Source organism: Trichomycterus rosablanca, chromosome 2 (assembly GCF_030014385.1).
Source record: "Trichomycterus rosablanca isolate fTriRos1 chromosome 2, fTriRos1.hap1, whole genome shotgun sequence".
NCBI classification, from domain to species: Eukaryota; Metazoa; Chordata; class Actinopteri; order Siluriformes; family Trichomycteridae; genus Trichomycterus; species Trichomycterus rosablanca.
In genome coordinates, this window is record NC_085989.1 from 54,762,164 (window position 1) to 54,831,864 (window position 69,701).

At 38.1% G+C, this 69,701-nt stretch overlaps 1 protein-coding gene and 1 long non-coding RNA gene across 2 annotated transcripts; both read right to left on the reverse strand.

The window, feature by feature from the left end:
* Positions 1–31,478: 31,478 nt before the first annotated feature.
* On the reverse strand, positions 31,479–53,966 carry LOC134302317 (interferon-induced very large GTPase 1-like). The gene is made up of 10 exons (XM_062987382.1): positions 53,963–53,966; positions 53,191–53,871; positions 45,584–45,621; positions 43,963–44,459; positions 43,356–43,525; positions 43,122–43,244; positions 42,839–43,034; positions 41,180–42,751; positions 39,248–39,302; positions 31,479–37,097 (listed from the first exon to the last, which is right to left on the reverse strand). The coding sequence occupies exons 1-10, from the start codon at positions 53,964–53,966 to the stop codon at positions 32,343–32,345; spliced, it is 8,091 nt and encodes a 2,696-aa protein (XP_062843452.1). The 3' UTR covers positions 31,479–32,342.
* A 305-nt stretch (positions 53,967–54,271) lies between these two features.
* Positions 54,272–60,703, reverse strand: LOC134335569 (uncharacterized). The gene is made up of 3 exons (XR_010015615.1): positions 60,627–60,703; positions 58,060–58,107; positions 54,272–54,474 (listed from the first exon to the last, which is right to left on the reverse strand). It is a non-coding gene; the product is annotated as an uncharacterized LOC134335569 (long non-coding RNA).
* Between the last annotated feature and the right edge of the window lie 8,998 nt (positions 60,704–69,701).

Consider the following 69,701-nt stretch of genomic DNA (forward strand, 5'->3'; position numbering starts at 1 on the left):
AGTCATTTATCTATTCTAACCTAACAGTACATTAAGTCATTCATCTATTCTAACCTAACAGTGTATTAAGTCATTCATCTATTCTAACCTAACAGTGCATTAAGTCATTTATCTATTCTAACCTAAGTGTATTAAGTCATTTATCTATTCTAACCTAACAGTGCATTAAGTCATTTATCTATTCTAACCTAACAGTGTATTAAGTCATTTATCTATTCTAACCTAACAGTGCATTAAGTCATTTATCTATTCTAACCTAACAGTGTATTAAGTCATTTATCTATTCTAACCTAACAGTACATTAAGTCATTTATCTATTCTAACCTAACAGTGTATTAAGTCATTTATCTATTCTAACCTAACAGTGTATTAAGTCATTTATCTATTCTAACCTAACAGTGCATTAAATCATTTATCTAATCTAACCTAACAGTGCATTAAGTCATTCATCTATTCTAACCTAACAGTGCATTAAATCATTTATCTATTCTAACCTAACAGTGCATTAAATCATTTATCTATTCTAACCTAACAGTGCATTAAATCATTTATCTATTCTAACCTAACAGTGCATTGTCATTTATCTATTCTAACCTAACAGTACATTAAGTCATTTATCTATTCTAACCTAACAGTGCATTAAATCATTTATCTATTCTAACCTAACAGTGTATTAAGTCATTTATCTATTCTAACCTAACAGTGTATTAAGTTATTTATCTATTCTAACCTAACAGTATTGTCATTTATCTATTCTAACCTAACAGTGCATTAAGTCATTTATCTATTCTGACCTAACAGTACATTAAATCATTTATCTATTCTAACCTAACAGTGCATTAAGTCATTTATCTATTCTAACCTAACAGTGTATTGTTATTTATCTATTCTAACCTAACAGTACATTGTCATTTATCTATTCTAACCTAACAGTGCATTAATTTATTTATCTATTCTAACCTAACAGTGCATTAAATCATTTATCTATTCTAACCTAACAGTGCATTAAATCATTTATCTATTCTAACCTAACAGTGCATTAAGTCATTTATCTATTCTGACCTAACAGTACATTAAATCATTTATCTATTCTAACCTGACAGTGTATTACGTCATTTATCTATTCTAACCTAACAGTACATTAAGTCATTTATTTATTCTAACCTAACAGTGCATTAAGTCTTTTATCTATTCTAACCTAACAGTGCATTAAGTCATTCATCTATTCTAACCTAACAGTGCATTAAGTCATTTATCTATTCTAACCTAACAGTACATTAAGTCATTTATTTATTCTAACCTAACAGTGCATTAAGTCTTTTATCTATTCTAACCTAACAGTGCATTAAGTCATTCATCTATTCTAACCTAACAGTGCATTAAGTCATTTATCTATTCTAACCTAACAGTGCATTAAATCATTTATCTATTCTAACCTAACAGTGCATTAAATCATTTATCTATTCTAACCTAACAGTGCATTAAATCATTTATCTATTCTAACCTAACAGTGTATTAAGTCATTTATCTATTCTAACCTAACAGTGTATTAAGTTATTTATCTATTCTAACCTAACAGTACATTGTCATTTATCTATTCTAACCTAACAGTGCATTAAGTCATTTATCTATTCTGACCTAACAGTACATTAAATCATTTATCTATTCTAACCTAACAGTGCATTAAGTCATTTATCTATTCTAACCTAACAGTGCATTAAATCATTTATCTATTCTAACCTAACAGTGCATTGTCATTTATCTATTCTAACCTAACAGTACATTAAGTCATTTATCTATTCTAACCTAACAGTGCATTAAATCATTTATCTATTCTAACCTAACAGTGTATTAAGTCATTTATCTATTCTAACCTAACAGTGTATTAAGTTATTTATCTATTCTAACCTAACAGTGCATTAAGTCATTTATCTATTCTAACCTAACAGTATTGTCATTTATCTATTCTAACCTAACAGTGTATTAAGTCATTTATCTATTCTAACCTAACAGTGCATTAAGTCATTTATCTATTCTAACCTAACAGTACATTAAGTCATTTATCTATTCTAACCTAACAGTGCATTAAATCATTTATCTATTCTAACCTAACAGTGTATTAAGTCATTTATCTATTCTAACCTAACAGTGTATTAAGTTATTTATCTATTCTAACCTAACAGTACATTGTCATTTATCTATTCTAACCTAACAGTGCATTAAATCATTTATCTATTCTAACCTAACAGTACATTGTCATTTATCTATTCTAACCTAACAGTGCATTAAATCATTTATCTATTCTAACCTAACAGTGTATTAAGTCATTTATCTATTCTAACCTAACAGTGTATTAAGTCATTTATCTATTCTAACCTAACAGTGCATTGTCATTTATCTATTCTAACCTAACAGTGCATTAAGTCATTTATCTATTCCGATCTAACAGTACATTAAATCATTTATCTATTCTAACCTGACAGTGCATTAAGTCATTTATCTATTCTAACCTAACAGTGCATTAAGTCATTTATCTATTCTAACCTAACAGTGCATTAAGTCATTTATCTATTCTAACCTAACAGTACATTAAGTCATTCATCTATTCTAACCTAACAGTGTATTAAGTCATTTATCTATTCTAACCTAACAGTACATTAAGTCATTCATCTATTCTAACCTAACAGTGTATTAAGTCATTTATCTATTCTAACCTAACAGTGCATTAAGTCATTTATCTATTCTAACCTAACAGTACATTAAGTCATTCATCTATTCTAACCTAACTGTGTATTAAGTCATTTATCTATTCTAACCTAACAGTGCATTAAGTCATTTATCTATTCTAACCTAACAGTGTATTAAGTCATTTATCTATTCTAACCTAACAGTGTATTAAGTCATTTATCTATTCTAACCTAAAAGTACCTTAAGTCATTTATCTATTCTAACCTAACAGTGTATTAAGTCATTTATCTATTCTAACCTAACAGTGCATTAAGTCATTTATTTATTCTAACCTAACAGTGCATTAAGTCTTTTATCTATTCTAACCTAACAGTGCATTAAGTCATTTATCTATTCTAACCTAACAGTACATTAAGTCATTCATCTATTCTAACCTAACAGTGTATTAAGTCATTCATCTATTCTAACCTAACAGTGCATTAAGTCATTTATCTATTCTAACCTAAGTGTATTAAGTCATTTATCTATTCTAACCTAACAGTGCATTAAGTCATTTATCTATTCTAACCTAACAGTGTATTAAGTCATTTATCTATTCTAACCTAACAGTGCATTAAGTCATTTATCTATTCTAACCTAACAGTGTATTAAGTCATTTATCTATTCTAACCTAACAGTACATTAAGTCATTTATCTATTCTAACCTAACAGTGTATTAAGTCATTTATCTATTCTAACCTAACAGTGTATTAAGTCATTTATCTATTCTAACCTAACAGTGCATTAAATCATTTATCTAATCTAACCTAACAGTGCATTAAGTCATTCATCTATTCTAACCTAACAGTGCATTAAATCATTTATCTATTCTAACCTAACAGTGCATTAAATCATTTATCTATTCTAACCTAACAGTGCATTAAATCATTTATCTATTCTAACCTAACAGTGCATTGTCATTTATCTATTCTAACCTAACAGTACATTAAGTCATTTATCTATTCTAACCTAACAGTGCATTAAATCATTTATCTATTCTAACCTAACAGTGTATTAAGTCATTTATCTATTCTAACCTAACAGTGTATTAAGTTATTTATCTATTCTAACCTAACAGTATTGTCATTTATCTATTCTAACCTAACAGTGCATTAAGTCATTTATCTATTCTGACCTAACAGTACATTAAATCATTTATCTATTCTAACCTAACAGTGCATTAAGTCATTTATCTATTCTAACCTAACAGTGTATTGTTATTTATCTATTCTAACCTAACAGTACATTGTCATTTATCTATTCTAACCTAACAGTGCATTAATTTATTTATCTATTCTAACCTAACAGTGCATTAAATCATTTATCTATTCTAACCTAACAGTGCATTAAATCATTTATCTATTCTAACCTAACAGTGCATTAAGTCATTTATCTATTCTGACCTAACAGTACATTAAATCATTTATCTATTCTAACCTGACAGTGTATTACGTCATTTATCTATTCTAACCTAACAGTGCATTAAGTTATTTATCTATTCTAACCTAACAGTACATTAAGTCATTCATCTATTCTAACCTAACAGTGTATTAAGTCATTTATCTATTCTAACCTAACAGTGTATTAAGTCATTTATCTATTCTAACCTAACAGTACATTAAGTCATTCATCTATTCTAACCTAACAGTGTATTAAGTCATTCATCTATTCTAACCTAACAGTGTATTACGTCATTTATCTATTCTAACCTAACAGTGCATTAAGTCATTTATCTATTCTAACCTAACAGTACATTAAGTCATTCATCTATTCTAACCTAACAGTGTATTAAGTCATTTATCTATTCTAACCTAACAGTGCATTAAGTCATTTATCTATTCTAACCTAACAGTACATTAAGTCATTCATCTATTCTAACCTAACAGTGTATTAAGTCATTTATCTATTCTAACCTAACAGTGTATTAAGTCATTTATCTATTCTAACCTAACAGTGTATTAAGTCATTTATCTATTCTAACCTAACAGTACATTAAGTCATTCATCTATTCTAACCTAACAGTGTATTAAGTCATTTATCTATTCTAACCTAACAGTGCATTAAGTCATTCATCTATTCTAACCTAACAGTGCATTAAGTCATTCATCTATTCTAACCTAACAGTGCATTAAGTCATTTATCTATTCTAACCTAACAGTACATTAAGTCATTCATCTATTCTAACCTAACAGTGTATTAAGTCATTTATCTATTCTAACCTAACAGTGCATTAAGTCATTTATCTATTCTAACCTAACAGTACATTAAGTCATTTATCTATTCTAATCTAACAGTGCATTAAGTCATTTATCTATTCTAACCTAACAGTACATTAAGTCATTCATCTATTCTAACCTAACAGTGCATTAAGTCATTTATCTATTCTAACCTCACAGTGCATTAAGTCATTTATCTATTCTAACCTAACAGTGTATTAAGTCATTTATCTATTCTAACCTAACAGTGTATTAAGTCATTTATCTATTCTAACCTAACAGTACATTAAGTCATTCATCTATTCTAACCTAACAGTGCATTAAGTCATTTATCTATTCTAACCTAACAGTGCATTAAGTAATTTATCTATTCTAACCTAACAGTACATTAAGTCATTCATCTATTCTAACCTAACAGTGCATTAAGTCATTTATCTATTCTAACCTAACAGTGCATTAAGTCATTTATCTATTCTAACCTAACAGTACATTAAGTCATTCATCTATTCTAACCTAACAGTGCATTAAGTCATTTATCTATTCTAACCTAACAGTGCATTAAGTCATTTATCTATTCTAACCTAACAGTACATTAAGTCATTCATCTATTCTAACCTAACAGTGCATTAAGTCATTTATCTATTCTAACCTAACAGTACATTAAGTCATTCATCTATTCTAACCTAACAGTGTATTAAGTCATTTATCTATTCTAACCTAACAGTGTATTAAGTCATTTATCTATTCTAACCTAACAGTGTATTAAGTCATTTATCTATTCTAACCTAACAGTGTATTAAGTCATTTATCTATTCTAACCTAACAGTACATTAAGTCATTCATCTATTCTAACCTAACAGTGCAATAAATCATTTATCTATTCTAACCTAACAGTGTATTAAGTCATTTATCTATTCTAACCTAACAGTGCATTAAGTCATTTATCTATTCTAACCTAACAGTACATTAAGTCATTCATCTATTCTAACCTAACAGTGTATTAAGTCATTTATCTATTCTAACCTAACAGTGTATTAAGTCATTTATCTATTCTAACCTAACAGTGTATTAAGTCATTTATCTATTCTAACCTAACAGTGCATTAAGTCATTTATCTATTCTAACCTAACAGTGCATTAAATCATTTATCTATTCTAACCTAACAGTACATTAAGTCATTCATCTATTCTAACCTAACAGTGTATTAAGTCATTTATCTATTCTAACCTAACAGTGTATTAAGTCATTTATCTATTCTAACCTAACAGTGTATTAAGTCATTTATCTATTCTAACCTAACAGTGCATTAAGTCATTTATCTATTCTAACCTAACAGTGTATTAAGTCATTTATCTATTCTAACCTAACAGTACATTAAGTCATTCATCTATTCTAACCTAACAGTGTATTAAGTCATTTATCTATTCTAACCTAACAGTGTATTAAGTCATTTATCTATTCTAACCTAACAGTGTATTAAGTCATTTATCTATTCTAACCTAACAGTGCATTAAGTCATTTATCTATTCTAACCTAACAGTGTATTAAGTCATTTATCTATTCTAACCTAACAGTACATTAAGTCATTCATCTATTCTAACCTAACAGTGTATTAAGTCATTTATCTATTCTAACCTAACAGTACATTAAGTCATTTATCTATTCTAACCTAACAGTGTATTAAGTCATTTATCTATTCTAACCTAACAGTGCATTAAGTCATTCATCTATTCTAACCTAACAGTGTATTAAGTCATTCATCTATTCTAACCTAACAGTGCATTAAGTCATTCATCTATTCTAACCTAACAGTGTATTAAGTCATTCATCTATTCTAACCTAACAGTGTATTAAGTCATTTATCTATTCTAACCTAACAGTGTATTAAGTCATTCATCTATTCTAACCTAACAGTGCATTAAGTCATTTATCTATTCTAACCTAACAGTACATTAAGTCATTTATCTATTCTAACCTAACAGTGCATTAAGTCATTTATCTAATCTAACCTAACAGTGTATTAAGTCATTCATCTATTCTAACCTAACAGTGCATTAAGTCATTTATCTAATCTAACCTAACAGTGCATTAAGTCATTTATCTATTCTAACCTAACAGTGTATTAAGTCATTTATCTATTCTAACCTAACAGTGTATTAAGTCATTTATCTATTCTAACCTAACAGTGCATTAAGTCATTCATCTATTCTAACCTAACAGTGTATTAAGTCATTTATCTATTCTAACCTAACAGTGCATTAAGTCATTCATCTATTCTAACCTAACAGTGCATTAAGTCATTTATCTATTCTAACCTAACAGTGTATTAAGTCATTTATCTATTCTAACCTAACAGTGTATTAAGTCATTTATCTATTCTAACCTAACAGTGCATTAAGTCATTCATCTATTCTAACCTAACAGTGTATTAAGTCATTCATCTATTCTAACCTAACAGTGCATTAAGTCATTCATCTATTCTAACCTAACAGTGTATTAAGTCATTTATCTATTCTAACCTAACAGTGCATTAAGTCATTCATCTATTCTAACCTAACAGTGCATTAAGTCATTCATCTATTCTAACCTAACAGTGCATTAAGTCATTCATCTATTCTAACCTAACAGTGTATTAAGTCATTCATCTATTCTAACCTAACAGTGCATTAAGTCATTCATCTATTCTAACCTAACAGTGCATTAAGTCATTCATCTATTCTAACCTAACAGTGTATTAAGTCATTTATCTATTCTAACCTAACAGTGTATTAAGTCATTCATCTATTCTAACCTAACAGTGCATTAAGTCATTCATCTATTCTAACCTAACAGTACATTGTCATTTATCTATTCTAACCTAACAGTGCATTAAGTCATTCATCTATTCTAACCTAACAGTACATTGTCATTTATCTATTCTAACCTAACAGTACATTGTCATTCATCTATTCTAACCTAACAGTGCATTAAGTCATTCATCTATTCTAACCTAACAGTGTATTAAGTCATTTATCTATTCTAACCTAACAGTACATTAAGTCATTCATCTATTCTAACCTAACAGTGCATTAAGTCATTTATCTATTCTAACCTAACAGTGTATTAAGTCATTTATCTATTCTAACCTAACAGTGTATTAAGTCATTCATCTATTCTAACCTAACAGTGTATTAAGTCATTTATCTATTCTAACCTAACAGTGTATTAAGTCATTCATCTATTCTAACCTAACAGTACATTAAGTCATTTATCTATTCTAACCTAACAGTGTATTAAGTCATTTATCTATTCTAACCTAACAGTACATTAAGTCATTTATCTATTCTAACCTAACAGTACATTAAGTCATTTATCTATTCTAACCTAACAGTGCATTAAGTCATTTATCTATTCTAACCTAACAGTGTATTAAGTCATTTATCTATTCTAACCTAACAGTGTATTAAGTCATTTATCTATTCTAACCTAACAGTGTATTAAGTCATTTATTGTCACACTTGGAGCCTTTGTGTGCTCCAGTGTGCCTAGTTGCCACACCCCTCTCTCACCGTGAGCACACTGTCTCCTGCCACACCCTCTCTTACGATTGGTTCCCAAGGACTAATGAGCTCCAGCTGCCCTCTATTTAAGAGGTGCGCTGGAGCACAGACGTTGGGAACTATTGAACTTGGTTTATGGTGGAACTCTGGACTCTGGACTCTGGACTCTGGACTCTGGACTCTGGTCTCTGGTCTCTGGTCTCTGGTCTCTGGTCTCTTGACTCTGGTCTCTGGTCTCTGGTCTCTGGTCTCTTGACTCTGGTCTCTTGACTCTTGACTCTTGACTCTTGACTCTGGACTCTGGACTCTTGACTCTGTTTTGGACTCTGTTTGAAGGTTTGTTTCTAGCTTGTGTTACTAGCCATGTGCTTAGCTTGTGTTACTAGCCATGTGCTTAGCCTGTGTTACTAGCCATGTTCCTAGCTTGTGTTACTAGTCATGTGCTTAGCTTGTGTTACTAGCCATGTGCTTAGCTTGTGTTACTAGCCATGTTCCTAGCTTGTGTTACTAGCCATGTTCCTAGCTTGTGTTACTAGTCATGTTCCTAGCTTGTGTTACTAGCCATGTTCCTAGCTTGTGTTACTAGTCATGTTCCTAGCCTGTGTTACTAGCCATGTGCTTAGCCTGTGTTACTAGCCATGTGCTTAGCTTGTGTTACTAGCCATGTGCTTAGCTTGTGTTACTAGCCATGTGCTTAGCTTGTGTTACTAGCCATGTGCTTAGCTTGTGTTACTAGCCATGTGCTTAGCTTGTGTTACTAGCCATGTGCTTAGCTTGTGTTACTAGCCATGTGCTTAGCTTGTGTTACTAGCCATGTGCTTAGCCTGTGTTACTAGCCATGTGCTTAGCCTGTGTTACTAGCCATGTGCTTAGCCTGTGTTACTAGCCATGTGCTTAGCCTGTGTTACTAGCCATGTTCCTAGCCTGGGTTACTAGTCATGTGCTTAGCTTGGGTTACTAGCCATGTGCTTAGCTTGGGTTACTAGTCATGTGCTTAGCCTGTGTTACTAGTCATGTGCTTAGCTTGTGTTACTAGCCATGTGCTTAGCTTGTGTTACTAGCCATGTGCTTAGCTTGTGTTACTAGCCATGTGCTTAGCTTGTGTTACTATCCATGTTCCTAGCTTGTGTTACTAGTCATGTGCTTAGCTTGTGTTACTAGCCATGTGCTTAGCTTGTGTTACTAGCCATGTGCTTAGCTTGTGTTACTAGTCATGTGCTTAGCTTGTGTTACTAGTCATGTGCTTAGCTTGTGTTACTAGTCATGTGCTTAGCTTGTGTTACTAGCCATGTGCTTAGCTTGTGTTACTAGCCATGTTCCTAGCTTGTGTTACTAGCCATGTTCCTAGCTTGTGTTACTAGCCATGTTCCTAGCTTGTGTTACTAGCCATGTTCCTAGCTTGTGTTACTAGCCATGTGCTTAGCTTGTGTTACTAGCCATGTGCTTAGCTTGTGTTACTAGCCATGCGCTTAGCTTGTTACTATGTAAATAGCACTTGTCTTCATTAAATATATCCTTGCTTTAGTTCACATCTCTGCGTGTGTCCGCCCTTGTCTCGCCGTAGCCAGCCCCCTTGTGACCTTTATCTATTCTAACCTAAGTGTATTAAATCATTTATCTACTCTAACCTAACAGTTTCAATTAAACAGTATTAAATCATTAAACAGTTAAGTAATTTATTTATTCTAACCTCAGTGTATTAAGTCATTTACCTAACAGTGCATTCTGGATTCAGTACAAAGTAATTCACAACTAATCCAATAGATGGAGCTCATGTAACATAAATGAAAATAGTGACGTCACTACAATTTAAGATTCACCTGAATCTGACAGATCTCCAAATATTGCATTTAAACCCCAATTACAATCATTTGAAACATGAACATACCTGAGGGAAGTAGCTTACACAGACAATAGAGCAGGTTTTAATCAAACTGTGATGATTGAATGTGAATAAAAATATGATGATGTTTAGCTCAGTTAGCTTCAATATGAAGTGAGTGAGATTGAGAGAGCTGTACTGTCTATGTGAGCTTAATGTACCTCATGCTACTTCTCTCAGCAATAAACCAGCAGATCTCCGTGTGTGTGTTTGTGCCTCCTGCCAACACCGCTGGCTTCTTATTTCAAGTCTGCTACATACATGTGTATGTTCGTGTGTTTATATGTCTGTTCATAAGTGTGTATGTATGTACAAGGTGAACATATGTTAGGTTGAGTTAGGTTTGTATATGTAAAAAGCACAAGCTCATAGAGTTTCACCAGCTCTCACAGAGGTAACTTGTATAATGTTATATCTCCCATCATAACACAAATACAGGGAATAGAGCAGATTACAGTCCTGGGAAGAAACCGGAACATCCAGAACAAAACCTCACAAGGACAACTGGAGAACATGAAAAATTCCACACAAAGAGGACCTATGCTACTTGGCTGGAGAATCGAACCGAAGCCCTTTTTGCGGTGAGGCGACAGTAATACACACTGCAACACCTAATAATTTTTCAGTAGCGGTTAAATAGAACTGTTAGATGCAGCATGTTGTTGTTAATGTGGTAAGATTTGTAAAACGTAATTCAACATAAAATAAACATCGTTAACAAAACTGTTACAAAAACCTGAACTGAAATCCACAACTGCATTAATGTCAGATATTTTATTTACGTTGGAATCAATACAATACATCTGATTTATTTATAGCAACTAATGCATTTACACACTAACTCATTTCTTTTTCATTTTGATCTACTTATAACTTCATTATTGCTTCATACTAAAACAAGGCTGTTGTATAAACTTGTTTTGTTGTAAATCATGTAGTTGCTGTTGTGCTATTATGAATGTGATTCTGAGGTAATGTAAACGAGACTAACATAATATGCAAAATAAAGTCACATAAAGCACACACCACCACTTAGGCTTTTTTAGTTCTTTAATCTGTTTATTAAAATACTGAATTAAATATCTGTTGTAAACATGCAGGTTCATCTCTTCAGGATACACGTTTCAGTCCCTGTTACAGTAAAATGTACTCAATAAACTCTCTGCTTTTGCAGAATTTACTTTCAACCAAAACACGGCTGCATGTTCACAAACTTTATTCAACATGTACAACACAAAAGTGCAGAAATGTAAAACCACAGTACACAATATCATCAGTGCTTCACATAAACAATAAAAATCTGCGCAATTTATTTACAATACTCAGGTTTTGTTCATTTTACAAAGGAAAATACATATAAAAATAAAAAAACAAAAAATAAAATAAGATATTATTACACTTGTTTGAAATGTAAATGTATATAATATACAATCTATTATTTACTAGTGTATTGCAGTACTGGTTAATATGGTTACAACACATTATTATCTGGTTATATTTTAGAAAAACGAATGATTTAAGCAGAGTGAGATCCAAGTTCAAATCTTAACAGTGCAATCGGCCAGCCAATGATAGATAGGCTGTGTCTGAGGGTGATGGGGACAATTGGATAAAATGGATTGGTGCCCTATTCAGGGTGTATTGCTGCCTTGTGCCTAGTGTTACCCTGACCAGGAGCAAGCAGTGCCTTCATTAACATGTAATAGTAAAAACCTCTTACATACTTGAAATGTGTTCAGAATTCAGCTTAATAAATGCTACATGAGTTATTGAAGTAAATAAATAAATGCTGAAAATAAATGCTGAAAATGTAAATGTAAATAAACAAATAAATAATAAAGTGATCTGAAATCCACAACTGTGTTAAAGTAATATATTTTATTCATGTAAAACAGTGTAAAACATTTTAGTGCATGAATGGTGAATTATGTATTAATACAAATAACAGATTTCTTTATTATTTATTTTATTATTATTTTTAAATAAGACTGTTGAATGCTTATTGTGAACTATGTTAATTATGTAATCAACGTAATTAACTTCTTGTTTCTGTTGGTTTGCCAGAGTAAAATTAAAATGAATGTGTGATTGTGTGGTGAACAACAAAACACAGAATAAAAAACCAAGTAATTCCACACACACACACACACGATACAACATGTGACTTACAACAAGGTTAATTTTAGCTGCATGTGTGTGAGAGAGAGAGAGAGAGAGAGAGAGAGAGAGAGAGAGAGATGTTCCACAGAGAGTGAAGACATGTATAAGATGAGCTCCTGATTTTATTTAGTATTTTTGTTTCTGGAGTGAGATAAATTAGTAAAACAGTTAATATCTACAATAATCTTAAATGTAATATTAAAGATAAGTCTTTTTTTTTTTTTTTTTTTTTTTTTTTTTTTTTTTTTTTTTTTAAATAACTTGATTAGGCAAAACCTGATAAAATAATAACATATCTGGACAGAATCTTACCAAAAACAAGGCAACTTCAAAAGAAAAGAAGAAGAAGGAGAAAAGATAACACAAAGAAGAAGAAAATAAGGTACAGAGGATTTAACATGTATTAGGAAGAGGAGGAAAAAGAAAAGTAGAAACAAAGGCATATAAACAGCATTTCCACAAAACCTGGACAAATCTGCTCTGCTTCTGCACACTGAGGGTAGGAAATCTAAGCACACAGTCCTAAACTGCACACCCACATACCCTCTACAAAAAAGGATTAGAAAATGGAAGATGACAGCTATAATTTATTTTCTAAAGGCTTACTGTGCTAATTGTTTATTAAATTGCTATTGTTTTGCTGAATGTGACAGTTAATGACAGTTAAACTGCCAGTATCATTCAAATATTGATACCTTTTAAAATGGCCAATGAGGAGACAGTAACAGTAGCAACAGTAACAGCAACAGTAACAGCAGTAGCAGTGAAGCCCCGCCTCTTTGAGTTTCCTCAGGAGGGTCAGACAGAGAATAGCAGACAGCAGTACAAGATCAAAACTCAGAAAGAAAACCCAGATACTCTGTTTAAAGACTGTGGTCTAAATAAAGGGAAAAACACCACCAACAACCTACTCTTCTACACAAACCACACCGAAGACTGGCACTCTGCCATCTGTTCTCATTTTAAACATGTCACTAAACGTGGTATCTGTAAGGGACGTCAAATTTATGTATTTGAAGACTGTGATAAAAATGCAGAACACAGATTTTTAACTATAAACCTGTACCAGACAGGTACTATCATGATTCAAGGTAGTGAACATGCACTGGGAAAATTCGCAGATGTTTTTCCATCAATCAGAAGCTTGTGTCTCAGGGACAGTCTGAACCCCTCCTCTGAATTACATACCACTGAGAGAGACACAGAGTCAGGTAAAAAACCCTGCACCATCCCTCCACCGAGCCCACACCTCAGCACCACTGTGACCCAACTCAGAGACAATCTAGCTCTGTTAGAGACCGAGCTGATAGAACTCAAAGAACACTTTTTTAATCACAACATCCCCAACCCAGACACCGAGCTCAGAGACCAGATCAACCAAATTAAAAACCAGCTAAAAGTGACTGTACAGGATCTGAAAGGAGAGATTAAGAACCTACACCAGGACAGGGAAAAACTACAAAATGAGCTGAAGGAATATAAAGAGAAAGCAGAAAAAGAACAAATAAACATTAAAGCAGAGCTGTCCAGAGAGATCTCGAACCTCAGACAGGAGCTGCACAACAGAGACTCCATTAAAAGGACTTCCCCTGGGCCTTTGTCACAATCTATCCTCGGACCCTCATCGCAGTCCGCCCCTGAGCCCTCACCTCAGCCCACTCCTGGGCCCTCAACACTGCCCAATGCCAAGACCTCATCTCAGCCCACCCACTGGCCCTTATCACAGCCCAACCCTGGGCCTTCAACGATGCCCATCGGCAAGCCCTCATCTCAGTCTACCCCTAGGCCCCTAATGCCGTCCACCCAACCCTCATCACAGCCCACCCCCGGGCCCTTATCACAGCCCACCCCTGGGCCCTCAACGCTACCCACCGCCAAGCCCTCATCCGTGCCCACCCCCGGACACTCACAAGAAATGCCCACATCCCCACAACACCAGCAGAATATCCAGCCAGGAACTCACACAAACACAGAAGTCGTCATACTAATTGATTCAAATGGCAAATTCTTACAGGAGAAAAAGCTCTTCCCAGGATACACAACATCAAAAATTTGGTGTCCAAGAATAAAAGATGTACACCAAATCTTCCACAAAAATGCCCTAATTCAGCCCAGTTATATAATCATTCACACAGGCACAAACGATTTAAGAATAGAACAGGAACGTGTTGGAGCCTTGATGTGCAGAGCTGCAGAAAGAGCTGCAGAGACCTTCCCCAACACTAAAATCATCATATCAACCCTCCTACCACGCAAAGACTTCCACCCTGACACCATACAGAAAGTAAATTCCTACATCTCCAGAGGATGTGCTCTCATTCCTAATGTACACCTCGCTCATCACACCAATATTACACCCCATCACCTATACGACCATGTGCACCTGAACAAAAACAGTGTTAAAGAATTCGCCAGAACACTAAAGGATGCAGCACTGGGCAGACACACACCTACTCACACAGCGGACCAACAGAGAGGACAACTCCCAAAGCTACAACGACGAACCTACAGCTACAGCACACCCATCAGACGACCACCAACACAACCGCTTTTTAAAAAAACTCAAATGGGACACAACTTAAAAAAACAAAGCATACCTCAACCTACTCAGCGCTCTCACCTGACCAGACCGGCACCAGGCAAATTACCATCACTTCAGCCTGGACTACTGACAACTCCACCAGCTCACTGGCACCAACCAAAGCATTCAGAACCAGCAACACCACTCCACCTCACCCGGACTGAACAAACACATCTCAGCTATGCTCAAGCACTCATAGGACCACAACACACTGACGAAATGGGTGAGATCAAACAATTACTGCAGTACATTTGCAACAAACTGGTTTAAAAAAAAAACTGCCCTTTATGAATATATGATTGTTTAACTGATTTGTCTCATTCTGAAATGAAATAATTATAAATGACTTCACTCACCATCACCACGTGGAATATCCAGGGGCTAAATTCCTCAGCCTTTGGTATAAAAAGTTTACACCCTGAATTACACAAACAGATAAAACACCTTGACATTATCATTCTACAAGAGACATGGTGTAGGGCTGATACGGTCACTTACTGTCCTCAAAACTACAGGGAAATTCTAATACCCTCCCAAAAACTGAGCACAGTGCACCAGGGCAGAGACTCTGGGGGGCTCATCATCTGGTATAAATCAAACCTACATAATTTCATAGACACAATAAAACAAGCAAAATACCACATCTGGCTTAAATTAAACAAATCTATATTATCATCACAGAGGGACTTATTCCTTTGTGCCATTTACATCCCTCCTTCAGAGTCTCCATACTACTCAAATGATATATTTACAGAACTAGAGAGAGAGACGAGCCATTTCCAGGCCCAGGGAAATGTGCTCATCTGTGGAGACCTGAATGCAAGAACAGGAACACAATCAGACACTTTAAAAACACACGGAGATCACTTTATTAAGAATAATATGTTCCTTAATAATCATTCCTCTTCCATTTACAGGAATAACTATGACATTGGGATAAACAAAAACGGAAAAGACCTCCTGCAGCTCTGTCGAAGTCTGGGTCTGTACATTGTCAATGGTAGGATACGAGGGGACTCTTTAGGAAGATACACGTATTGCTCATCTCTTGGGAACAGTACAGTAGATTATATGGTAACAGATTTAGACCCTTTCTCTCTCAGTGCATTTACTGTCAAACCACTAACCCCTCTGTCTGATCACAGCCAAATTACTGTGTTCATCAAAAAGACAGAAACTAACCCCACCACACACACACGGCCCAGTAAGCTGTACAACATCCCCAGATCCTACAGATGGGCCGAGAACAGCGCAGAAGAGTTCCAGAAAGCAATCATCAGCCACCAAACTCAAACACTCTTAGATAGCTTTCTGGACACTGCATACACTCACAGTAAAGAAGGAGTAAATCAGGCAGTCCAAAAAATTAACCTAATCTTTAGAAGAACAGCAGAGAAGGCAAAACTAAAACTTAGATCTACACTAAAACCCAAATTAACAAAAGATGACAGCTGGTTTGATAAAGACTGTCAACATTTACGAACAGAACTCAGAACATTATCAAATCAAAAACACAGAGACCCAAACAACACTAACATACGACTTCTTTACTGTGAAAAGCTTCGACAATATAAACGTACACTCAGAACCAAAAAAGCACAACACACAAACAAACAACTGACACTAATTGAGGAGTCAATCAACACACATCAATTTTGGGACAACTGGAACAAACTAAATAAAAGAGAATTAGAAGAATTAGCCATTCAGGATGGGGATATATGGACAACCCATTTCCAATCACTATTTAAAAACATAAAATTCAACACAAATTCAGAACAAAATGACATCAATAGAAGACTTATAGAACTTGAATTGGCTATTAAAGATAATCAAAACCCTTTAGACTCCTCCATTACTGAGCAGGAACTCCTTAATAAAATAAATAAATTAAAACCAAAGAAATCATCAGGACCTGATGGAATCCTGAATGAAATGATTAAACACAGCAGTTCCAAATTTCGATTGGCCATTTTAAAACTCTTTAACCTGGTTCTGAGTGTAGGTTCCTTCCCTGAAATCTGGAATCAAGGTCTCATAACACCAATTTACAAAAGTGGAGATAAATTCGACCCTAATAATTACCGGGGCATCTGTGTGAACAGTAATCTGGGGAAGTTATTCTGTAGTATAATTAACTCAAGGTTTTCAAGCTTCCTTATTGAGCACAATGTCCTGAGTAAAAGTCAAATTGGATTTTTACCAAATTACCGCACAACTGATCATATTTACACCCTACACACCCTCATTGAAAAATATGTAGTTCAAAACCATGTAAAAATATTTGCCTGCTTTATTGACTTTAAAAAGGCTTTTGACTCAATTTGGCATCAAGGATTGTTTTACAAACTATTAGAAAGTGGTGTAGGGGGTAAAACATATGATCTTATCAAATCTATGTACACAGAAAACCAGTGCGGAATAAGAATTGGCAATAAACAAACAAATTTTATCTCTCAGGAGCGTGGAGTGAGACAGGGCTGCTGTCTGAGCCCAACTCTATTTAACATCTATATTAATGAATTGGCCTTCACGTTAGAGCACTCAGCCACGCCCGGTCTCACTCTACACGACTCAGAGATTAAACTCCTGCTGTATGCAGATGATCTGGTCCTGCTGTCCCCCAGCGCTCAGGGTCTCCAGCACAAACTGGACCTGCTGCAGCAATACTGTCAGACCTGGGCCCTGACAGTCAACCTCAAAAAGACTAAAATTATGACCTTCCAGAAAAGATCCAGATCTCAGGGAACCAAACACACATTTAAATTAGGACATCATGAAATTGAACACTCTAAAAACTATACCTACCTTGGACTAAACATTAGTTCATTAGGAAACTACAACCTGGCAGTGAATGAACTGAAGGAAAAAGCACGCAGAGCTTTCTATGCCATAAAAAAACAAACTTCTGTAGAAATCCCAATCAAAATTTGGCTCAAAATATTTGGCGCAATAATTGAACCAATTGCCCTGTATGGCAGTGAAGTGTGGGGCCCACTTACACACCAACAATTTAACAAATGGGAACAACATCCAATTGAGACCCTGCACACAGAATTTTGTAAAACAATATTAAAGTTGCACAGACACACCACCAACAATGTGTGCAGGGCAGAATTAGGCCGATACCCACTTATTATTAATATACAAAAAAGGGCAATAAAATTCTGGAATCATCTAAAAGAGAGCGACCCACACTCGTATCATTACAAAGCTCTGCAATACCAAGAGCTGAGCAAAGATACCAGCCCCCTCATCCAACTGGTCCTGAGTCACTGCACCAACACACCATTAACACATATTAACACACCACTAACACAGACTAACACTATTAAGACTCAAGACCAGAACCTAATCAGAACTGATCAAATTACACATGAATTAAAGATAAACTATTTGGCCTATTGGGAAACACAAACTAAACTCCAAAGTAAACTACAATGTTATTTGGCTCTAAATAGACAGTATAGTGTGGCAGATTATCTCAGCACTATAACTGATCCAAAACTCAGAAACACCTTGACAAGGTACAGACTCAGCGAACACAGCCTGGCCATCGAGACGGGACGACACAGACAGTCCTGGATGCCCAGAGAGGAGAGAGTGTGTCAACACTGCTCTTCAAACCAGATAGAGACAGAGCTGCACTTCCTCACTGAATGTACAAAATACACACACATTCGAAAACAATTTTTTACCAAAATCAACAAAATTATCCCCAATTTTAATTCTCTCTCAAACCCTGACAAGCTGCCCTACCTATTGGGGGAGCACAGAGCGAGCTGCACACTCGCAGCTCTCTACCTACACACCTGCCACCAGGTGAGGGACAGTAAGTGACCTTATACTGTATCCCATACACACTCACACATACTCGCACACACACACCATCATACACACACACCATCATACACACACACACAAACACACACACACTTACAAATACTTTTTCCACACATACATATACACACTTTATATACTTGTTGTTCTAATTTGTTTCTGTTATTTTTTAAGGCTAATTACTAATGTTATTGAACATTCTTTAAATTAATATAAATGTTTATGTATGCAATTTATTTTTTTTTTCCATTTATTATCTAGTTTGTAAATGCGCTTTGGCAATACAAATGTGAATATTTGTCATGCTAATAAAGCACTTTTGAATTGAATTGAATTGAGAGAGAGAGAGAGAGAGAGAGAGAGAGAGAGAGAGAGAGAGAGAGAGAGAGAGAGAGTCAAGATGGCTGCCTCCATGTAGCAGCACGCTCACACTAGGAGCCGTCGTAACTGCCGTTGATAAAGTAGAGAAAACGTCTAGCATGAGTTTTTACAGGTTCGTGCTCATTATGTGCCTTATTACATCACTAAAAGTTGCTTTTAAACAAGCTATACAAAGTGGGAAGATTCGTAAACAACAACTACAGCAGCTCACCTATGATCCAGAACTACAACGACTGACTGACTGCTACACTGAACTCAGTGATTTCTCCAAGTACCAAAGACCTCTGCAGGAAAGTGAATGGTGTGATTTTCAGCGGGACTAAAGACTTTTTAGGAAAAGCCTTGACACAAAGCGGCTATACGAGAAACAAACGTTCACACTTACCGGTGGTTCGCAGAAATGGATGCGGCTGGTGGCGATTCTGAACTGAGTTTTCTTTAAGAATGGAATATTTGAGTTTGTCAGAATGGATTGAGAAACAACTGCGGTATGTGCGTGATGTTATTCAGCCAACACTTGTAAGTGGGACACAGCGGCATAAAGCATCTCAGAAGGTAGGACGAAATAAACTCAGCTACCTGTGGCAACATCGCAGAACAAGAGCAATCGAGATTATTTTAAATAACAGCATGTATCCGAGTTCACCATCTAGCACTGGTAATGTGGAACAGGAGTATAATCATTATTTGGAGAAATGTAAGTCTAAAACATCTACCATAACTGAATTGCCACCCTGGAGCGATGAAATAAAAGTAAACCTTTCACTGTGGTACCCATCCATTCATCTACCTTTCTGTCTACTGCATGGCTCCACTCAGCAGCTGGAGTCTGTGGCACACATTCTGAATGGTTGTAGTTCTCTTAAAGGTCTGTACACTGCACGTCATGATAGACAGCTCAGCTCCCATATGTAAAGAACCAATTAATCTTTAAGCACTCTACAATTAGACCTGAGTGGTTTAATGCGACGTCTGGGATCTTTTTAGGAATCGCCAATACACCAGATATCGTTTGTATTTCCCACAGTCAGAAGAGGGTTGTGCTATATGAAATTTCATGTGCATTTGATTTGTATCTGGAGGAGTCTTATACCTCAAAAATGAAGTACCAAACATTAGTTAATATCATCGAAAATTTTGGATTTAGATGCCAACTGATAGTTCTGGTGTTTGGAAGTCTTGGACATGTGCACAGACTTGCAGTGTGTGGTCTTGGTCTTGGGGGATTTAGTAGAGCAAAAGCAAAACAGGTGGTGAAATATTGCTCAGCAGTTATTTGAAGTTTGCATATTTGGAAAAGGCGTTGTTTTCTTTATCCTTAAACTTGAAGAAGTGCTATAACACCTTATTGAGAAATGAACTGTAGCCATGTTGGATGTTTTTTCTATATTTTGTTTCCTGCTGATGTTACATATTGTATATGGAAACAAATAAAGTATATAAATGTGTGTGTGTGTGTGTGAGAGAGAGAGACATGGTCACCCACTGTCCCTAAACTGGTGGCAGGTGTGTGTGTGTGTTTGTGTGTGAGAGAGAGACATGGTCACCCACTGTCCCTAAACTGGTGGCAGGTGTGTGTGTGTGTTTGTGTGTGAGAGAGAGACATGGTCACCCACTGTCCCTAAACTGGTGGCAGGTGTTTGTGTTTGTGTGTGTGTGTGTGTGTGTGAGAGAGAGAGAGAGAGAGAGACATGGTCACCCACTGTCCCTAAACTGGTGGCAGGTGTTTGTGTGTGTGTGTGTGTGTGTGTGTGTGAGAGACATAGTCACCAACTGTCCCCCACCTGGACCACCATGGCCTACAAATTAAGCACAAGTATTGAGAAGACAGTGCAAAAAGTACTAATAATGGTACTAATCGTACGTCACTGTGTAACTATTACAAAATTTAATGCATTTTTCTTCATCATGCACTTTTTTAAACCACCAGTTAAACCACCATGACTTACAAATTAATATCTTAAAATCTTAAACAAATTATTGGTGCTTGCATGCATTATTTATGATAGGACACACAACCCTTTGCAAGTAAATAAAAATAAACGTAACTAAAGCCTATGCCATTGCGGCAACGATGTCTTTTGGACTGGAAAGAATAACCTGTCATTCGGGCGGCACGGTGGCTAGGTGGGTAGCACTGTCGCTCACAGCAAGAAGTTAGTTAGTTAGTTAAGTTAAATTTATTTCTATAGCGCTTTTTACAGTAGACATTGTCTCAAAGTAACTTTACAAAATCCAGGACCAACAGATACTTATTTTCCACCATAATTTACAAATAAATTCTTTAAAAATCCCACAATGTGATTTCCTGGAATTTTTTTTTCTCATTTTGTCTCTCACAGTTAAAGTGTTCCTGTGATGAAAATTAAAGACCTCTCTCATCTTTCTAAGTAGGAGAACTTGCACAATCAGTGGCTGACTAAATACTTTTTGACCCCACTGTAGTTAGTCCGGAAACAGGTGATCGGCGTAAAATGAGAACTTTGCATCGTAACTTGCTGCTGCTAGTTAATGACTTGCCCATTCTCACAACACCAGGCCCTACTAAACCGTTACGCACGGGGCAACTGAGGCAAACATGTAGTAGGTTGGTTGATAAGGACCAAAGTCTAGCTTCTGACACATCTGACTCATATGAAGAATCAGGCTTAGGAGGGTATTGGTTGAGAATACCCATGAGGGAGGAGATAGGAAGGGGAGATCCGTGCCAGGAAATACCTACCGTAGTCCAGGGGAGGCGAGTTCAAAGAAACAAACGGTCCACCTGCGAGGGGAATACAGGAATGGAACACAGGCAGGATGAACTTCAACAAAAGGATGAGAGTTTAGTTCAGCAGATGGAAAATGAGACAGGACCTGATCCAGTTGAACTAGAGAGTGACTGAATGTGGGACAGAACTGGAAAGTGGGGTAGGACCATCCACACCAGTAGCTACTGACACTTACACTTGCACCAAAACAGTTGTTCACCTATGAAACACTAGGCTAACCTTCAATACAGGGTTATCCGAGAGTCAGTGTTATGGGGGTTTACAGTAGGCCATACATACTTTCAGGCTATGTAGGGGATTGTGTTGTACCATAATTTTTTGTTACTACACCCACACTGCATACATATGCACCATGTACGTATGAATCGTATCCTTGTAGTATATCTGTCTACTGATGTACAGGGTCATGGGGTGAAGACTAGGTGGAAAAAGAAAAGTTGTATATACGTGTGTATTGTTCAGTGGGGTCATTCTTTGTGTCCGGGAGGGTGTGACACCCACAAAGTGTGCTCACATTTGTTATATGTGATGTTTGTTGGATTATTTATGTATGGATTATAAACTTCTTTCAAGACAGTTTTGACTGTGGCGACTAAGAATGTCCATTAGGGGGAGCATCATGATTGGCTGATGTTGGTCGCTCTGTCTTTCAGACTTGAGAGGCATTTGTGAAGACAAGACGTGACTCCTCGTGTCTCATTTATTTCACCCTGTTTACAGGTGAGAAATGTAATAAAACTTACATTAACTTAAATGTAAATTGTGAGTGATTATATTTTCAAGGGGATGTATAAATGAATCCGACAGAAGTTTATAATCTTTGCAAATATCGAGAAGTGTGAACAGGCCAACACATGTTGCACGTGCAAATGCATCTGGCCATTAACCAATAATATTGCAATGTACTATGTTTTGCACATTTCAAAATACAAAACTGCTCTTAACACTGCTCGTACTTATTACTTTTCCTCTCGCATTCAAGCCTCTGGTCAAAATCATCGTCAGCTATTCAACACTGTAAACAAGCTCTTGCGTCCCCCCTCTAAACAGACCTCTGACTCTTCTGAACTTCTTTCTCATTCTTCTTCTTCCTCTGTCACACTGCCATTTCCATCCCTGCCTAAAACTCTCCCCACCTGCTGTCAATGCCAAATACATTGCTAAAATTATTTCTGGTCTTTCATCATCTACCTCTTCTCTCGATCCTGCACCTTCTTCCCTCCTTAAGTCATGTGCTCCGGTCCTCTCTCCTGTTATTTGCCATGTTGTTAATAATTCTCTGTCCTCTGGTTATGTACCCCCTGCCCTAAAGCTTGCCTCTGTAATGCCTGTCCTCAAAAACAGGATCTTGATAATACTATTCTTAGTAATTTCCGCCCCATCTCCAATCTGCCATTTCTTTCCAAGATTCTCGAACGTGTCATGGCCTCTCAGCTACTTGGCTATCTTAATTTAAACAAGCTCTTAGAAACTTTCCAATCTGGTTTTCGCTCACAGCATAGCACTGAAACTGCACTTCTCTATGTTCTAAATGATCTTCTCACTGCTTCTGACCAGGGTCTTGCTTCTGCGCTTATTCTTCTTGATCTTTCTTCTGCTTTTGATACTATCAATCACAACGTTTTAATAATGAAATAAGTGTCCCTCAGGGCTCTGTTCTTGCTCCACTCCTCTTTATCCTGTATATCTTACCTCTTGGTTCTATCATACAACACTATGAACTCAGTTTTAATTTTTATGCTGATGACACTCAACTTTACCTAAATTAAAAACCTTTCTCTTCTTTCCCCCCTGCTTCTCTTACTAGCTGTCTTCACCATATCAATTCTTGGCTGCATTCTAACTTTCTAAAGCTAAATCCCCACAAAACTGAATTCCTGTTCCTTGGCACTAAATCTGTGGTTTCCTCTCTTTCTCCCTCCTCTCTTTCTATTGCTGGTGTTTCTATCTCCCCATCCCTCTCTGTGCGTAACCTTGGTGTACTGTTTGATCCTTTATTGTCCTTTTTTCCCCAAATAAGATCAGTCTCTAAATCTGCTTTAATGTGTTTTGGCTTTGGTTGCGGCCCTGACTCACTTGCAGATGCATTCCTCTTACTGGAAAAGAGGAACAGTTATATGTGCTTGTCTTTGAAACTGGGAAACTGAAATGCTCAAACCCTTACCTCACCCAACCTTGAAACATTGTTATGAACTTGGTACAATGCCCAGAAATGGGGAGAGTCTGGCCAACTCCCTCCCATTCTCACATGAAGGTTATAGTTAATTGTGCCTGAATTGCTATATAAAGGGTAAAAAGTCCCTGGCACTGGCAGGAGCTCAGCTGTGGGACAGCGCGCATCGCCAGGCATTTCTGGGTTAAGTTGATGAGAGGTGGGTGATGATAGCTTAATATAGGGTGTATATACGCTTTGCAGGTAGTTTTAGGTTGGGAATTATTATTTATTGTATGTGTAACTATTGTGCATTATAATAAAGCTATTACAATAACGAACCAAGCGTGCCTGCTCTCTGACTCCTGAAAGTGAAAGTGTGAATCATCCATACTAAAACAACAACCTCAAATCAGAAAAAGTTGGGACAGCATAGAAAATTCTAATAATAAAAAACACATCTCTTACATTTACTTAATTTTTATTTGATTTCAGACAGGATGAACCTGAGATATTTCATGTTTTATCTGCTCAACGGGGTACAGGGTCAAATTTTTTTGTTTCAAAATTCTCCACACGTTCTCTATTGGGGACAGATCAGGACTGCAGGCAGGACAGTCCAGTACCCGTACCCTCTTCTTCCGTGGCCACGCTTTTGTAATGTGTGCAGCAGGTGGTTTTGCAACATCTTGTTAAAATATGCTGGACGGCCCTGGAAAACATGACGTCTTGAAGGCAACACATGTTGCTCTTAGATCTCAATGTACTTTTCTGCATTAATGCTGCATCACAGAATTGTAAATGACCTATCAGTCTGTGGTGGCCAGTGCTCTTTTCTTTGGAGTGGTTTGCTGGGGTAAGAGTGCTAGAACAATGGACACAAACCGAATAAACAAACATAACAAAGGCCAGCTCCAAAGTGGGGTCTAAACAGGACTCAGTTCAGCAGGTAGCAGAGAAAAGAATGCTCACAAAGCTTAACTCAATAATCAAAAACAATTCACACCCACTTCACGCCCTGGAGGTGTTTCGAAAGAGCACCTTCAGTCAAAGACTGATTCCTCCCAAATGCAGGACTGAACACTACAGGAAATCTTTCCTTACAGCTGCAATCAGACTGTTCAACATAATAATTCATAATAATTTATAATAAATACCTACTTTTTGTATGCTATGTATGTACCATTAAACCAATGTTTACATACCTAATACATACCTACATTTTTATGCTATGCATGCACCATAAAAGTGTTTACATGTATATAGAATCATACTGTAATTTTTTTTTTTTTATTGCTTGTTTTTATATTGTTAGTGAATGTTGTATGTATGCAAGAAGTTGTTGACTGATGTGAGCTGCTGTAACAAAGAAATTTCCTGCAAAAGATCAATAAAGTATCTATCTATCTATCTTTGCCAAGGGCACGGACACACCCCCATACCATGACAGACTCTGGCTTTTGGACTTGTTGCTGATAAGTCTGACCACAGTAGATGTTTCCACTGTGTGAAGGTCCATCCTAGATGCCTCCGAGCCCAGAGAAGTTGACGTCGCTTCTGGACATGGTTAACATAAGGCTTCTTTTTTGCACAGTAAAGTTTGAAGTATCATTTATACAGTAACTCTGTATTGTAGAGCTTGATAAAGGTTTGATAAACTAATTCCTCACCCATGTGGTTATGTCGGCTATTGTTGAGTTCTGGTTCTGATTTTACCTCCAGAGGGTTAAATCAGATCACTAAACCATACCCTTATCCGCTACCCCTAGTTCCCACAGCTTTAGAGCAACTTCTAGGTGCAACCATTTTTACTAAATTAGACTTGTGCAATGCTTATAACTTGATTCACATTCAAGAGGGTGACGAGTGGAAAACCGCCTTCCACACCACTAGGGGGCATTATGAATATTTGTTGATGCCTTTTGGTTTGCGTAATGCGCCGCCTGTTTTCCAAGCTTTTATCAATGACGTTTTACGTGAGATGTTGGGTCATTTTGTAATAGCGTATATAGACGATATTTTGATTTACTCCTCAGATATAACCACCCACATTTAACATGAGACAGGTACTCACGCGTCTCCTTGAGAATAACCTCTATGTTAAGAGAGAAAAGTGTGAGTTCCATACGTACTCTACATCTTTTTTAGGGTACATCATCAGTGCTGAGGGGGTGGTTATGGATGATTGTAAAATTGACGCAATCGTAAACTGGCCTGTGCCGAAAACAGTTAGAGAGTTACAACGTGTTCTGGGCTTTGCTAACTTTTACAGATGCTTTATTAGGAATTATAGTTTCGTGGCAGAGCACCTGATGTCTCTCCTTAAAGGAAGTGCCAAGACATTGGAATGGACGCCCCAAGCTAACTCTGCGTTTTTACTCCTTATAGAAAAGGTTTACTTCGACTCCCTTGTTAAAACATCCAGATCCCTCCAAGCCTTTTATTCTAGAGGTAGATGCATCTAATGTGGGAGTGGGAGCTGTACTATCCCAATCCAGTGGCTCTCCGAGTAAGTTATACCCAGTTGCTTACTTTTCTCACAAATTAAGTCCAGCAGAGTATAACTATGGGATTGGAGACAAGGAGTTACTAGCCATAAAATTAGCCTTAGAAGAATGGCGGCATTGGTTAGAGGGCGCTCAACATCCTTTTCTTATTCTTACAGATCATAAAAATCTGGAATATATGCGATCCGCCAAGCGTTTAAACTCTCGTCAAGCCCGTTGGTCCTTGTTCTTTTCCAGGTTCAACTTTAGAATAACCTACCATCCTGCTTCACGAAACACTACAGCTGATGCACTGTCACGCATGTTTGAGTCAGAAAATACCCAGCCTTCTGAGTTTAAACCTATATTGCCTCCCCAGATCCTTGTGGCTCCCATCAGGTGGGAGATAGATACAGAAATTGATCAAGTTAATGCTCGATTCTCACCACCTAGACAATGTCCTCCCACTAAAAGATATGTGCCGTCGGCATTCAGGGATAGATTAATTACCTGGGTGCATTCTTCGCTTACCACAGGGCACCCAGGGGAGACTAGAACGCAACAACTGTTGAGTAATAAATATTGGTGGGAAAGTATGGTGGCCGATATTCATCGTTTTGTTTCTTCATGTTCTGTTTGTTCTCAATGTAAGACTCCATGCACGCTTCCAGCCGGTAAATTAATGCCATTACCTGTTCCATCGCGTCCTTGGTCTCACATCGCGGTGGACTTTGTTACTGATCTCCCCATCTCTCAGGGTAATACAGTTATCCTTACAGTAGTAGATCGTTTTTCACGTGGAGTTCAGTTCATCCCCTTGCCGCAATTACCTACGGCTTATCAGACAGCTGAGAGTCTTTTTCAATATGTTTTTAGAATTTTTGGTGTCCCTGAGAACATAGTTTCTGATAGAGGGACACAATTCACTTCTCAGGTTTGGTCAGCATTTATGAAGAAATTAGGTATTTCAATCAGCCTGACCTCCGGATATCACCCTCAATCTAATGGCCAATGTGAGCAGACAAATCAAGAACTCAGTAAATTTCTTAGAATTTATTGCCACAATAATCAAAATGGCTGGTCTGAGTATTTACTTTGGGCCGAAATAGCCCAAAATTCACTTATTAGTTCAGCTACGAAGCTAACCCCGTTTCAGTGCATGTTTGGGTATCAACCACCTTTGTTGCCATTGTCTTTTGAACCCTACCGTGTGTTAATCACTGGATGCGGCGGAGTGAGGAGGTCTGGGAGGAGACCCACGAACACATTGGCTCAGTCCTGAGATGCCACAAATGCCAGGCTGACAAACGTTGAGGTGACAACCCCTCTTATTCTCCGGGTGACAGAGTTTGGCTGTCGACCTGAGACTTCAGGTGTGTGGAAGGTAGTAAGAAGCTCATGCCCAAATACATGGGTTCTTTCAAGATTCTTAGTACAAGCTAGAGCTACCGGCTCAATATCGTGTATGTTCTTCCTTTCATGTCTCCCTCCTGAAACCGGTTGTCCCGGGTCCGTTGGACAAGGCCACACCTGAGACCATGCCTCCCCCTCCGATTGTCTGTGAAGGTTCTTCAGTGTATGCTGTTCGGAGGCTTTTGGATTCAAGAAGGAGAGCGGGGACCCTCCAGTATTTAGTGGATTGGCAGGGGTATGGACCAGAAAAGAGGAGCTGGGTACCAGCGGCAGATGTGTTGGACCCAACCTTGATAGAGGAGTTTCATCGTAGTCATCTGTCTCGTACTGCTCCACGCCACAGAGGTCGTCCCAGGAAACAAAGCCCAAGCCATCTGGCTGATCGGCCACCCAGTGGTCTCAGGAGGAGGGTTCCTGCCCAGAGTTGCAACCGATCCAGGAGTTCGATTCCTGAAGACTCAGGCTGTGGGGGGGGGCTGGTCGTCGTGGTTGTCCTTGTCTCTGGCCCGTCTCGGACTTTGACTATCTTGTGTTTATCGATTTACTCTTTTGGATTCACCCTTCGGATTTGGTAGCCTGTTTATATTCTCTCTGTGTATGACCCGTGTTTGTATTTTGGTACCGGCTTTTGTCTTTACCCTTCCGTACTTTCACTGTGAGTTCATTACCATGTGGTTTTTGTTAATTATTACAATAAACTGTTTGATCCCTGTTAGTTCTGCTCGCGTCGAGGTCTGTTTGTCAGGTGTTACACTGATAAACTAGTCATATCAACTGAATCAGCTTGCCATTGTTCATCAATATTTTTGACAAAAACTCTGTTTCATTTAAATTTTCATTCATTTAAGGTTTATGCAGTGCACATGCATCTTAAGTAGCCAGCCAGTTTTTTTATCTTTCTATCATTGCCTCTTTTTGCTAAAATTACTCTTTGTAAATTTTTAACCCCACCATTTCAATCGGGGTCAGTGGTTGTGTAACAAGTATTTTTCAGCAACAGCTCAGTCATTCTGAAATAACACAACAAGAATGAGTAACAATAGGTGGGAAAGAACCATTTATTGTTACTACTTATGCAAACATGTAACATGAGAAAGATTACCAGCTTTAATAAAAAAAACAATCATATGATCAATGGTTTTAATAACATAAAGTACATTAACTTTTGTAGTTTACAAACATATTTAATCATCATCATGTCTAATAAAAATGTTTCTCTTGTTGTCTTCAATCACGTTGTGTAGCAGAGTGACCCACTCGGCCCTCAGACTTTTCTTGCAGCCAGAATTAAAGAAGCTAAATTTAAGGTTTCCCATGTGTGCAGTGAGTCGGCAGGTTCCAGAGATGAATGAAAGTTCACTGCATAGTGTTTTTTTCCCTTGACTTAATTTAAAACGGATCTGATCACTGACGACAGCTTTAACAGTGCCTTGAATTTTTTCCAGGGATGGTGTTGGTTTGGTTCTGCACAGTTTCAGAGCTTTAGCCAGTATGTATTTCAACCAGGGTTTCTTTCAACCAAGTTTCTTCCTTAATCTGCTGGCGTTCAGATGCAAACAATATCAGTGTGTCAGGATCAAACAGACACGTTTGTTAAAGTTGACTTGGGTGATTAGTCACACATCAGTTGCAACTGTCTGTCGTATCTTCTTCAATAATTCAGTCTAACAGGTCTTTAATTGCTGCATGGATGATAGCCAATACAGTAATGCTTATACACTCAGTCAGCTTTATCCAGCACGGGGGTCAGTTAGCTTTCAGTCGGGAACTGAATGTGTTCATAACTATACAGGATCTGTTTTTAAACCATATATGGTGTGTGTGTGTGTGGGGGGGGGGGGGAGGTGTGTGTGATGTCATCATTACTTTTTCACCCCCCATATGTGTGATGGCGGATTTGACAGATTTAACAAATGCAACATGTGTTTTTAATTAAATATTCATCTTTTAACCCTTACCCCATGATTTGAAGCCCCCGGGCAGGGTGACAACTCTGACCTAATAACATTCTCAGAATTGCTGACATAAACTTGTGAATATTTGATGACTTACACATTTTTTTGGTCTGTGCCATCATTACTTTCTCATTCCCCCTTTAGTTTTTCTGGCTTTTAGAAAATAATTAAAATTTAGTAGAAAAGCTGGTTTAAGAGCAGAATGTAGAGTAGAATTTAAACGTAAGTATCGCAAGCTGATTTAGGAGCAAAATGCCGCCATGATAGCAGAATAAAAGTAAACTTGATGTAAATGGCACAAGGTTAAAATGTGCAGTGACAACTGGATGTCGTGCAAACTGAAGCTAGCTACCGCATATTAAGCTGACTGTCACATATCCAGCCTCTGTGTGCTCCTAGAGCTCTTGAGCTCACAGAGCATGTGAACTGTGTGTGCCACGCCCTCCTGTCACTCTCCTGTCACGCGTCTCCTGTCACGCCCCCGTTCCTGATAGGTCCCTTTGGCTAATTAGCTCCAGCTGCCTCCTATTTAAGAGGACAGAGTTGGAGACTATTTTCCTGGTAACTCTGTTTGATTCCTGTGACTCTGTTTGCTTTATATGATTCTGCTACCTGTTTGGACTTTTGTTTCTGTAACTCTGTCAGTTTATTTTGGATTTTGATCTGATCTGGTTTGTTCTTGTCTTTGCCTTAGTCCTGTTTAGTCTGTTCAGTTCTGTTTGTCCTGTTTAGCTTGTTTAGTTCTGTTTCACTCGTCACTGTTCATTAGCCTTAGCCTTCTGTTTGTTTAGCCGTGTTTAGCCAGTCTTGTCTGTTTAGCTCTGTGTTGTCTAATTAACCTGTGTAGTTAGTCCTAGCCTGTTTGTCTTATTCAAATCTTGGTTAGTTTTGTTTCTGTTTAAGTTCATTAATGTTTAGGCCTGTCTAGTTCTTGTTTAGCTTAGGGTTTAGGATTCTTGTATATTTAGATTAAATTAGCATTTAGCATTGTTTGTTTGTTTAGTAGTTAGCATTTAGCCTGTTTCATGTTTTAGTTGGTATTTAGCTTAGCTTAGGTACCACGTCTGTATCTGTATCTTGTCTTGTGTAGTCCCGTCTTGTCTTTTATTATTATTAAATATCTTTGTGTTTACATATCTGCGTGTGTGTCCGCCCCTCTCTTGTCCCGTTATAGCCCATAAACCATTACACTGCCATGAGAACAGAGGCTCTGAATTCAGAATTTCACGCATTTGCTAATCTTGATTAGTAGCTAAATATAGTAACTTTTGAAGTGCAGGGTGTTTAGCAGTTTAAAATATGGGAGGACAACATGTGATCTTGCTTTTTAAAGCTGCACCAACCTTTTTATTTTTAGGGTTTACATTTTCAGCATTTAGCAGACGCTTTTATCCAAAGCGACTTACATAATGAGCAACTGAGGGTTAAGGGCCTTGCTCAGGGACCCAACAGTGGCAACTTGGTGGTGGCCGGCAACCTTCTGTTTACTAGTCAAGTACCTTAAGCACTGAGCTATCACTGGCCCTTGGGTTCTTATCCAGATAATTGTTAATTGAGCTGGTTGCATTTGTAGCACTGAACTTGGCACCTAATTAAAATGATTAAAACCACACCCCCTGTGTTCTGATTGGTTGCCCCAAAGAACCAAAACTGTCCTCAATTTTTAATAAATAGGCTCACATTCTCATGTAGACATCTCTATATAAACTCGTTTTTGTGTATGTGTGACGGGTTTCTTTCCGTGCACACTGCACTACTGTGCAGGACTCTTTCTCTCAGATTTAGCAAATTACACTGGATTAGAAGATCTGGGCACCAAGATATTTTGATGTTCTAACAGGTGCATGTGTTAGTATGCAGCTCTTCTTGGCTGGCATGGAAGTGTAAGCAGCAGAGCAATTGTTGTGAGGAACTGGAAATGACTCAATTGAACTATTGGGTTTCACAAAAATGTGTTTATTCTGAATTTCAACTTCAATTGGCCCTGTGATTGTTGTGCATTTGAGCTCTGGTTTCCTCCCACAGTCCAAAAACATGCAGTTAGGTTAGTTGGAGACACTGAATTGCCCTGTAGGTGTGTGTGCGTGTGTGTCTTTAAATCCCACAACCCTGAAAACTTAAAATGATTGTGATTATATATTATATACAAATATTGTATATTACAAATAATTATATATATATCACTATATTTGTATGTGTGTACACATACAGTATATCAGGTGTATGTGTGTCTTATTCTTCAGATGTATTCATCCAAACTCTCTATAGCTTCTTTTTTAGTGTATTTTCTCCATCCAGTGGGAATCTCTCCGTGTCCCTGGAATGTTTTACCATAGTACTTTTCCAGGTCTGTTTGGAATCTGCACACAAACCACTTCCAGTATGGGAGCTCTGAATTATCAGGAGTGATGCTCCACTTAGCATATTCTCCTCCTGCTGTTCTGTAGATTTTGTAGGGTACTGACACAGCTGTATCATGACGGGGGTAGAAACGTTTATCACTTTGTACTAGAGCTGTACAGAAACTATTTGCAAGATTTGTTGTATGTCTGTAGTGCCATCCATTAATTCCATTTACTCTGTGGAAGGGGACACTGTGATCTCCATCATGATTCTCCATTGTGTTGGTGCAGATGGCTTTACAGAATGGACACTGAACCCAGCAGAATTTACAGAGATGTTCAATCAGAATCTCATCTGGTTTCTTCCTGAACTTCTCCATGTTGATGTCTGTTACACTGTTGAAGCTTTCATGTTGTTCTGACATCTTCTTTGTGAGACCTTCACACACAACCTGCCGAAGAAAATCTAAATCTGTAATTTCCTCCAGACCAGTGCAGGTTATTTCTTTTAAGCTCAGCTCATCTGTTAGTGAAATGTTCAAACTTCTCAGCCACATGTTTGCATCACCACAGCTGTTCTTCACTTCTTCAGTTGTGATGTTCACAGCGTTCATCACTTTCTGCTCTTTGTGTTTCAGGTTTCCTTTGAGAAGATTCAGAACCTCTCTGTTATTTTCAGTGATGTATTTATCAACCTTTTCTGTAATGAACTGTTCAAAGTGTTTCTTGGGATGGTTGATGTACTCCATGTACTTCTCAAAGTTCTCCTGCTCTGTCAAAGATTTCAGGATGTGTTTCTCAAGCTGTGACCTGTTACCATTAAATTCTGGCATGTCTGATCTCATCTGTGTTGACAGATCAATAGCAGTTCTATTGTAGGCTGTTTCCAGGATGGCTGGTACAAGATTGTTGTAGACAAGTTCACCAAATACTGTTGTGGTTGTTGCTCCTCTGCAGTAGTTTTGGAAGACGCTGTAATATTGTGGTTTCTGCTTGTCCAGGTACAATTTTACATAATGTTCATCTCTGAACTGTTGGTGGATCTTGGTGAATTTGGGATTTGCAAGGTGACACACATGAAGACAGAGATCCAGAGTGAATTTCGTCTTGAGCTTGATTTTCTTGTTCTCACTGTGATATTGTTCAACTTTGTGTTTGACATGGTCAGTTATTTCCTGAATGTAGCTGTTTTTGTAGCCCAGTCCTGTAATTTTGCTGCAGATCTCCTCGATTAAGTCCTCAAATTCTTGGATGACATTGTTGATAAGGTTCCTCACTGATTCCTGGACTTCAAAAGGAATTATTTCATCTTGTGAAAATACAGACTTAAAATAATCAAAACCTTGTTTTAGCTTTGATTTCTTTGAAATGTAGCATGAATAATCTAACAGTCTGTGTATCTTTGTGTAATCTTTCTGAGATATTCGCTCATACACAGCAGCTTGTTCATTACCTTCAAATATAATCTGTATCACATCCTCCCAAACATCAAAAGGTTTCTCTACAGGTGTGTCTTGTGTCAGATCAGAGACCCATTTGTTCCACACTTTATCAAATTCCTGTCTGAGGACTCGTTCATCAGTTTCTGTGCTTTTTAGTTGTAGAGCAAGTGCTTTACTCATATTGAAGAGCTTTTCATCATACTCTGTCTTTTTGTGATCAAAAGTTTCTCGAGCTTTTTGCTGTTGAAGAAAATCATTCAGGTTTGTTTTTGCATTTTTAACAAGATCTTCAATAAGTTGTTTAATTCTCTGTTCACATCTCACTTTCCACTGAATTAAAATGTCTTTGTCCTTGTCCTTTTCAAAGTAACACTTCATTGATTTCTCCACTTCTTCTCTGGTCTTCTTCATGTGAGCATAAAGGTCTTTGTTCTCAATCTTTGGCAGTTTTCTGTTTTTAATTGTGTTGTGCAGTTTTTCTTCATGTTCTAACATGGCACTTCTGAGGGACCAGGTCCATTTTCCAAGCTCAGTTTCTAGTTTCCTGTAGACTGCAATCTCCAGTGTGTTTTTGAAGCTAAAAACAAAGTTCTCGTTCAGTAGAGCCTTCCACAGATCACTGATGCGGGATTTAAACTCTGAGAGTTTCATACTATGAGACTTGGTAGCATTTGTGAAAATAGCGCTCTTTAGCTTCTGAACATTTTCACTGTATGAGGGGTTTGGTGGAGCCATTGGTGGGCTGCCCTCCCAGAGCTGTGCAAAATACTGAACATCATCTTGTACATTGAAAGCAATAACATCACTGAAGCACTCAGCTTCACTGTCTTCCTCTATAGCAGCTAATTTTGTCATTTTATCCAGTTTCTCCTGTAGATGTCTCCTGCCTTCCATGTTCTTCTCTCTAGCTGTGATGTCACCAACATTCTGATGGACAAACATACATCTGGGATTTAGTTTGACCTTCTTCATTCTCAGGAGAGCCTGAACAACAATCTGAAGAATCTCCTGCATCTCAGCAGGGTTCTCACCAAATATGTTAATCAAAGTCAGATTTCCAAGTCCTACAACAAATGTTGCAAGTTTATTATCATGATGGTGAGTGGATTTTCCTGCAAGCTCAAGTGCTTGAAGACCTTCAGTATCTACAATAAGAAAGTAGTCAAACTTCAGCTGCTCCTTCATCTCCTCTGATACTCTGACCAGCTGCATGAAGGGTCCTCGGGTGCACCTTCCAGCACTCACAGCAAACTGGAGTCCAAACATGGCATTGAGCATGGTGGATTTTCCTGTGCTCTGAATCCCTAGAACTGACAGCACAAAGACTCTCTGGTCTCCCAGTTTCTTTATGAGTTCATCTAGAACTGCTGAAACCCAAATCAGAGGAACATGAGCAGCATCACCATCCATCAGCTCCAGTGGATGACCAGATTTTATGAGTTCTGCAGCAAGTTTGGGGAGATTGAAGATGCTTTCTTGTTCAGATCTTTTGTTAATATGTTGTTTGGACATATTTGACTCATATATCTGACCCATCTCTCTGAAGATGTGTTCCAGACCAAACATTGCTGCATTCAGATTTTTAGATATCTCTTCAAGTTCTGTTTGCTCAGCATTTATACTTCCTGATTTATCACGTTTCTTTTTGAGGTCTAAAACCCTTGTCCATGTTTCATTGTACTTGTGATGAAGATCTGAAAGATCATCTGAGGTTTGTTTGTCCAGTAGAATCTCAAGCCATTTAATAAAGAACAATTTTTCATTTCCTGATAGAGAATTCAGTGAGGAAATAATTTTTTTCATAAAGGCTGATTGTCCAATTTCTTGTTGCTGTTCACGGATTTGTTTCATTTGTGTTTGTTTTTCACTCTTTTGCATTTCTAAATTGTTTCCTTGAAGTTGATGTGAGTCTTTGTTTATCTGACACCACTCATACCAGAGCTTCCCTTGACAGGGCAGGTGTGTTTCCTTTAATGTGGATATTTCCTTCCCCTCCAGTAGTTTTATTATCTCTAGTGCAGATTCTTTTCCTTTCCTGCATTCAGGATCATCTTCATCTGTGCTGATCTCATCGTTTTTGTATAAATTCTCAAGTTTAAAAACTAAAGATGACTTGGACAGACACTCTGTGATGGTTGTTTTGAGGTTCTCAGATACGTCTGACTGATTTCTGTCTTTTAGACCAATTCTGTATTTTCCATTCTTAATCTTACTGACATCTGATTGATCCTCAGAAAGGAGACAGATGAGTGGTTTGGAGTCTTTAAGAAGCTTCAGTAGCATCTCCTTATTTCTTTCATTTTTAGGATCAGATAAAAGAACAACATTTATAGACGACATTTCAGTCAGAATATCCAGTTGTTCTTTATTGGTTTCTGCATCACCATGTAGATTACAGAAAGCAACACAGTCAGTAAAATGATCAGTTTCCTTTCCAGATGGACAGTACCAAGCAATCTCCACAACTCCATCCATCAGTAGACGGTTTTTAATGCTGCCTGGACAGTGTCTGTGGAAGAACGTCTGATGCTTCTCATTGATGAAGCTGTTCATCAGCTGAGACTTGGAAAAGGACACATCTCCTAACCTGAAGAACACCACCATTGGAGTTTCTGCTTCATAAACATGATGGGTTTTACTGATTATGGTACCAGAAGTGTCAGTGGTTTTCCAACTTCTAATAATTTGGCGAAATGTCCACAGAGGAAACTCAATATTTCCAGTAAATGGATTTGGCACCAGTAGCGGCAGAGCATATTGACACTGAGAGAGTTTAGTCACTATTAGTTGCTTCAGGAAACTGTCTGAGCAGTGGAACACCGCCATCTGAAGATCCATGGGATGGAGTGGATTTTTTACACTCTGGCCATCAGAAGATGCAGCTTTTTTGCAGAAAAGCTCATCAAATTCATCACCTTCTTCTTTACCGGTATCTGGAGAATGATGTTTTAAAGCAGTGGCTTCTTCTTTGGTGGTGATGTATCTTGCTCTGTAATCCATCATTAACAACCTTTGTAGGAACGTTTGAACCAGATTTTTTTCTTCACAAGGTTCTTGACAATGTAATGAAAGAGAAGTTAGCTGAAGAGCATCTGAGGTTTTAATTTTTAGTTTCTGCTTTTCCAGAAGATGAAGTCTAGTTAAAAGTTGTTTTGTTTTTATCTTTTTTTCACATCCAGATTCTTCCACTCCAAGCTTCATCTTTTTCTCCTGTAAAATACATTCAAACAGTTTGATCACAGCATATTTATTAGGTTATAATAAATGTTATTAATTTTGTCTAACAGCATTGGGAAATGAAATCAAATGTCATAATGTTCTTGCTCTGTGCTTGAATGAATGTAATACTTTTTTTTATTTAATAAAAACATTATACCTCCCAGTGGCGGCATGCTTTACACTACTGCTTCCAACGCTTTGCATTGGTGTCAGATGCATTGAACACTTGGTGATGTGAGGCTTGGATGCAGCTGCTCGGCCATGGAAACCCATTCCATGAAGCTCTACACACTGTTCTTGAGCTCATCTAAAGGCCACATGAAGTCTGGGGGTCTGTAGCAATTGAATCTGCAGAAAGTTGGTGACCTCTGTGCACTATGAACCTCAGCATCCGCTGACCCGCTCTGTCATTTTACGTGGCTACTACTTGGTGGCTGAGTTGCTTTCATTCCCAATTGCTTCCACTTTGTTATAACAGCACTGACAGTCGACTGTGGAATACTTAGTAGTGAGGAAATTTGATGACTGGACTTGTTGCACAGGTGGCACCACGGTACCGCGCTGGAATTCACTGAGCTCCTGAGAGTAACCCATTCTTTTACTAATGTTTGTAGAAGCAGTCTGCATGCCTAGGTAATGTGTCCACATGAAACTCATTTCTCAGCTTTTACAAATAGCTGTAATAGTTCTCCAGGAAGCAGGTCAGAACTGGACAGACATACACAACATGCTTTTTGGAGTTCAGGAAAAGATCAGTATATCGTCTAGGTATACAAAGACATGCTGGCCTTCATCTGAGCACATGTAGGGCAGATGGCCACAAACTCCCTCATGTCTGCTTCCAGTGAAGGCCACCAGAAATGTTTTCTCAGGAGGGACTTTGGAGTGTAGAACATAGAATAGATGATCCAGGTGTAGGACTCCCTAAAATATGCCATGTACATATTTATTTCTTATCATGTTATGAGTTATAGAACTCAGATTCCCAGAGTCCTTTTCTCTTTTAGCATCATTTACCTGTTGGTTTCTTGTTAATCTTTACAAATGTTGGCCATTCAGGTGACCTTAGAGCATGATTGCCCCGTTGCTAGCCAATCAGCATTGAGGATGAATGGGCAAAATAAAAGATGTGTGTTCTGAGAGAGTTGGGGACAGACGTGAGTTGTGACCTGTGATATCGCTCTCGTAATATTTTCTCTTCGAGTTTAGTTGCTCCTCAGGAGTGTTTTGGAGATTAATATAGAAAGTATATTGGCCCAAACATTAACTTTCGGGTTGTTTCAGTCACTGGAAAGTTCATGTGTAAAGGTGCAGGTGTGCGCTTTATTGCGAGTTCAGTAACGTTACCGAGGGAAACCCGAGAACAACAAATTCGAGCTTCGTAAATTGCTTAGACACGTGTGAATCGTTAAATGCGGACGACACGTGAAGTGAGTTGCTAGCTGTCTTGGACAAGCCAAGAGGACTGCAGCTACGAGTGAACTGAGTGCTTTGTGCAACGTGTGGATAATAAGTGAGTAGTCTTCAGCTGTTGCTGTGGATGTTCAACTGGTTCCTGTGTGAACTTCGTGGATCTGTGAGTATCGGTTCAATTGAATCTTCTGATTCACTGACACCTGCGTTTTGGATCTTCTAAAGTGCCCCAACATTTCTTATTTACAAGCGCTTGTATACCCTGGTACTAACACAACCATAAGACAATTTAAAGGGTCATTTTGGATTATTTGATACACATCTTTTAAAGGACATTTGTGCATTGCTATTTTGTTTAACAATTCAGTTTTCATTTACTAATGACCACATTTAAAAGGAAGATATTGAGAAGCTTATTTTATTGTGGTTTCTGCCTATGTTTTTTACTATGTTTACAAAATAAACAGCTCCAGTATTGTTGTTTTATATAAACACTTGAGTATTGTTAAATTATTCTAAGGTCAATATTAATGATGCATTTATTTTCTGTTTATTTAAAAGAGGTATAAATACTTATTAAGTATTCTGACATTTTTGGAGGTACCGCGCTATAGTGTTTGCATTGGCTAGTCCATTTTAGAAATGACAACATTTCACTTCCAGACAATAACAGTTATTGACATGTACGCTCCCTAAATTTCTATTAGGTGCCTTTAGGGAGGGGTTACACAGGTAAGGGGAAGGCTCACATCCAGGAAGAAGAGCAAGGGAGAAAGCTTGCATCTAGGAACAAGAAGATGAAGCATGTGGAGAAGTTTACATCCTGAAAGAGAACTGACAGAAATCAGTGGTGACTTAACTATGCACAAAAGGATAGGAACTGTGGTACAGAAAAAAATGCTCTGGAGTGAAAATTGGAAATGTTTGGCAGTTTGTTTGCTGAAGGGCAGGAGAGCAGTACAATAATAATAAGTGTCTGCAGGCAACACTCAAGCATAGTGGAGGTTCCTTGAAGGTTTGGGGTTGCATTTCAGCAAATGGCAGCAAATCTTCAGTGTAAAGAAGAACAAGAAGTGATGATACGGCCCCCATAGAGCCCTGATCTCAACATTTGGTACAAAAACAGTATCCACAAAAGTCTTTAAGGAGCAAAGATGAACAGAGGATCTCCGGTGTGTCAACAAATGTGGAACAACATTCCTCAAGGAAAGATTGGAAGGGATTTGAAAAAGGTGCAAGCCTAAGCTGAACACTTGTTATCTCTGATTCCTCTGACAACACTGCATCAAGAACCATCAATAGCTGATATAACCATGTGGGTGAGGGATTACTTTAGCAAACCTTTGTCAAGCACTACAACACAGAGTTACTGCACAAATTCCACTTAAAACTTTACTGTGCAAAAAAGGAGCCTTATGTTAGCCATGTCCAGAAGTGATGACAAGGGCTTAGAGGCATCTGTCCAGCAGTCCTGACCTGTCCCCAACAGAGTACTCTTGCACAAGTTAAGATGTGTTTGCAGGACAATTGGGACAAAATTACTTAAAACACAAACTTCATTTATTGCTGTCCTCTGTGCCAAAACATTCTTCAGTGTCATGACCAAGGGTGCAATTAAACCCAGGCCCCCTTAGTGGTAACCCCAAGTTGGAACCACTATACTAGTAACAGACCCAAGTGCAGAGACTCAGTTAAAAGGAATATGTTTTATTGACTTCTTAACCTTTTAGTCAACTTTATTTAACCAAAACAAACAGGGGCAACAGCTCAGAAGATGTCTACAAAAACAAGGTTTATTATCAATTACAAAAAGGGACAAAATGCTCAGAGGATAGCAAACTTACAGTGCAATATTATAGAACAAAATAAGGACAAAAGCACAGAGGATCTCAGTAAACTCACCAACGAACATCAAAGATTCAACAAAGACAAACAGGAAACACAGGTTTAAATACACAGGTTAATTAGTCACATGACAGGCAGGTAATTAGACGCATGTGATACAAGGAGCAAACTGGTGGGAAACTGGAACAATAGCAGGGCTAAGACAAACACAAAGGCACATGGCCAAGTAAACAAATAGTTCAAAGAGTTCCTAGTGGCCTCTAGAGGTCACCACAAACCCCAACTCATGACAGGACTCCCTCCTCTAGGGACTTCTCCTGATGTTGGAATAGTCCCTGATGAGATCTTTGTCCAAAATGTCCCGGGCAGGCACTCAGGAGCATTCTTCTGGACCATAACCTTCCCAATCAACTAAATACTGAACCCCACCACGAACCCGGCGGGAGTCCAGTAGGCGGTGAACAAGCGGTGAGGAAAGGACCGGTCTTAGCAAGGACACATGAAAGGTGGGGTGTATTCTGAGGGAGCTGGGCAACTGGAGCATGTAAGTGACTGGGTTGATTCTCCGGATTACTTTAAAAGGACCAATGTAACGGGGGGCAAGTTTGCAGGACTCCACCCACAAAGGAATGTCCCTTGAGGACGACCAAACTCTTTGGCCAGAGCGGTACTGCAAGGCTAGCCTTCGATGTCGATTGGCCTGGCGCTGGTTGATTATGGAGACCCGCTGCAGTGTCTGATGAACTTTTCACCAGGTCCTTCTGCAACGCCTCATGTAGTGAAGAACTGAGGGTGCTCTGATGTCCTCCTCTTACTCAGGAAAGAGAGGTGGCGGGAAACCAAACTGGCACTGGAAAGGGGACATCTTGGTGGATGAAGACTGGAGAGTATTGTGCGCATAATCCGCCCATGGTAATTGAGAACTCCAGGAAGAGGGGCAGTCCATCACCAGACTCCTTAGAGTGGACTCAAATGGACTTAATTCGCTCTGTCTGCCCTTGGACTGAGGGTGAAAACCAGAGGACAGGCTGGCCGTGGCCCCAATCTGTTTGCAGAATGCCCGCCAAACTTGGGATAAGAATTGGTCCCCCGGTCCCCGGTCTAAGACAATGTCCTGTGGAATCCTGAACACTCTGAAGACATGATCTAAGATTAGTTTGTCAGTTTCAAAAGCAAAAGGCAGTTTCTTAAGAGAAATAAAGCGACAGGCCTTAGAAAACCTGTCGACCACTACTAAAATAAGTGTTACCTTGAGATTCCGGAAGACCTGTGTTGAATTCGATGGACAAATGAGACCAGGGGCGGCTTGGAATAGGGAGAGGATGTAGTGACTCTTGAGGGCGTTGATGGAGATTTTTGCTTTGGACGCAAATAGTGCAGGCCCCCACAAAGGCCTTAACATCCCTCTCCATGTCTGGCCACCAAAAACATCTTCGTAGAAATTCCAAGATTCTTTTAGATCCAGAGTGCCCCCACTGAAGTACCTGAGAACGTACCCCTTGAGGAACGTACAAAAGTCCGGTTGGAACGGTTCCAGGGTTAGACTCCAGTTGTTGAGCCCGTTTAACCGTCGTCTCGATTCCCCAGCAAATGGGAGCCACAATTCGGAAGATTGGGATGATAGCTTCTTTGTCGTTCTCCTGCTCGGCTGAAGAAACCTGCCTTGACAGGGCATCAGGCTTAGTGTTCTTTGAGTTGGGGCGGTAGGAAAGCATAAAATCAAAACGACTAAAAACATGGCCCAGCGAGCTTGGCGAGGGTTCAAACATTTTGCTTGCTTCAGGTACTCCAGGTTTCTGTGATCAGTCCAGACAATAAATGGGTGCTGAGCCTCCATTAACCACCGTCTCCATTCCTCCAGAGCCCTCTTAACTGCAAGAAGTTCACGGTCACCCACATCGTGTTTGGACTCAGTAGGGATTAAACGGTGAGATAGGAAAGCGCATGAGCGTAATTTTTCATTAGAGGAGCACTGGGAAATAATTGCTCCTACACCTACATTCAAGGCATCCACCTCAACAATGAAGGGTCTAGCAGGATCGTGTAGAGCCAAGATGGGTGCGGAGGTAAAGCGTCGCTTGAGCTCCTGGAAAGCTGCCTCTGCCTCTAGGTTCCACCTGAAGGGGTGTCTGGACTTCTTGGTAAGAGCCGAAATGGGTGCTGCAATGAAACTGAACCCTCTGATAAACCTCCGATAAAAATTAGCAAATCCCAAAAAGCGCTGGACCTCTTTGATGGAGCTTGGAGTGGGCCAATCCCACACTGCCTGGGTTTTACTGGGGTCTATCTGTATCTGACCCTCCCTGATGATGAATTCCAGAAAAGTAGTCTCTCCGAGCTGGCATTCACACTTCTGTGGTTTGACATAAAGGTGGTTTCGGAGTAACCTTTGGAGAACCTGTCACACATGGTGGCGATGGTCCTGTGGAGACTTAGAAAAGATTAGTATATCATCCAAGTAGACAAATACAAACCGGTTAATCATGTCCCTGAGAGCATCATTGATAAAGGCCTGAAAAACTGCTGGGGCATTTGTTAGACCAAAAGGCATAACCAGATACTCGTAATGACCAGAAGGGGTATTGAATGCAGTCTTCCATTCGTCACCTTCACGTATGCAGATCAGGTGATAAGCATTACGCAAGTCTAGTTTAGTAAAAATCTTGGCGCCTTGAAGAATATCAAAAAACATAGAAATTAAAGGTAGAGGGTAGCGGTTGCGCACAGTAATCTTATTTAAGCCATGATAGTCAATACACAGCCGTAAGCCACCATCCTTCTTGGAGACGAAGAAAAAACCAGCCCCAGCAGGAGAAGTAGATGGGCGGATGATACCAGAGGCTAATGCTTCCTGAATATAATTGTCCATAGCTTTGTGCTCTGGTAAAGAGAGGGAAAACAACCGTCCACGAGGAGGACTGGTACCAGACAGTAAATCTATGGTGCAGTCATAAGGTCTGTGAGGCGGAAGGGAAGCAGCTCAGGTTCTACTAAAAACCTCTTTCAGGTCGAGGTACTCGACAGGAACTTGGGGTAACTTGGTGGGATCTAGAGACTTGGTAGAAGGAGGTGGAGAGCTAGAAATGAGGCATGTAGCATGGCAGGTAGGCCCCCACTCAGATATCTGGCCTGTCACCCAATCAATCTGAGGATTATGGCAACTGAGCCAAGGAAAACCAAGGACCACTGGAAACTCTGGTGAGTGTATAAGATATAGGGAGATCTCCTCTTGATGAGCTCTGGATCGAAGGCGTAGGGGAGAAGTAATGAGGATTACCATCCCATTGCCCAACGATCTCTTATCTAGAGCAGTTACTGAAAGTGGGGTACTAAGTTGTTTTTGAGGGATCTTAAGCCTGTGGACTAAACTTATATCTATAAAATCCCCTGCTGCCCCGGAATCCACCAAAGCCTGGCAAGAGTGTCTAACTCCCTTCCAGGAGATGGTGATAGGTAGGTAGACTCCATGACCAGGGAATTCAGGAGAAAATTAGGCCCCCGTCACAGCTCTCCCTTGGCTGGATGGGCTTGCTCTTTTCTCATGAGCTCAGGACAGGAAACGCAGAAGTGACCAGGTTAACCTCAATAGATGACGCACTTCTCTCTCCTCCGGCGCTCTTTCTCAGCTGCGGATAGACGAGTTCCTCCAACATGCATGGGCTCTGGGCTCTCAGATGCTTGTGTTAAGGAGCTCCTAGGCAGTTCCATGAGGTCAGGGGAATTCTGTAAATGAGAGCATTCCGTGCGGCGCTCCCGAATGCGGTTATCGAGGCATATGGCATGGGAAATCAGTGCCTCGAGACCACTGGGGCAACCTGCGGAGGCCAAGCCGTCTTTCAACATGCTGGCAAGCCCATGGTGAAAAGCAGTGGCAAGAGCACAATTGTTCCACCCACTCACAGCTGCTAGGGTGCGGAAGGTGATAGCATACTCTGCTACGGAGCCTAGTCCCTGACGCAGCGTCATGAGTTGTTTAGTTGCATCCTGGTCCGAAACGGACTGATCAAAGTTTCTTAACATAACCTCTGAAAATTCTTTAAAATCTGTACATTCAGGGCCTTGTTTTTGCCAGATGGCAGTAGCCCACACTTGGGCCTTGTCAGTGAGCAGAGTGATCACATAAGCTATCCTACATCTCTCAGTAGGATATGAGCTGGGTTGGAGTTCAAAAGTTCACAGAGATCTCCTCCATACTTGAAGGCAGGGTTCCATAGCAGAAGGTGGTGTCGGAGCTGGGCCCACTGGTGGGTCAGGTTAAGCAAGGGGAGCTGAGGGAAACGTAGGTTCTGTGTAAGTTGTTGCAGAATTTGGTTGTGACGAGCCAAGGTCTCTTGTTGGTCTCGTAGAGCTTGTCAGTGGGTATCCATGGTGGACCCAAAGCTATTTAAGGCAGCCATTTTCCTTTCAAAGTCCGTCACAGTTATACTTACTGACTGGGGATTCTCTGCTGGGTAAGACATGTTTGAATCTTTTCTGTCATGACCAAGGGTGCAATTAAACCCAGGCCCCCATTAGTGGTAACCCCAAGTTGGAACCACTATACTAGTAACAGACCCAAGTGCAGAGACTCAGTTAAAAGGAATACGTTTTATTGACTTCTTAACCTTTTAGTCAACTTTATTTAACCAAAACAAACAGGGGCAACAGCTCAGAAGATCTCTACAAAAACAAGGTTCATTATCAAAGAATAAAAAAGGGACAAAACGCTCAGAGGATAGCAAACTTACAGTGCAAACAAAATGAGGACAAAAGCACAGAGGATCTCAGTAAACTCACCAACGAACATCAAAGATTCAACAAAGACAAACCGGAAACACAGGTTTAAATACACAGGTTAATTAGTCACATGACACGTGATACAAGGAGCAAACTGGCGGGAAACTGGAACAATGGCAGACGGGGCTAAGGCAAACACAAAGGCACATGGCCAAGTAAACAAAGAGTCCAAAAAGAGTTCCTAGTGGCCTCTAGAGGTCACCACAAACCCCAACTCATGACATTCAGGTGTTGTAAAAAGAAAAAGCAACTTCACAAATGCTTTACTATGGCAATTTGGAATGTGTTGCAGAGTTCATTATATTTGCATTATTCCTACTGTCCCACCTTTTTTGATTTGGGGTTGTATATATGTTCACAAAGTAAAAACAAATGTCCTAAAACCTCAAAAAAGAGAAATAATTTTGAACCATGAATGCACAGATAAACTCAGAACTGCTTACCAATTCTGTTTCTGCTGGATAAAAGTTAGAGCTGGAGTCTGTAAATAAAAATGACAAAATATTGTGTGATGAAGATAATAAACACTTTAAAGTACGAATGATTATTTATTTCATCCTAACTGATCATGATGGAACTACAGTGTTAGCTCACTCCTGCTCACAATTGTAAATCACTCTGAATAAAAACGTAAGGCTCAAATCTCTTAACCTGTCTACAGCAACATGATACTACATGGATCATGCAGAATAATAGCTGTTAATCCTACACATTCATACTGATAACAAAATGATGTGTATAATGTTTCATGATATACTCAGTTAGTTAGGGATTTATTTATTCCTGAATATTTCTGTTAATTATAAACAAGATTTTAATGTTACAAACAGGTGTATGATGGCTGGTAACACAGCTTGTAGCGTGGCTCCTGCACTATACGTACCTTAGGTACCTGCAATATAGGGACTATAGGATCTAATTTTGATCCTGCCTACAATCACTGTGATGAGTTTTGTATGTTCTGCATGTGTCCACATGTTCTGGGTTTGCATTAAATTTGCTGCTTTAAATCACCAAGGTTTAATGATTAAATTATGTTAATAAATGAGTAAAACCCTGCACTGAACTGACCCTCTGTTCAGTTTATGATTATTCAACATATTTTAATGTTTATTTGGGTATTATTTCAGTATTTATTTGTGTTTATTTGATAACTTTACCTGAGAAACATTTTTAATCTCATCACATGTATTTGTTACAATTTGTTGTGTTTTGTTTTTGGCTATGTAGTGGAACAGACTTATTTCATTCTCTTGAACATTAATTTCTCTAGGTTAACTTCAATGTACCTTAAAGATTCTAATCTTCAAAATGTATGATTCTTGGATCATCCCAAGACTCGTCAAGATGCGCCTTGTTACGGCAGTTGCCAAGTGCTAGAAATGATCTTATGTCCTATTATTCCCAATGAATGTATGTTGTTCTAAACTTTATCTGCATGGCATGTTATATCTTGTATGAATTAAGTTGTTTATTATTCACTTAATAGACATTGTGTTTGTCGTAATGAACTCACAATCATAGTAATGTGTGCTAAAGCTATAGAACATATTTGATATTATTAGTATCAAAACATATTTGATACTAAGAGTGAACTTGAGTGTATCCAGGATTAACTGGTAAGGGAAATAAAAGAAAATATTTCTAGATGAACCAGATAAAAACAGTCAAGATGTACCTATAGCGCCATCTAGTGGCCACTCCAACCAAAACCACCCCTCCAAATTTTTCTTGAAATGGGGCGGTAAGTCTGTCCTCAGACAAAACATCAAAGAGCTTCAGAACAATCTTTTATTAAACATTATAATTCTTTAAACATAGTGTTGTAAGTTTAATAACCAGGAGCGAGGAATAGTTAACTCAAAGAACTTTACCGTTACGAAACAGGACTGATTCATTCTTAATTAGTTTTTTTCTGGAATTTGCCATAAAATTCCGGTGGTGACCCCATGATTGATTTTGGGTTATTCATTCTATAATTAACACCTTAATTAACACCTTTTCACAATGTTTAACACTACAGCTATTGTACTTTAACGTGATTATTTCTGTAAATAATTAATAAAATGACTTTTTATTTATTAACAATACAGTGATAACTGATCATAGGAATATTTCCACAGTTTAGCAAAAGTGTCTTGTTGATAGTCACAAACACTCAGAAATTCAGTGCATTCAAAAAGACTTCAGACTCTTTTTAATAATGTTTTCTTTCTGCTGAATATTTTATGTCCCTTTACCTGTAACTCAGTTAATCACATTTAGCTGAAAGAATGGTTTCTTGTTATTAGATCTAATGTTGTACTCATCTGTTTTCCATCTGGCCAAATTATTCTGTGAATTCATACCCTTTAGCTTCCTTTTCTTTATAGCAAAGTAATGTTAACGAGCTGTTCTCAACGAGAGTTTTCTGTCATTAAAGGAAACTTGTATAGGCTCTCATGTCATATCAGTAAGCCTTCATTCCTTTGCAATGGTAGAAGACAGAAAAAATACGACTTCAAAGTCGTAGACTAGTAGCTGTAGACTAGTGGTTAAGATACTAGAAGATTACTAATTGCCGGTTCAAGCCCCACCACGGCCAGGTTACCACTGTTAGGCCCTTGAACAAAGCCCTTAACCCTCAATTGCTTATATTGTATACTGTCACTGAGGATGAAAGGGTCTGATAAATGCTGAAAATGTAAACATTTAGCATCAATTCACTTCAAGCCACATGAGTGATAATAGTGACTTATCCAACAAGGTAATCAAACTAAACTGTATTCTTGAAAAATTTCAGTCAGGATTTAGACCCAATCATATTACCAAAACCGCTTTAATTAGAGTAGTTAACGAGTTGTTAATGTCTTCTGATAATGGATGTGTCTCTTTTCTTGTTCTATTAGATCTTAGTGCAGCGTTTGATACGGTCGATCATAACATTTTACTGGATAGGCTAGAAAATGCAGTAGGTGTTAAAGGACTCACACTCTCTTGGTTTAAATCCTATCTGAGTGACCGCTCTCAATTTGTTTATGTAAATAATAAATGCTTGGAAACTACAAAACTAAAGTATGATGGAACCCAGATGGTGCAGTGGGACATTCCACTAGCACACCAGTGCCGAGATTCTGAACTATTCGGTTTGAAAATGGGCGTTGGGTGGGGTCTTCAAACACTGTTTAAAGACCCTGATTGGCAGATAGAGAGGCGCCTGTGCAGAGTGCATGGGTGAAAAAGGGTTCTGCTAGGGGCTCTGTGCGGGTCTGAGGAGGCGTGAGCAGCAATATACCCACCTCAACTGTAAATTGGGGATCCCCCAGCAGCGGAAGACAAATTGACTACGCTAATTAAGGAGAAAAATGAGAGAAAATGCATAAATAAAATAGAAAAAGTATGTTATTCCACAGGGGTCTGTATTGGGACCTCTATTATTTACACTCTATATGCTACCACTAGGAGATTATTCATTAGTCAAATTATTCATAACGTGGCATCAATTTTCACTGCTATGCAGACGACACACAGCTGTATATATCAGCCAAACCAAATGATACTGACACAATCAGTAAGATTGAAGATTGTGTAAACGACATAAAAAACTTTTACTTAATTCAGATAAAACAGAGGTTTTACTTTTTGGATCTAAAGCTGCAAGAGACAAGTTGTCTAACCTGGTGCTAAACCTAAACACTTCATCTGTTACTCCCAGCTCAGATGTAAAGAACTTGGGTGTCACAATAGACTCAGACTCTCCTCTGACGCTCTTCTTTTACAGATCTCCATAAGGTGCTTACATGAGTAAGTAAAACAAGCACTCCATTCTGTTGTACTCAGTTCAGAATCAGAAAAGTACTGAACAACATAAACTAAGAAGAAATGAATGAATAAAGCTGAGAAAATAAAGAATTCACATTTTGTAATTAAACATTTCTAGTGGTGCCAATAATTGTGGCATAAGTGGTTTTGTTAAAATTGTTAACCAGTTACTTCTTATTTTTATTTATAACCTACTTAAATGTAATCTTATTTAAATATCAAACACCATCTATCAAAGACTTTAACTGTAAAGTAATCTAAATCTGCCATCAGAATTAGTGCAGTTCTGATAAATATGGAAGTCACATTTTATAAAGCATTTGGTTAGTATTTCTATAATACATTATATATGATCTGGTTGTTAATAAACTTTTGTGTAGAAATGTATGTATTATGTAAACATGCAAAAACAAACTTTTCATTCTAAATACTTACCAGTAGTATGTTGTTCTCTGGTGAACCACATTTTTACTGCTGTAAAACCTAGTCATAAAAAGAGAAACAAAACATTCATTTGTATGTAGTTTGTTCATGATATGGCAAATTCTGTGGCTCAACAATGAAGTAGCTGGAATTGATTTTTCAGTGGATGTTTGTGGCACACTGTAGGTATTTACAGTAGTCAAAATATTTACATGTACATTTCGGCATTTAGCAGATGCTCTTATCCAGAGTGACTTACAGAGGTGCTCCAACAGTAAACATTACCCTACTCTAGTTTAAATAAACAACAGTACAAGAATACAAATCTGCTGAAAACTTTTTTTTTTTTTAACTAGATGCTATAGGATGTTAGACAATTCTCAGCTTAAGCGCTTAGTAAAGAGGTGATGAAGGTCTTTAAACATTTTTTAAAGACAGTAAGAGACTCAGATGTTCAAACAGATGTAAAGTTCGTTCTACCTCCTGGGTGCCAGTACAGAGAAGAGCCTTGAGGCTCGTCTTCCTCGAGTTCTGGGTGAAGGAGCAAAACAAGCAAGACTAGTGGCTCGGAGGTTGCATTGTACAGAGCAGGGTTTTATGAGCTCTCTAAGGTAGCTTCTCTAAAGTATTAGGACAATACTAGCTTTGTTTTAGCAAAGACTTGATGACAATCCATATTTATTGTTCAGTTTCTTTACAAAGATACAAACAGAAAACAGCAGAAATATGTACAGAAATTTTACATTCAGTATTCAGTGTGACCTCCCTTGGCACTAAGCATATCTGGAGCTCTTTTAGAGAGACTGTCCTCAAGTTTTCTGATCTTCTGGTGTATTATACAAGGCTTCTTTCAGCACTTCGCAGACTTCTTCTTTAGATTTAGATTGTCTTTTATTTCTTTCTCTGTCCAGACAATCCCAAACTGCCTCTATAATATTCAGGTCTGGCCAGTTAATGACTACCCGCCTTTCTTTAGCAGTTTTTTCTCTCCAGATATGATTTCACTGCAGTAAAAGTGTATTTGGCATAATAATTCAGGCTAAAAATTAAAACCATTCCCAATCAGGCACTTTCCATAAAGGATCGCATGATTGATTAAAAACTAATTAAAGATGCAGCCCCAAACCAGGACAGACCCTCCACAATGTTTCACTGAAGGCTGCAAGCTCTTATTTTTCTATCTCTCTCCCACTCTTCTTCTCACATATTTTCAACAACTGAACCCAAAAATTTCAAACCTACATTTGTCACGCCGTAATACTCTTTTCACTGATCTTTATACCAATCTTTGTGAGCTTTAGCATATCTTATTCTTTTCACCCACTTTCAATGAAGATGACAGATGCTGAGCCAGGTCCTTGATGGACTATTTCTGGTCTCTAAAATAAGAAACTCAGAGATATTTCTTTCACCTTATAGTCCTTGACTTCTTCTGATTCTTAAAATTTCTTTAACAGCTTAAATATCATATCCTGAGTGTTGATGCAGAATTATGATCTTATGTCTGTCAAATTCTGTGATTCTTGATATTTTAAATGAAATTATGTGATTAAAGTTGGTGTTATACATATTAGCAAGCTTCCAATCTAATAAATTCATACTACATGTGTATGTAACTCTCAAGCATGTCTTGCCTGGCACCAGCTGGCTTGCTGGTGTAATAAAATATTTTCATAGAATTCAATTTGCCATGAAGTAGTAAATCCAGGGAGCAATGACATTATTAGGGTTTCTGCAATTGCTCAAGTGTAAGGGAAAGTCACACTAAATACCTAATATTTTAGCCTGTACACACACTGCTTTTTTCCAGATTTTTGTTTGTTCATTTAATTGCATTTTGTGAGACTAAGTGATGATCAAGTTAAATCTAAGCTTCTCTTTAGCTCTGCAATGGCATTCAACACTTTTTGACTTTAGAAATAAAAAATAAATTCTACAAACGCAGAAACGTGTTCCCCCATGTTCCATCAGTGTTCCTATTAATGGGACTTTTTAATGCATGGAGAACTGAGGACAATAATTGTTGCAGTTGTGCAAGTTGCCGTTGTCTGATTCTTCTCATGACACGCCGTACATTTTTAATAGGAGACAGATCTGGACTGCAGGAAGGTAAGTTAAGCGCACACATTCTGTGTCCACAAAGTCACACTGTTGTAGCAAATACAGAATGAGGCCATAACCACGCCTTTTTACAAAAACGAAAAGCTGAAAAGGGGACTCCTTTGGATCCAACCACAGCATGTTTCTTTGAACCATCTGAGATGAGCTTGGGCCTAGAGAACTCAAGTGTTTTTGTACAGAATTCCATGTACAGAATTGATGCATTCACTTTGTGTAGTAGAAAGTCAGGTTGCATTTCTTGATGCATTGACTGACTGTGTTACATGACAATGGTTTTCTTAAATACCATAAAGTCCATGTTGCTGTATTTATCACAATAACATTACACTTTTGCAAGCAATGTTGTCTGATGGCTCAAAGTTCCCACAAAAACAGCAGATGGTGAAAGATGGTGAATTTTTGTTTGCGATCTTGCACTGAGACATGTTCTTTTTGAAATGTTCGGTAATTCACCTGCTTATTGTGGAATTTTTCTAATTAGTTTAAATACTCTATAAACTATTCACTCTTATTATATCTGCCCCAACTGTTTAAAGTGTGTTGCAAAAAATTCTAAATGTGTTCTTATCAGAAAAAAACAAGTTGATTAGTGAAAACATTGGACATCTATTTTATCTACTTTTGTTTGTAAAATAAATAATTAATATTAATAAATAAGAGAATTAATCACAAATCTCAGATTCTATTTTAGTGCATTTCACAAAATCTTCCAGCTGTTTTAATAAGCCACTGCTAGAACTTGCCCTCCACAGTTGGTAATATTATCAGGGCAATTAGAGACTGTGTAGGAATCTCTGTGCATAATGCCAAGGCCAAAACAATCTTAAATTGAAGTAACTTGAAAATCAGCATGACTTTGTGATGAATATCAGCACATGTATGTGGTACTTCTGACTCACCTTGAACAAGAACAAGTGTTATTTTGACTGAATAAGCATTAAGTCCCACATTTCAAAATCTTGTGAAAAGCCTTTCCAAATAAGTAAAAGCTGTCACTGTCTTTTAAAAGAGGGTGGTGGTGCTACCAGATTAATGCCCATGGTTTTGGAATGGTAGCTCATTGTAGGACCAGGACTGTCCACTCCAACTAAAGGCACACTCTTGTATCTCCTATAGCTCTCCTTTTCAGTTATGCTGTAATAATTAAGGGTGTCGGAGACTCATGCTACTTTGCACAATTGGTATTATACTATTAATGATTTTGTTTGTATCACATTTTAACTACATACATGGCGTGAACCTGTTTCCCACCTGAAGCTGAAGTCTGTGGGTGTAAACTCAAATTCTTTATGCTTTTCACTTGGTGTAACTTTTGTTACAAATAATTTTATTTTAATGTTTTAAATCGAATTCTAATTCATTCAAATTCATCTTTAAGTCACCCAAGAAGGATGGAGGTTTCTGCTGAGTCTGGTTCCTCTCAAAGTTTAATCCTTGTTATTTTAATGTTGCTCTCGGCTTGCAGGATTTTTTTATGTTAAGGGATTCTGTGCAGTTGTTTTGAGCCAATGCTAAGCTAACCATACAGATAAAGCTCCAGATGAAAGATCAGAGTTTGTGAAGCTGAGCAACCACTTTCACCATAGTAAAAATGTCAACATTCACATGAAATAGTTCCATTTCCAAATGAACATGTACAAATGTGACTTATTCCTTTAACCATGGTAAAGTGTGCTGATATATTTATGTTCATTTCAACACTTACCTTTCCTAAAACTTCCTACTCTGTTAAATGGCTTCTTGCTACTTTTTTCTTCAGGACAACCTGCATGTTTCCTCTCTTCATCTTTTCCATGTTTGTCATAATGTTGCAAAGTTTCCTCTGCATCTTTAAAAATCTCACATGTGAGGTAACTTCCATTTATTTTCACCACTTTGTCAATATCCTCAAACAGCCGACAAACTGAAGTCTTGTCATGTTTATCTCTGTGTTTAAATCTGTGAAACCTTCCATCACATTCATCCAGAAACTTGTTAAAACTTGCAGATTTTTCCTCTTCAGCCTCCCAGTCAGTACTGATCAATATAGAATAGTTTAGTGCTCGATCACTGAAACAGTTCAGTAAGTGTTTCAGTTGGTTCGTGTCCTCCTCTGTAAAACTGTGAGGTTGCACCATGAGTAAGAAAGCATGAGGACCAGGAGCAGTAAGTGAAACACACTCTTTTAGTCTCTCAGATGACTGAGTGAGTTCTGGATTGTACAGATGAGGAGCATTGATGATGGTGATATATCTTTCATCCACCCATCCACAGGCGTACTTTCTGTGCTGATCTACTGAATGTGAAGGAACTTCAGTCTCAAATGCAGCTCTACCCAGAATGAAGTTCCCCACACTGCTGGTCTCTGAGTGACTCTTTCCTAACAGAATTATCCTCAGTTCAGATACTGCAAATGAAGGAAAATATAAATAATTCATAAACATATAAATTACTGCTGTTTAGAGATTTAACAGGAACAGGATGCTTGACTATAATACACATGTACTAATTAATAGGTTTTATCTATTTTAATTAGAACATGAATAGGACTTACAGTGAATTTAGAAAGTTTCAACACTTTATTGTGTTGTGGATTTGATTTTGATTATCCAAAACATTATCCAATACAAAAAAAGTCACCATCTGGATTTAACTAAGCAAATAGGTAAGAGCCTCCCATTGGATAATTACTGCATGGGTGATTATGTTTCAGCTGGTAACTATTATGAGGCAGAAAGGACCCAAGGTGCAGATTCTTAAAAAAATAAACTTTATTTATTATTTTAGAAACAAAAAACAAAGCAAAAGACAGAGACCAGAACAAAAAAGCAATCGGGAGAACCCCGATTGCGCCGCAGGCTCAGCAGGCAAATAATAAAAAAAGGCAAAATAATACATTAATGCGAGGCGCAAACCCCGGTCGCTCCGGTGCTGGGCGTTCACGCTACAGTCTTGCCAACTGGAGGATGTCAACAGTCCTGCCAAAAGCGCTTAAAAAGGCGCTGGGGAACTGAAAAAGAAAAAGCAAAATAATGAATAAATGCGAGACGCGAACCCCGATCGCTCCGGTGCTGGGCGTTCGCGCTACAATCTCGCCAACTGGAGGATGGAGAGCCACTAGGCACAAGCTAAAGATAAGCGTCTGGACGAGGCGTGGCACCAGACGCTGAAATCCTGCTATTAGCAACAGGGGAGCTAGCACAAAGCTATAAACAAACAGAGCGAATCACACCACTTTACCTAGAATGAAGGAAATCAAAGGACTATACCTCAGCACAGCGCTTACAATCCCGAACGGCCTAAAAACTGTCCGGGCTACCGTCTTTCCCTGCAAAAATGGGGACGAGAGGACGTTCTCGCCACCGGGCTACGCAGGCCAACACAAACAAAAGGTGCGACGCCCGCTGCTGCACACTGGCGGATTAAATAGGCCAGGTGCAGCTGCAGGCAATCGCCCTAATTAGCCGCCCTCCTACTTGAGGCCTCACTGGGTTTGGGTCTGTAACGCCTGCTTCGCCAGGAAGCCGGGGTGAGTTCGCCAGCTACCGCAGGCACCCTAACAGTAACAAGTTATTTTACCCTAACTGATGCAGTGAGTAGCTTCTCATTTGTTCAACAACCATGTGGAAAGACACATCCTGTGGTCGTGGAAAAGATGTTCATCTGTTTCAGAAGGGTCAAATTATTGGCATGCATCAATCAGAGAAAACATCTAAGGAGAAGCTGAAACTACTAAAATCGGGTTAAGTACTGTCCAACGCATTATTAAAAGGTGGAAGGACAGTGGGGAAACATCATCTTCCAGGAAGGAATGTGGTCAGAAAAGAATCTTGAATGATGGTGAACGGCGATCACTTAAACGTTTGGTGAAATCAGATGGTAGAAAAACTTCAGCAGAACTCAGAGATGTTTAATAGTGACAGTAAGAGCATTTCCACACACACAATGTGAAGGGAACTCAAGGGATTGGGACTAAACAGCTATGTAGCCTTAAGAAAACTACTCGTCAGTGAGGCTAACCGGCTAAAAAGGGCTTCAATTTGCTAGGGAGCATAAAGATTGGACTCTGGAGCAATGGAAGAAGGTCATGTGGTCTGATGAGTCCAGATTTACCCTGTTCCAGAGTGATGGATGCATCAGGGTAAGAAGAGAGGTGGCTGAAGTGATGCACCCATCATGCCTAGTGCCTACCGTACAAGCCTGTGGGGGCAGTGCTGTGATCTGGGGATGAGGTCAGCTGACTACCTGAATATACTGAACCACCAGGTTATTCCATCAATGGATTTTTTCTTCTCTGATGGCACGGGCGTATTCCAAGATGACAATGCCAGGATTCATCAGGCTCAGATTGTGGAAGAGAGGTTCAGGGAGCATGAGACATCATTTTCACACATGGATCGGCCACCACAGAGTCCAGACCTGAACCCCATTGAGAATCTTTGGGATGTGCTGGAGAAGACTTTGTGCAGTGTTAATCCTATTATTAATCCTACAGAGCAGTAATAACTAAACCACAGCTGACATTGATTTTTAAAAAAATGTGTCGTTTCTTACTGTTACGTGCAAGTGCTGCACGTATGTTTTTCTTTCCTTTTCTTTTTGCCTCTCTACCTAACTTCACTATAGGTGCAGAATGGAGCCTATAAAAAGAACGCAACAATTACTCCGCTGCCAATCCACATTTCCTGTTGTGTCTTTGGAGGCGGGTCTTGAGACATAAAGGCACCAATGGAGTCATGTTTCTAGCTCTTGCTCAGGTTAAGTCATGTTTCTAGCTCTTGCTCAGGTTAAGTCATGTTTCTAGCTCATGTTACGCTAGCTCTTTGTTTTGCCAGGTTTACCTTGTTTGCCATGCGTGCCTAGTTTTAGCCTTAGTTAGCCTTTTAGCCTTAGTTAGCTGTGTTAAGTTTTGTTTGGTTTTGTATTGTTCTGGTTCTGTCTTTTGTTATTAATAAATATACTTGGTTTTCATATACATCTCTGCGTGTGTGTCCACCCCTATTGTCTCGTCCTAGACCCCCCGTTACATACATACACACACGACAGTGATAGATTTGTTTAGAAACACTAGGTTAGAGGCTGGTGCCACTTATGTACTTTTAAGTCAGTTTAGTTTTGGTTAGGCAGTTTAGTTGTTTTGTTCTTTTCTTTCTTTTGACACAGCCTATGGTCCACCTTTACTTTTGAGTCGAATAAGTTGTTTCGAATTTTAGTTCTATATTTGTATGCCGCAAAAGGTTGGCTTGTTTAAATATTTGGGGGTTTTTTTGTGTTTGTAAAAACCTGTAAAAATACTCACTTATGTTGTTCTTCACTTACTAAGTAAAACACGAACAATTACTGCTGGCAATCATCACGGTCGTGGTCTCTGTTATTTATTAAATTTTTTTTTTCTTAAACAAACACACAGTCACATGGTTACCTCCTCCCCTAGTACTAATACTATCTTATAGAGGAACTGTAACAATGAGCTCCAGTGTGCCACACCCCCCTCTCAGTGAGCACACACAGTCTCCTGCCATGCCCTTTTTTGATTGGTTCCCTGAACCAATTAGCTCCAGCTGTCCCTCATTTGAGGAAAGAATAAGAGGGAAGCTAAGAGAAACCGCACTAGAGGTTATTCTGCTTTGCCATGCATAGCATTCTGTTTGATGGTTTATTGTTCCAACTTCTTAGATTATATCCTGACTTGTTAATCCTTGCTCGTGTCTGTTCAGTTCATGTTCCTTTCCTGTTTGTTCTGTTTGTCCTGTTTGTTTACCTGTGTTACTTGTCTAGTTTAGTTTAGCCTTGTTTAGCCTGTGTAGCTTGTTTAGTTTGTTTAGTCTGTTTCGTCTCTTTCCCATGTTTATTTCTGTTTACCTCTGTTTAGTTCTTGTTAGCCTTTGTTTGTTTAGTCCTGTTAGCACGGTGTAGTTCTGTCTAGTTTTGTCCAGTGCCCCGTTTAAGCTTGTTTACCCTGTTTAGTCTTGTTTACCCTGTTTTGCCTAGTTAGTCTAGATTATTCTTGTTTTGCATAGTTAGCCTTGTTTAGTCTTGTTAGTTTAATTTAGCTGTGTTTCTCCTTGTTTAGTCCTGTTTGTTCTGTTTGCCCTGTCTTTTGTTATTTAATAAACCATTAGTTTTGAGTTCATCTCTGCATGTGTGTCCGCCCTCTTTGTCTTGTCCTTGCCCCCACGTGACATACATGCAGAGATGAACTCAAAACTAATGGTTTATTAAATAACAAAAGACAGGGCAAACGGAACAAACAGGAAAGGAACATGAACTAAACAGACACGAGCAAGGATTAACAAGTCAGGATATAATCTAAGAAGTTGGAACATCAAACCATCAAACAGAATGCTATGCATGGCAAAGCAAAGCAGAATAACCTCTAGTGAGGTTTCTCCTAGCTTCCCTCTTATTCTTTCCTCAAATGAGGGAGCTGGAGCTAATTGGTTCAGGGAATCAATAAAAAAAAGGGCATGGCAGGAGACTGAGTGTGCTCACTGAGAGGGGGGGCGTGGCACACTGGAGTTATTGTTACAGGAACATAACACGTATTCACTTAATTAGCAATAAAATTTTACAAGTATAGAACAAAAAGACTTACTCATGGGAGGTCGTCCCATACTTCTCCTCTTTCTTAGTGGTAGACAATCTGTGCATAAACCACAAACCATGTTTTAATAAACACGCTGCAGGACCAGCTGATAAACATGATCTTATACAGAACTTACAGAGATTACAGTTCCCACCACAATCACTGACACCATAACTATCTGTCTTTTGGTGGATTAGATTATTATCACACTGAAAAACCCAATCAAGTTCATTTAGCCATGAATACAAGCAACTGGAGTTTGTTCAACATTACTGGGACTTTGAGCTTTGGGAACAATTAAGCTTTTTGGCTACAAATCAAATCAAGGTTCAATCAATCAATCAAATCATACACAGTACAACTATGTTTGGCATGAAATAAAAGGACGGCTATTTAGAAAAGATTTATGCCCATTATTAAGGACGGTTTGTTTGTTTATTAGGATTTTAACGTCATATTTTACACTTTGGTTACATCCATGACAGGAACGAAAGTTACTCATTACACAAGATTAATCAGTTCTCAAGTTTATATCAAACACAGTCAGTCATGGACAATTTAGTGTCTCCAATTCACCTCACTTGCATTTCTTTGGACTGTGGGAGGAAACCGGAGCACCCGGAGTAAACCCACGCAGACACAGGGAGAACATGCAAACTCCACACAGAAAGGACCCGGACCGTCCCACCTGGGGATAAAACCCAGGACCTTCTTGCTGTGAGGCGACATTGCTACCCACGTAGCCACCGTGCCGCCCATTAAGTATGGTGGAAATTTTGTTAAAATCTTTAAATCTTAAAGAAAAACATGGTATTGTAAACTACATGAAATACCAGGACATTTTAAATCAAAATCTGTCTGCCACTGCCAATTTCTTTCAGATCCAATGATTTGATGAACACAAAAAATGATTTTCTGAACACAAAATTAAACTTGTGCCATGGCTACCTCAGTCATCACCATTAAAAACCTGTGGGGTGAAATAAAGAGGAGAGTGCAGAAGAGAGGATCTGGGACCCTGGACAGGAATGGAATCCCCATGCTGTATCTGAGTCGGGGTTACATCAGTGGGCTTTACGATTTAGAGTTGGAACGGCGTTGATATCTCGAACTTTCAAAAAATGAATGGAAGTGAATGGGGACAAAAAACGGGCGTGGCAGGTGGGTGTGGGTTCGAATCCCCATGCTGTATCTGAGTCGGGGTTACATCAGTGGGCTTTACGATTTAGAGTTGGAACGGCGTTGATATCTCGAACTTTCAAAAAATGAATGGAAGTGAATGGGGACAAAAAACGGGCGTGGCAGGTGGGTGTGGGTTCGAATCCCCATGCTGTATCTGAGTCGGGGTTACATCAGTGGGCTTTACGATTTAGAGTTGGAACGGCGTTGATATCTCGAACTTTCAAAAAATGAATGGAAGTGAATGGGGACAAAAACCGGGCGTGGCAGGTGGGCGTGGGTTCGAATCCCCATGCTGTATCTGAGTCGAGGTTACATCAGTGGGCTTTACGATTTAGAGTTGGAATGGACTCAGATTTCCTGCATTTTAAGGTGTTATAGAAGAAGACTTGGTGCTGTTTTGTTGGCATATTGGAGTAATGTGATGACAAACTTATGTACAGTGTCTATTTGGTTGTGTTAAGACCACATTTTGTCAAGTCCAATAATATAAGCAAATCAAATTGTTATCAAATGCAACCCATAGATCCATGAGGAACACTTACTGTAGTACTGATGTTGTGATTTTGGGTCAATTTTACTGTAGGAATTTAAAATAATGAGATGGCAAATATATGTAAAATGTCAATTTGGTGTTTGTGGTAAATTGTGGTCTTATCACAACCGAATAGACACAAGTTTGGCATTCAATTAGTCTAAATTTCAAATCACAGGATGTATTCTAGAGTAAATGTTGTTTTATAACTGTAGGGATGCCATTAGATAACAATTTGATTTGCTTATTATATTGATTTTCAAAAAGTTTACACTTTACATAAGTTTGACATCCCAGTATTCCAACTTCCTGCAGTAAAATTGTCCCACAATCACACTATAAATACTAGAGTAAGTGTTCTTCATGAATGTAGGATTGGCACTTGATAATTTGATTTGCTGATTTTATTGATCTTTAAAAAAGTGGTTTGTACACGACCTAATAAACACTTTACACAAGTTTAAGATCCGATCACAACAAATTCCTACAGTAAAAACATCTGAAATGTATTTCATTAATAACAGAATTAATGCTCTTCTTGAATGTGGTGGATTTTGTGCATCAGAACACGGTAGATTAAGTTTATTAAACTGTAAACAAACAGCTTTATTGTCTTCAACTCTTCGGTTACCGTAAAATACGGTTTAGACGCGCAGTAAAACTTCAAGTGCAGATAACGAGACCGAGCTTTATTAAAGTGCAGATTTGGTGACCGCAGTGTTTTAGTTTTACATCGTGAATGTTTATAGTTGAAGATTTTCATGTCGAAACAACATTACAAATGTTTAAAATAACGATAATGCATCACTGTACTGTACATCACACAACTGCAATCAGTTTATTATAGAATTCTGAATCTTACCTACAGACGCCATCGTCCCTGATCCGTATTAATGTCAAAAGTGAAACACACACACACACTTACACACACACACACACTCTCTCACACTCACACACACACACACACACACACACTCTCTCTCTCTCTCTCTCTCTCTCTCACACACACACTCACACTCTCTCTCTCTCAGAGCTAAAATTAACCTTGTTGTAAGTCACATGTTGTATCGTGTGTGTGTGTGTGTGTGTGTGTGTGTGTGTGTGTGTGTGTGTTTACTTGGTTATTTATTCTGTGTTTTGTTGTTCACATTCATTATGATTTTACTTTATGGCAAACCAACAGAAACAAGAAGTTAATTACATTGATTACATAATTAACATAGTTCACAATAAGCATTCAACAGTCTTATTTAAAAATAGTAATAAAAATAAAGAAATCTGTTATTTGTATGAATACATAATTTACCATTCATGAACTAAAATGTTTTACATAAATAAAAGATATTACTATAACACAGTTGTGGATTTCAGATCACTTTATTATTTATTTGTTTATTTATTTACTTTAATAACTCATGTAGCATTTATTAAGCTGAATTCTGAACACATTTCAGGTATGTAAGAGGTTTTTTACTATTACATGATAATGAAGGCACTGCTTGCTTCTGGTCAGGGTAACACTAGGCACAAGGCAGCAATACACCCTGAATAGGGCACCAATCCATTTTGTCCAATTGTCCCCATTACCCTCAGACACAGCCTATCTATCACTGACTGGCCGATAGCACTGTTAAGATTTAAACTTGGATCTCATTCTGCTTAAATCATTAGTTTTTCTGAAATATATCCAGATAATAATGTGTTGTAACCATATTAACAAGTAATGTTAATGTAATGTAATTTTATTGTTTTACATGTAATATGTATTTTCCTTTATTTCAAAAAAACTAAACCTGAGTATTGTAAATAAATTGTTCTGTTGCACATTATTATTGTACATTGTACACGTAAACACTGTTTATGTGAAGCACTGATGAAATGTTGTACTGTGGTTTTCTGCACTGCAGAGTTTATTGTGTACATTTTTCTGTAACAGGGACTGAAACGTGTATCCTGAAGAGATGAACCTGCATAATTACAACAGATATTTAATTCTGTATTTAGTATGAAGTTATAAGAAGATGAGAAACAAAAAGAAATTAGTTATTATATAAATGCATTAGCTGCCATAAATAAATCAGATGTATTGTATTGATTCCCACGTAAATAAAATATCTGACATTAATGCAGTTGTGGATTTCAGTTCAAGTTTTTGTAACAGTTTTGTTTACGATGTTTATTTTATGTTGAATTACGTTTTACAAATCTTACCACATTAACAACAACATGCTGCATCTAACAGCTCTATTTAACCTCTACTGAAACATTATTAGGTGTGGCAGTGTGTATTACTGTCGCCTCACCTCAGGAAGGGCTTCAGTTTGATTCCCAACCAAGTAGCCAAGGTCCTCTTTGTGTGGAGTTTTACATGTTCTCCAGTTGTCCTTGTGAGGTTTTGTTCCTGGTGTTCCGGTTTTCCAGGACTTTAATCTGCTCTATTCCCTGTATTTGTGTTATGATGGGAGATATAACATTATACAAGTTACCTCTGTGAGAGCTGGTGAAACTCTATGAGCTTGTGCTTTTCACATATACAAACCTAACTCAGAGCAGTAGTGTGAAGTCTGTATTAAATCTATCATTCAGCTTTAGGAGAGAATTCATGAAAATTGAACTCACCTGAAGATGATCCCTGGCGACCCCCCAGATTGTTACATCCCGTTTCTAATTAATTAAATTTGTTCGCCTTCTAAATCTACACACACTTACTGTACATACATACACACTTACATACACACACACTTATGAGCAGACACACAAACACATGAACATACACATGTATGTAGCAGACTTGAAAAAAGAAGCCAGCGGTGTTGAGACCAGGCATGAGGCGCAAACACACACACACACACACACACACACACCACACACACACCACACATACACACCACACACACACCACATACACACACACACACACACACACACCACACATACACACATGGAGATCTGCTGGTTTATTGCTGAGAGAAGAAGCATGGGGTACATTAAGCTCACACAATAGAAAAGAAAATTACTCCATAAAAGAAAATAGTGACGTCATTAAACCTTACCCAGCTAGCAAAAAAATGTATGGCCCGGTGTCAAAATGAATGACGGTTTGATTCTGGCCTGTGTACGTCTGCCTGGATCCCAGTCATAACTGCCAACAATAAGCCAGCACCTAACCACCTGCTACCCAGAACAACCATTATAGGGCCAAATATGGCCCAGTTCTGGCCTTCAGTAGATTTTTGAAAGACTTTTCCAGCCATATTCAACCTTTAATGGTCACCGGGACTACAATTGTTGTTGCTCCTTATTAATAAGTACAATCACTACTAATAATGTATTAATAAGAGGACGAAGATGAACAGTAAGAATAATAAGAATAATAGTAACAAAAATGTACACACATTAAGCACTCAGTGTTTGTTCATCTCTTGTTAGCACTTTGAGATATTACCTATGAAAATACTTTGTAAAATATGTATACTTTATTATAATTAAAAGTAAAATATAAACTTATAAGACTTGTAAATATGTGCTTTAGACATGATAATGTGCTTTTTTAATGATAACATTTTACAGTGTTGTGTACAGTGCTTGTGTACAGTATCTCTTATCAATCTTGAAAATGTCTTTCAAACTGTATGTTGATAAAAGCAGCTTTTGTAAACATCTTACCAAGATCAGTGTAGACCAAATAACAGAAGGTGGCCGAGTGAGCTGGACTCAGGAGTGCACAAAAAGTCACTGCAGAAATATAAACACTTCATTGGTTCAATCATTCAATCAAGGAATTGTAAATACTTGTAAATATGTGCTTTAAGAGTGATAATGTGTTTTGTGTAAACATGTTTTCTGGGTTAATTTATGCCACCCAATGACTGTAGAAAGTTTTATAACATTGTCAGCTGCCGTGAAGAGGAAGCTAAATCCAGCCTTTTATATACATCACACCCCTTCTTAAAGAAGATTGACCACCATCTCCAGCTTTAGCTGTGACGTCTTCCCTTAATGCCGGCATAGGTAACTAACGTCATTGTTTTAAAATCTTGTGTTTGTAATATAACTTGGCTATATTGTTAGATGGTTTATATCGTATTCATAATATCAATGTAAGTTACCTTTAGATGTGTTTCAAATGATTTTAATACCCTTTTGCTGTCATTTTAAACGTTAAAACATAGCTATAATAAATGTATTAATGATCAAAAATACAAAATAATTTGATTATATTTATTGTTCTGTTACTACAATTTATACCAACATTTTTATATAATGTTTTATTAAATTTTTGGTCCTAAAGACCAGCGTTGGACAGCTCGGGACACAATAACCAACCACACTGAGTCAGTAAACTGGATCTTCACGAGACATGGAGCATAATTAGAAAATATGTAAATATTATAAACAAAAACCAGTGATAGCTCAGTGGTTAAGGCACTGGACTAGTAAACAGAAGGTTGCCGGTTCAAGCCCCGCCACCACCAAGTTGCCACTGTTGGGTCCCTGAGCAAGGCCCTTAACCCTCAATTGCTCTTCGTGTTCTGCTCATTGTGTAAGTCGCTTTGGATAAAAAGCGTCTGCTAAATACTGAAAATGTAAATGTAAATGTAAAACAACAATGTAAAAAATGGAGCAAAGGGCATGTCAATAAAACAAGCATAGTACATAGTGCAAAAAAAACCCATAGGTTTCTGAATTAATAACTTTAAACAGTAAAATTACAGTAAAACGTACCTGAACACGACACATGGAGTACAAAAGTTAGGGTTAAAAGCACCACCTACACTGCAAATTCAGTAAAAAAACGTCAACCTCAACAAGACAAAAATGTTTAAAAAAAACTTATAATGGATGATTTTTCAGCTGCTGCTTCAAGTTGACATGTAAGTTAGAGAGGCTGTTTTCTTAAACATCCTCTCCACTTCATCTGTCATCTAGGAATTAGATACGGCCCAAACAAGAGTAATTAAATACAGCTTATTTTTACCCAAATTTTTCTCAACCTAAGCTTAACCAAATGGTTGAGCACATCATTAAAGGGCTAAAAGCTCCAGTTAAAAGTTCTGTTAAACTCTCTCTTAAACAACTTAAATCAGAAGAAAGTTGGGAAAATATAAACAAATGCAAATGTTGCAAACGCAGTGTTTTTTGTTTTTTTTTACATTAAAGTAAATTTCTGGTGAAATACTGGTACTTTTACTCAAGTATGACCTTCAGGTACTCTGTACACCACTGGTAAAAACATAATACTGTAGCCTTATTTATAACTGAAACATAATGTCACTACACCTTAGAATTCACCTGTGATCGTGTAGCGTCTTAATTAACATTTTAGAATCCGACAGCTCTCCAAATATTTCATTAAAACCCCAATTACAATCAATTACAACATGAACATACCTGAGAGAAGTAACATGAAGGACAGTTAGCTCACACAGATAATACAGCTCTCTCTCTCTCTCCCCGTATAAGCATCCACTATGATTTTTTTTTTAAGTTTTAACAATGCATATAAAATAAACACACATAATACTTCAGTCTAGTTTATTACTGAAACATAGTCTGGGATTAATTTACTTTTACAACGTTTAAATGAAGTCTTCTCAGCTACTCTTGACATTGCAGGTTGGATGCAGTGCAAAGCAATTCACAACTATTCCAATAGATGGAGCTCATGTAACATAGAAAAGTAACATAAAAGAAAATTGTGCAGCCAAATGACTGGAGCTGCACTAATGAACTTATCAACAATGTATGCAACACCATACACACCCAACAGGGGGCGCTGGTCTGGTTTGAAGTGGACCGAATTAAGTAACTTACTACAGCAGAGAGTCTCACGCATCTTCTTCTGAGAGTTGAGTGTTGTGGAGAGCTGGTATCTCCACCAGGATGAGCTGGTATTCACACACTGTTCCCTTCCTCGTGATACTTTGGCCAATCAAGAGCTCTGATATAGCAGCTTTCAGTGATTCATCACGTCCACACAGCACCAAGTTCAACACTGGCACTGAAGTTACGTCTTCAGACAGTGAAAAAAAAATAGAAGATCGTATTTTGTTGACTTTAGCTACTCTTAGTATTGACAGGTTTACACTAATGCAGAACAAAAAACATTTACTGTTGAGAGAGGTTATTACGAATTTCTCAGTTTCAGTCTCGGAATCACTGAATAAAATCACCTGATATAATTCTCTCCTTAAATTTGGATACAAACACGATTCTCATTTGTGAGTTACTTTATTTCTTTTTTTAATAGGAGTGTACAAACCCTGAATAGTAATGCAAGTAAAGACCTTGTCTTGGCCGCTCAAGTGGTGCAGTGGTAAAAACACATGCTGTTCACCAGAGCTGAGATCTCGAATACATCGTATCGAATCTCAGCTCTGCCTTGCCGGCTGGGGCTGAGTGGCTACATAAACAACGATTGGCCTGTTGTTTGGATAGGGGAGGGATTAAGCCAGATGGGGACACTCTTTCTCAGACTAGTGCGATTACGACCTCTGCTGGCTGGTTGGTGGTGCCTGCACGGAGATGGGGAAGGAGTGCGGTAGAGCAGGGACCAGCATTAGTGAGAGGATGATTGACGGGTAGAAATTGGATTTATTTTAAAAAAGACCTAAGACAGGCAATCTTGAAGAATTTGCTGAGTTTCTTTCCAAATTAATCTTATCAACTGAAAAAGCTTTAATTGTTGGAAACTTTAATATCCAATATGAAAATAAGTCTGATCCATTTAAAATTGCGTTTGATTCTATTTTAGAATCTAAAGGTATTACACAAAATGTAACAGGACCCACTCACCACTGTAAACATATCTTAGACTTAATATTAACTTATGATATGGACATGGACAAGCTGGATGTTTTACCCCAAAACAACTTACATTTACATTTTCAACATTTAGCAGACACTTTTATCCACAGTGACTTACTGTAACATTGAAAGCCTGTGTGTGAGTGTGTGCTCCTGTGTGCCACGCCCCCTCTCCATGAGCACACGCTGTCTCCTGCCATGCCCTCTCATGATTGGCTCATTTGAACTGATTGGCTCCAGCTGCACACTGCTTAAGAGGTGCACTGGAGCACAGAGGGGGGAACTGGTGGAGCGGAGGATGGCGACGAGAGGAGGGCGTGACACGCTGTTACAGGCGGTTGGCAACGACTGGGCTGTGAGTGGACAGGAGTTTGCAGAGGGAAGTGACGAATCAGGAAATGAGATGGTCCAGGGAAGCGGGAGTTTTGACAAGTGGAATGTAGTAAGGAGGAGAAATAAACGTAAACAGAGGGATAAATCGGATGAAAGCGATAGTGATAAAAGAGCAAATGAAGTGAAAAGGAGCAGAGAGGAATATAAGGTGTTCATTAAAATGGAACAAGAGGAATCTACGTTTGATGATTGGAGCCCTATGCAACTAACCAAAGTGATACACAAAGCAATTGGGGAGGTAAGATTCGCTAAAAAACTAAGAAATGGATCACTGATAGTTATCTGTAAAAACGCAGAACAACAAAAGAAAGCAATCAAAATAAATATGATAAATGGCAAAAAGGTGAAATGTTCAATGGGGTATGACAAAAAAATAATTAGAGGAGTAATTTCTGGGATCCCTTTGAATGAATCACTAGAATCTATTAAAGAAAATATAACGAATGTAAAAATAAGAGAAGTAAAACGAATGAAGATGAAAAGAAATGGAAATATTATGGACAGTCTATCAGTATTACTTACATTTGAGGAAGAACGGCTCCCGGAAAAGGTATTTATAGGATACATGAGCTATGAGGTCAGACTATATATCCCACCGCCGCTTAGATGTTTTAAATGTCAGAGATTTGGACATGTAGCTGCAGTGTGTAAAGGAAAACAAAGGTGTAGTAAATGCAGTGAGGAACATGAATATGGTAAATGCAAAGAAGGAGCAGTAATGAAGTGTTGTAATTGTGGAGGGGAACACAGCTCAGCGTATCGCGGATGCATGATAAGTAAGAGAATGCAGGAGGTACAGAGGATTAAAGCTGTGCAAGGATTATCTAACGCAGAGGCTACCAAGAAGGTCCCAAGAGACATACCTGAACTAGAAAAAGGGAAAAAAGATATGTACAAAAACAAGGATCAATGCGCTAAATGTGATAAATTAGATGAAGAAACATTATTGGTGAGTAAAGGTAACTTTGTACTTTTTATGGCAGAGATAATTAATTGTTCAGCACAGACAACTAGAAAAAAATGAAAGGATTAAAATAATAATTAAATCAGCTGAGAAATACTTGGGTATGAAGGGGTTGTCCTGGGAAAATGTGAGAGATACGCTTAATGATGAAGCACCACAGGTTCAGACAGGGACAGGATCTTTACAAGCATAATGATTTTAAATATACTACAGTGGAATGCAAGGAACTTAATTTCAAATGGGCAAGAATTTAAGAAGTTTATTGAAAGCTTAAGCATCAAACCTAGCATTATATGCATTCAGGAATCATGGTTGGTACCAAGGCTGGATTTTATTATAAAAGGGTACACTGCAGTAAGAAGGGATAGGAAAACAAGGAAAGGAGGAGGGGTTGTAACCTTTGTTCAAAGAGGACTACAATACAGGGAATTTAAAAAAGAGAAGGATATGGAATATATAATTATAGAAGTATGGTCAAACAAAGGTAGTGTGAAAATAATTAACTATTATAACCCATGTCAGCAGATAAAGACAGGACATCTTAATGAAATCTGGAAGGATTTAAAAGGGAAAGTTATCTGGTGTGGGGATTTTAATGCACACAGTACATTGTGGGGTGAGAGGGATGATATGAACGGAAACGTAATAGAAGAATTCATAGAAGAAGAACAGTTAGTATGCCTGAATGATGGGACAAGCACAATAATTGATATTGGGAGGGGCTCAGAATCAGCAATAGACCTCACTATAGTGACAAAAACAATGTCTGATAGATGTGAATGGGAAGTAATAAAAGAAACTACCATAGGGAGTGATTACCCCATAATAATTAGAATAGGAATGGAATTTAAATTTGATCGGGAAATTAGAGAAAAAAAATGGGTGCTAAATAAGGCAGATTGGAATAAATTTAGAGAAAATAGTGAGAAACTTTTGTTGAGAATTGAGAATAAACAAAACATTGAAAGGATAAGCAGCGAAATTAGTTCAGGAATAAATAGTGCTGCGGAAATAGCAATCCCAAAAACTAAACTTAAGAAAATAGATAAAATAGTCCCATGGTGGACACAGGAATGTAAGAAAGTAATAAAAGACAGAAATAAAGCATTCAAAATCTTAAAAAAAACACATAACTTTCAAAACCTAATTGAATATAAAAGGACCCAAGCTATTGTCAGAAAAACAGTAAAATATGCCAAAAAAGAGTACTGGCAGAGGTTCTGTAATTCAATTGGTAGAACTACACCAGTGGAAAAGGTCTGGAGTATGATAAAGAAAATGAAAGGGAATGGTAAGGAATATGACTTTCCAGTATTGATACAGGACCAAAAGGTAGTTACTACTAGTAAAGAGAAAACAGAGTTAATAGCAAAGACTTTAGTTAATGTACATAGCACAAACAATTTAAATGAAGATGAAAAGAGAGCAAGAAAAGAAATAACTGAAAAGTATCAGGTTCAACTAGAAAATGAGAGAGAAGAAGGAGACGTATTGAACATGTTATTCTCAAGAGCAGAACTTAATAACGCACTAAGGAAATTAGGAAAAACATCACCAGGGGAAGATGGAATATGTTATTGTATGTTAGAAAACCTAAGTAACAAGGGAAAGGAAGTGCTGATAAGTTTATATAACAGGATATGGATAGAGGGGCACATTCCAAGTGCATGGAAAGAATCAATAATCATTCCAATCAGGAAGCCGGGAAAAGACCCTAAATATCCTAGCAATTATAGGCCTATTGCTCTTCATACTGGATTGAAACTAAAGGAA

Excerpts from the sequence above, each read along its gene's own strand:
- LOC134302317 (XM_062987382.1), bottom strand. Across the intron at positions 43,035-43,121 it reads GGATGGTGGCTTACGGCTGT|GCGCCAAGATTTTTACTAAA; the intron begins GTATTGACTATC and ends ATATTCTTCAAG. Across the intron at positions 37,098-39,247 it reads TGAGCCTTCCCCTTACCTGT|GAGAAAAAGATGAAGCTTGG; the intron begins GTAACCCCTCCC and ends TGTATTTTACAG.